General features: G+C 43.2%; 5 non-coding genes and 3 pseudogenes across 5 annotated transcripts; all 8 read right to left on the bottom strand.

Moving 5' to 3' along the window:
* Window positions 1–28569: 28569 nt before the first annotated feature.
* On the bottom strand, window positions 28570–28743 carry LOC122942714 (annotated as a pseudogene).
* A 9981-nt stretch (window positions 28744–38724) lies between these two features.
* LOC122942680 lies at window positions 38725–38909 on the bottom strand. The gene has a single exon (XR_006390639.1). It is a non-coding gene; the product is annotated as a U2 spliceosomal RNA (small nuclear RNA).
* Window positions 38910–44646: 5737 nt separating this feature from the next.
* LOC122942650 lies at window positions 44647–44852 on the bottom strand (annotated as a pseudogene).
* A 5951-nt stretch (window positions 44853–50803) lies between these two features.
* LOC122942685 lies at window positions 50804–50987 on the bottom strand. The gene has a single exon (XR_006390642.1). It is a non-coding gene; the product is annotated as a U2 spliceosomal RNA (small nuclear RNA).
* Window positions 50988–53213: 2226 nt separating this feature from the next.
* LOC122942843 lies at window positions 53214–53302 on the bottom strand (annotated as a pseudogene).
* A 1115-nt stretch (window positions 53303–54417) lies between these two features.
* LOC122942974 lies at window positions 54418–54600 on the bottom strand. Its single transcript, XR_006390807.1, has one exon. It is a non-coding gene; the product is annotated as a U2 spliceosomal RNA (small nuclear RNA).
* A 237-nt stretch (window positions 54601–54837) lies between these two features.
* On the bottom strand, window positions 54838–55024 carry LOC122942836. The gene has a single exon (XR_006390738.1). It is a non-coding gene; the product is annotated as a U2 spliceosomal RNA (small nuclear RNA).
* A 16215-nt stretch (window positions 55025–71239) lies between these two features.
* On the bottom strand, window positions 71240–71432 carry LOC122942748. Its single transcript, XR_006390686.1, has one exon. It is a non-coding gene; the product is annotated as a U2 spliceosomal RNA (small nuclear RNA).
* Window positions 71433–72089: the final 657 nt, after the last annotated feature.

Raw genomic sequence — 72089 nt, 5'->3', positions numbered from 1 at the left:
TGGCCGAGGCAGCAGCAGCAGAAGAGGCCGAGGCGGCAGCAGCAGAAGAGGTAGCAGGGGGAGCCTGAGTGACTTCCTTGTTTTTAAGGTGTTTAATCCACTGCAGTTCATGCTTTGCATGCAGGTGCCTGGTCATGCAGGTTGTGCTAAGGTTCAGAACGTTAATGCCTCGCTTCAGGCTCTGATGGCACAGCGTGCAAACCACTCGGGTCTTGTCGTCAACACATTGTTTGAAGAAGTGCCATGCCAGGGAACTCCTTGAAGCTGCCTTTGGGGTGCTCAGTCCCAGATGGCGGCGGTCAGTAGCAGGCGGAGTCTCTTGGCGGCGGGTGTTCTGCTTTTGCCCACTGCTCCCTCTTTTGCTACACTGTTGGCTCGGTCTCACCACTGCCTCTTCCTCCGAACTGTGAAAGTCAGTGGCACGACCTTCATTCCATGTGGGGTCTAGGACCTCATCGTCCCCTGCATCGTCTTCCACCCAGTCTTGATCCCTGACCTCCTGTTCAGTCTGCACACTGCAGAAAGACGCAGCAGTTGGCACCTGTGTTTCGTCATCATCAGAGACATGCTGAGGTGGTATTCCCATGTCCTCATCATTAGGAAACATGAGTGGTTGTGCGTCAGTGCATTCTATGTCTTCCAGCGGAGTCTTCAAACAGCATAAGAGACTGCTGCTTAACTTGAGGCTCAGACAGTTTCCCTGGTATGCATGGGGGTGATGTGACAGACTGATGGGGTTGGTTTTCAGGCGCCATCTGTGCGCTTTCTGCAGAAGACTGGGTGGGAGATAATGTGAAAGTGCTGGATCCACTGTCGGCCACCCAATTGACTAATGCCTGTACCTGCTCAGGCCTTACCATCCTTAGAACGGCATTGGGCCCCACCAAATATCGCTGTAAATTATGGCGGCTACTGGGACCTGAGGTAGTTGGTACACTAGGACGTGTGGCTGTGGCAGAACGGTCACGTCCTCTCCCAGCACCAGAGGGTCCAGTAACACCACCACGACCATGTCCGCTTCCTTTACTAGATGTTTTCCTCATTGTTATCGTTCACCACAACAACAAAAATATTATTTGGCCCAATGTATTGAATTCAAATTCAGGCCTTTTTTTAAAGTCACCTAACACTATCTGGCTATCTATTTAGGTACCGTATTACACTAATACAGGCACAGCAGTAACCACAGATTTAGCTGACTATAAATTTGAGGCCTATTATTTAGGCGCTGGGTGACAGGTATACGTTTACAGACAGAATTAGACTGGGATATGCACAGTAGCGTGTGTGTGAAGTTATTGAGAATGACCCTATGTGCACCTTGAATCTTATATACCCTTTTAGGGATAGATTTAATGTAGGTCTGATACAGCAGAAACCACTAAATTAGGAAATTTCAAAATTGGGAATTGTATTTCAACCCTGAACAAAAACTGTGCTTTGACGGACACTAAATAACTTGACCAGCTACAGCAATAATGACAGATTTGGATGAATATAAATTTGAGGCCTATTATTTAGGCGCTGGGTGACAGGTATACGTTTACAGTCAGAATTAGACTGGGATATGGCCAAAAAATAACCACACTATTGATGGTTAAATGCACTTGGTGTGACAGCTTGACCCTGATGTAGGATATAGCCAAAAAACAACCACACTATTAAGGGTTAAATGCACTTGGTGACAGCTTGCCCCTGATGTAGTATATGGCCAAAAAATAACCACACTATTGATGGTTAAATGCACTTGGTGTGACAGCTTGACCCTGATGTAGGATATAGCCAAAAAACAACCACACTATTGAGGGTTAAATGCACTTGGTTACAGCTTGCCCCTGATTTAGTATATGACCTAAAAATAACCACACTATTGATGGTTAAATGCACTTGGTGTGACAGCTTCATCCTGATGTAGGATATAGCCAAAAAACAACCACACTATTGAGGGTTAAATGCACTTGGTGGCAGCTTGTGCTGGCACACCACAATACACAAAATGGCCACCGATCACCCCAGAAAAAAGTGACTGAAAACAGTGAGCAATTCAATAGCAGCAGTTCAATCATCCACAGCTGCAGATAGATCTCTGAATGAAGTCTTTTGGAGGAGTTAATCACTGCCTAATCTCGCCCTAACCTCTCCCTATACTGATGAGAGCAGAGTGACGTGCGGCGCTACGTGACTCCAGCTTAAATAGAGGCTGGGTCACATGCTGCACTGGCCAATCACAGCCATGCCAATAGTAGGCATGGCTGTGACGGCCTCTTGGGGCAAGTAGTATGACGCTTGTTGATTGGCTGCTTTGCAGCCTTTCAAAAAGCGCCAAGAAAGCAACGAACACCGAACCCGAACCCGGACTTTTACGAAAATGTCCGGGTTCGGGTCCGTGTCACGGACACCACAAAATTCGGTACGAACCCGAACTATACAGTTCGGGTTCACTCATCCCTAATCACTAAGTATTGACGGTAATTTTGCCATAAAATCTTTAAAAATACTATTTTGCATTAAAGTTACATCATAAATTCTACGTTTCGGATAATCCTGTATAGCTAAAATGTCATGTTTTTGTACCCCATAAACACCGTCTAACACTTATCTTATCAAATTTTCTAGGTTGTACTTCTCTTTTTCTTCCTCGGTTACAAACAGGCGGACTGTGTCTTTTATTCTGGCATATTCCGGGATTTGGTTTTCTTCCTCTTGTTGGGGTACATTCTTTTAGCTCTTCTGTTCCTCCTCTGGTTCTTCCTCCACTGGTTCCTTCTCCGGCTCTTTCATCTTTAGAATTTCTCCTTTGGAATTCCTCCTCCTTCTTTAGTTTTTTTCCTCCCACAAGGGTTTAGCCTTCTCCTTTCATGGGTTCAGGCCCTTCTCCTCCTCCTCCTCCTCCTCCTCTTCCTCTTCCTCTTCCTCTTCCTCCTCTGCCACCGGGTCCTCCTCCGGGGTCCTCTGCCATGATGTTAATTGTTTTTTTTTTGTTTCTCTCTGAAATCAAAGAAACGTGTGCTCCCCTAGATGTCAAAAGACTCCTAGGGGTAACGGGGATCACAACCTGACGCCCCCCCCCCGGGACTAAGCCTCTCTCCCAATAGCAGCAGGGGGGTGAAATCCAGGTTATAAACCTGAAGAATCCCCCCAGGCCGAGAGAGAGTTTGTTCGGGTCCTACCTTCTTTTTTTTGTATAACTGTCTTTTTATTGAAGAAAAGGTACAGTAATAAAAGTACACTTTTACAATTTTTTCATGTAAACATTTGACAATCAAATGGGAAAAGTAGCAGGAATGACAATACAGATATATCCTCAAAGTAGTAATCCTAACAATCCCAATCGAATGTCATCATGTCGTAATAGATCCTGATAGCCAGGTAAATAATACCCACACTCTAATATGGTAGTATATACTATAAAGACAAAAATAGGAGACAAGACAAGACACATAAGGATAGACATACAACAAGGGGAAGAGGGTATTAATCGCTGTTATCAAAGAAGGTATCCCAGGGTTGCCAGACCTTACTAAACTTATCTACCGTATTATTAATAACTGCTGTCAGATACTCCATTCTTCTAATTTCTGTGATACTAGTGAACAGTTCTAATTTAGTAGGTATGTCCTGCCTTTTCCAAAACTGGGCAATAAGGCGTTTCGCCGCTGAAGAGACATGAAGTACTAAACAAAGCACTGGCTTCTTTAGCATTGTTGGAGGCATGTTTAATAGAAACATGTATGGGTCCAATGAAAACGTGACATTAAAAAGCTGCAATAAAAGATGCTGGACTTCTTTCCACAATGGGAAGATGACTGGACAGTCCCAAAAGATGTGGAATAGAGACCCTTGACCAGAATCACACCTCCAACAAGTACCGGAAACCGCAGGGTTCAAATGCCTAAGCAACTGGGGGGTATGATACCAGAACATTAATGTTTTATATGAATTCTCCCTGAAGGTCACACAGGTGGATGACATTGCAGCTCTATGCCAGATAAGCTGCCACTCATTTGGCGAAATGTCACGTTCAAGGTATCTCTCCCATTTAGCCATATGCGCATGTCGCAAGACCTGAGGTGGTTCCGGGGTTAAAAGAAGGACATAAATATCTGATATAAGACCCTTAGTAGATGTCCAGAGTTTGCACAATTTTTCAAACTGTGTCAGGACGCACACTTTTGTACCTCGAAACATAGAGCTAAGCAGATGTTTTATTTGCAAATGCTGCCATCTAGAGGACTCGGGAAGATTATACCTCTCCTTAAGCAAATCAAAAGATATAATCTCCAGCGTTCTATAATCCACTATATCAGCAAATCTAAATAGCTTATTAGAGAACCACGGCTTAAAAAGCGTACCCTGCATGCCTATCGGGAACACGGGGTTGAATAAAAATGAGGTCAGAGAGGGTCTATCGGAAACCAGTGGGAATATAGGTTTACAACATTTCCAGATGGAATATGTGTGTGACATAGGGCCAAGCAACTGGACAGAGCAATCATTAGGTAAAGGAGACCACAGGAGGGCATTGGGGTGAATGGGGGCTAACCAGAGTTTTTCAATCTTTATCCATCTAGAAAATGCCTGAAGTGAGGATCACGCCGGGATCCGACGCAAATGCGTAGCCCAATAATATTTCGTTATGTCTGGGAGCCCCAAACCGCCCTGTGTTTTAAGAGCAGTTAGGGTGCTGCATGCAATTCTATGCCTCTTCCCATTCCAAACAAACCGAAGGATAGAAGATTGTAATACGTCCCAGCAAAGAGATGGGTAAGGACATCCACTTAGCCATAAGTGTATTAAGTTCTTTAAAAAGTGGGATAAAATTGTGAGTGTACAGGGTACCATATGTTTTTGTTAGATTCACTCCTAAATATTTAAGGGTAGTGTCATTCCACTTAAAATGATAATTGTTTTGTAAATTATTCAGGATATCTGGGGGGAGATTAATAGGCAGTGCTTCTGTTTTTGCCTTATTTATCTTATATCCAGATAACTTCCCATATTCCCCTATCACCTGAAATAAATTTGGTAGCGAGACATGTAAATTCGGGTCCTACCTTCTGACCTCCAACCAAGTGCAGCACACAAGATTATTATTTTTTTTTAAACCATTCAGTATGGTTGGTAATATAATCTACAGCATGCGCTATAAAACTACATTACTTCCCATTCATCCTTATGGTCCATTTTTATTAAAGAAATAATAAAATATTACATAAAATCATATATGCAAACAACACTGTGATTAAGTATATAAATCATATGGGACATAACAAGAAAAAAAAAAAAAAAAACTGCAAAACAAATTATAATACAACCAACTTCTTAAATTTTTTAAATTTCCATATTCCCTCGGCATCAAAGTCCTCACCCATCCTAAGATTCCATAGATAACAAACATATAATTTTTACACATTCATTCACGTCACACACCTCTCTCTTATAAACATACATGTTCCTTGCATCCCAGTCATCATTAGCCACAAAACTCTATTCTTTCATTTTGCATTCAAACCAATCCCAAACAAAAAGAAAGCATATGTCAGAAAACTCAAACCAGTCAACTCCTTAATTAAATTCCTTAACTTTTTAAACACTGGTTGCGCAAACTCACAATTCCCAAAAATATGTAAAATACTCTCAGTCCCTCCACAACTCTGCCTCGGACAAACATCACTCCTCACTAAGTCACGCCTCTTCTGCACTTCTCTTACAGGCAACGCCCCTTGCATACTCAGCCATACCATATCCCGCTGTTTGTTAGACATTCCATCCATACTTATATTCTTCCATACTTTCTTCGACTCTAAAGTAGACAACAAATTAATATCTTCAATCACCTCATCTTTCCTACAAACCTCTAACACTTTCTTTTTATTTTTTAATTCACATACACTCAAACCAGACAGACCCTTCTTTTTCACAAAAAGTTCCATACCTGAATACCACAAAGGACATGTAAAAGCAACAGGTTGACGCAAACTCCTTTCACACCATCCCAAATGACACAGCAACCAACCACCCGTATATCTCAACATACCCGCTACTTTCCCACTCCCATTAAACAATCTCAAAACATTAACTAAAAAATTAATCCCTAAATAAAATTCAATATCTGGAAAATTTAAACCCCCATTCATTCTATTTTTCATAACAGACACACGCTTCACTCTTTCCATTTTAACCCCCCAATAAAACAAAAACAAAATCCGATTAATTTTCCTGATCTCTAAATTTGTAGGGGGGAATACATTCCCAACAAAATGGGTAAAATAACACATTTAATAATTAATATTTTCCCTGAAAAATTTAGATCCCTCAATTTCCACATATCTGTTTTCCTAATCTTATTTTTCACCTCCACCCAATTCTCATGACCATTCAAACTCTCCTCAAATTTTATACCCAACACCTTAATACTATCTACAACTTTTACTCCCAAATCTGACACAACACATCCATCCCCAAAGCACTTCACCTCACATTTATTCCAATCTACTCTAAAAGCAGATGCACCACAAAACAGATCTGTTAGTAATTTGGCTCTCTGTAATTCGGCCTTACTTTCACTAATCACACAAACATCATCCATAAAACCAAGAGCTTTCACACATTACTCACCTCTCTCATAAATGTATCTTTTCTAAACAGGCAGAGTAAAGGCTCTATGGCACAGATAAAAACAGCTGGTGATAGTGGGCATCCTTGCCTCACTCCTGAGCCTATCGAGATCCAATCACTTTCAAACCCATTCACTAATACACGACTCCCAATGTCTACATACAAACTTCTCACAGCATTAACAAAAACATTTGGAAAACCCATTCTCTCAAGAACTCTAAACAAAAACACATGCAAAAGTCTGTCAAAGGCTTTCTCGAAGTCCAATGAAAGCACACTTATATTTCTCCCTCTCTGCATCCCGTCCCATAAAATATCTCTCAATAAACACAGATTACCAAAAATACTACGCCCAGGCACTCCACACACTTGTTCCTCTTGTACTACCTGAACTACAACACCACTCATCCTTTTTGCTAACAATCTTGCATATCCTTTATAGTCAACATTCAATAAGGTTATCGGCCTCCAATAACGCAAATTATTCTTATCCCCTTTTTGAAACACTAAAACCACCACGCCTTCCCTCATAGTCTTACTAATTTTACCCATTTCCCACATATAATTATATAACTCAAATCACTATTTAACACATCCCAATATTTCACATAAAATTCTACCGGTAACCCATCCCTCCCCGGCATCTTATTCCTAGCCATACTAAAAATAACATCCCTGACCTCTCCTTCATAAATCTCCTTATCTAAAGCCCCCCTGTCTTCTAACTTTATTTCCCCCTCTAATACCCCTAATACTTCCTCTCCCAAACTCATATCTCTCCATTTTTCTTTATACAATGTCTTATAAAAACCTTTTACCACATTCATAACATCTTCTCCACCAACTTCAACATCATTTGAGTCCAACACTTTATCTAAATCCGTTTTAACATTCACCACCTTTTGAAAGAAAAACCTTGAACAACTTTCATCTTTCTCCATTGCCTCCAGTTTAGCCTGATATATAATTTTCTTCCCTCTCTCTCTCAACAAAGCACAGTCTCAAATTACACTCATCATACCTCTTCCTCTTTCTGCCCATTTATAACTCATGTTTTTAAAGAAATCTTTCACCTTTCCTTTCACCCAGTCCCACCAATCCAATACACACTCAAACTCAATTTTTTTCCGTTTCCACACAACATACAATTTTTCAAATTTTCCCCTTATCAAGTCATCATCCAGCATACTTCTATTCATTTTCCATACTCCTCTTCCATAATTCCTTCCACTCTCAACTTCCAATGCACACACTCATGGGCAGAGAAACCCACCCGTGATTGAAAATAATTTTTAACAAAAACATAATCTAAACGGGAATGTATTCCACTCCTATCAGCATGAAAAGTTGCAGGTATAGGATCAATTTTACAAATTTTCACAACATCCCTTAAAAGCATTATCTTGCATGCTTTGCAAGAAAATACCACTAGTGACATCCATTTTGGTCCCCTGTAAGTGGCAGTTTATATCCCCAACAACAATGCTTGGAATCCTGCCTGGTAAAAAAAGGTTAATTTTTTCAAACAACTCTTTCCTTAATAACTTTAACATAAATCATCAGTCACCACCCAGGTTCTATTACTATATATCTATCAATAATAAAAGACTTATTTTTAACAAGAAAACCAACCCCATTGTTTTTGTTAGAGGAAGAGGCTGACCAAAGGGATTCCCCCAATGATCATTCAGTTTTCAGAGGGATTTCTGTTAATCCACATTCCTGCAGGCAAAAAAGGTCCCCAGGTCTAGAAGCAATATCCTCTAGTATGGCAGCTCTTCTAGCCTTATCTTGACATACCCTCACATTGAGGAAGCTCACCGAAAACTTAAGGAAAGGAAAAAACGAAAGAAAAACATAACATCATGAATTTGGCTGCATCTGCATAACCTGCACCATCTGATCCACCTGCTCGTCAATCAGATAGTATGAAGAAGCCCCACTCATGGGACTCAACAAATCAACAGCCGAACCCAAAATAGCAAAGGCATTTTCTGAAGCAAAATCAGGCGAGGCAGGTGGTGGTTGCCCACACGGAGGAGTCGCAACCTCAAAGGGCTCTGTGGCAGGTTCTCTTTTGGCCCTTTTAGCCGATAACTTACTCCAACCATCCTCTTCTGCATTATCTTCCCCAAAAACAAAAGTTCCTCCAGAACTCTCTGGAATGACTGGCTCCTCTAAGAGTACACAAGGGGAGGGGACATCCTGCCCCTGCTGATTTCCCCCTGCTGCCTCCATATGTTCGGGACCCAAAACCTTATTCTGTTCGTGATCAACAATACCCGGCTGGGCATCCCCTGGCAGCACTTCTGCCTCCAAATCACCACATTCAGCAGAATAGGCGTCATAGTTCCCATCCGGCCTACTTGGTTTCCACCTTTTTTCAATTAACTTTGTAGTTTTGCTCAGAGCATCAGCATAACTACGACCAGGTATCAGTATTTTTGGACAATTTTTACGCATGTGGTCAGTCTTGCTGCAAGTCTCACACTTCCTGGCTTTGTCGCATTCTCCCGCCATATGGCCAGGTTCGCCACAGTTCCGGCAGCATTGACCCACTGTGCACTCGTCAGCCACATGGCCGAAGTTAAAGCATTTCCTACAATATTTGGGTTGGCCATCATAGTATAAATAGCCTCTATAACCACCAATCGTGAAATTGGAGGGTGGATGCTTCAGACCTCCAATGCCATCTGGAGAGGGAGATAGTCTGAGCCAGTATCTGTGTTTCCAGTAGCAACGCCCCACCTGTCAAAAAGTTTTTGGGGCCCTCTTAGGCTTGTTGAAAATTGTAATAAGAAAGCTCTTACCAAATCCATTGGCGTAAATCGGTTGAAAAGATGGACAGTCACAGTTCTTTCCTCCATCAAGTAGTCTGGGAATATGGAAAACTTGTGCATAATGGACGATGAATCTTCCATCTTTAAATTCTTTATCTTTTCGTAGAGATTGCAGCAGATTCCTCCTTCCACCAGGGTTAGATCAAAGCATCCTGACTTCAGAAAATCCTTTAAGCAAAGGATGCAGGATAGGTCCAACTAAAGCATCTTGATGATAACCTCCTCGATCATCGTCTGTCTTCCAATCTGCGGAATGAATTCTGGCAAAACCAGGAAACGTAGTGTGTTCCTCACACCCTGGCACTCCATTTCTGGAAAAAGCAATAGACGATCGCCTCATGGTTCCCCGGGACTAGGCCGCTCCCCAATAGCAGGGAGGTAGAACGCAGGCTATAAACCTGCGCCCTCCTCCCAGGCTGAGGAGACGGGTACCCAGGGACTCTCAGCCAGACACAAGCATTTTCCTACACTTAATCTAGCCAAAAGGCCGAGAAGCGATAACAAGAAAAGGGTTCGCCCTACAGGCCGATGGTCCCCAATGCAGAACACTTGTGAAGGCGATAGCCTACAGGCCCCAGTTGCCCCAGTTGCAGAGACAGTCCGGGAGGCTTCTTTCTATCACAAACCAGGGAAAACGTGCGTCCTACGCTCTGGAATCGCCAGCATGCTCCTCTTCGTGTTTTTCCATCTGCATAGCTCCACCCACCAATTTTGGTCACGCCTTTTCTTTGCACGCAATTCCTGGTGCCAAAGCACGCCAAGCAGAAAAACTGATAAGGAGTGAATGGAGAGTAGTGAAAAAAAAAAGAAAAAAAGTGTATGCATTGTTGATTGTGATGTCACGGCCCCATTGTTGAGTGTTCAGTCAGGGCCCTTGTGATGTCATCCACTGACCTGACCTTACTTGACCTCTGACCTGACAAGCCTCTTGTGACACGTGCAGTGTTCCGTCCATTGTCCAGACAGACAAGGTAGGTCCAGCTGTTGCTGATACATAGGAAGTGCTGGACTACTTTTTAGCCCCCAAGTCATCCATCCAGTTCAAAAGATCCACAAGAGGGAGACACAGGCAAACAAACTTTACTTATTTACTAAAGCACTAGAAAAGCAAATTGGTTACATCCAGCCAACTTGCTACAAAAGGGTCAATTCCCAGGAACAACTGCCCAGGTGTGCACAACAGGCCCAAATCAAACCCAAGGTGCGTGGAGTGGAGGTCCAAACACTTCATTCAGGTGATAAGCCAATTAACCCAACAATTAAGCCATCAATCTTAATTAGGGATGAGCGAACCCGAACTGTATAGTTCGGGTTCGTACCGAATTTTGGGGTGTCCGTGACACGGACCCTAACCCGGACATTTTCGTAAAAGTCCGGGTTCGGGTTCGGTGTTCGTCGCTTTCTTGGCGCTTTTTGAAAGGCTGCAAAGCAGCCAATCAACAAGCGTTATACTACTTGCCCCAAGAGGCCGTCACAGCCATGCCTACTATTGGCATGGCTGTGATTGGCCAGAGCACCATGTGACCCAGCCTCTATTTAAGCTGGAGTCACATAGCGCCGCCCGTCACTCTGCTCTGATTAGCGTAGGGAGAGGTTGCGGCTACGACAGTAGGGCGAGATTAGGCAGATTAACTCCTCCAAAGGACTTGATTAATCGATCGATCTGCAGCTGTGCATCATTGAGCTGCTGAAATTCAATTGCTCACTGTTTTTAGGCTGCCCAGACCGTTTGTCAGTCACTTTTTTCTGGGGTGATCGGCGGCCATTTTGTGTCTTGTGGTGCGCCAGCACAAGCTGTGACCAAGTGCATTTAACCCTCAATGGTGTGGTTGTTTTTTGGCTAAAGCCTACATCAGGATGAAGCTGTCACACCAAGTGCATTTAACCAGCAATAGTCTGTTTATTTTTTGGCCATATACTACATCAGGGGCAAGCTGCGCCTGTCACCAAGTGCATTTAACCCTCAATGGTGTGGTTGTTTTTTGGCTAAAGCCTACATCAGGGTGAAGCTGTCACACCAAGTGCATTTAACCAGCAATAGTCTGTTTATTTTTTGGCCATATACTACATCAGGGGCAAGCTGCGCCCGTCACCAAGTGCATTTAACCCTCAGTAGTGTGGTTGGTCAAGCTGTCACACCAAGTGCATTTAACCAGCAATAGTCTGTTCATTTTTTGGCCATATACTACATCTGGGGCAAGCTGCGCCTGTCACCAAGTGCATTTAACCCTCAATGGTGTGGTTGTTTTTTGGCTAAAGCCTACATCAGGGTGAAGCTGTCACACCAAGTGCATTTAACCAGCAATAGTCTGTTTATTTTTTGGCCATATACTACATCAGGGGCAAGCTGCGCCCGTCACCAAGTGCATTTAACCCTCAGTAGTGTGGTTGGTCAAGCTGTCACACCAAGTGCATTTAACCAGCAATAGTGTGGTTATTTTTTGGCCATATCCCAGTCTAATTCTGTCAGTAAATCCATACCGGTCACCCAGCGCCTAAATACTAGGGCTCAAATTTATATCCCGCTAAATCTGTCGTTACCGCTGTACTGTTGTGGCTGGGCAAGTTATTTAGTGTCCGTCAAAGCACATTTTTTGTTCTGGGTTGAAAAACAATTCCCAATTTAGCAATTTCCTAATTTAGTGGTTTCTGCTGTATCAGAGCTATTTGAAATCTATCCCTAAAAGGGTATATAATATTCAAGGTGCACATTGGGTCATTCAGAATAACTTCACACACACGCTACTGTGCATTTCCCAGTCTAATTCTGTCAGTAAATCCATACCGGTCACCCAGCGCCTAAATACTAGGCCTCAAATTTATATCCCGCTAAATCTGTCGTTACCGCTGTACTATTGTGGCTGGGCAAGTTATTTAGTGTCCGTCAAAGCACATTTTTTGTTCTGGGTTGAAAAACAATTCCCAATTTAGCAATTTCCTAATTTAGTGGTTTCTGCTGTATCAGAGCTATTTGAAATCTATCCCTAAAAGGGTATATAATATTCAAGGTGCACATAGGGTCATTCAGAATAACTTCACACACACGCTACTGTGCATTTCCAAGTCTAATTCTGTCAGTAAATCCATACCTGTCACCCAGCGCCTAAATACTAGGCCTCAAATTTATATCCCGCTAAATCTGTCTTTACCGCTGTACTGTTCTGGCTGGGCAAGTTATTTAGTGTCCGTCAAAGCACATTTTTTGTTCTGGGTTGAAATACAATTCCCAATTTAGCAATTTCATAATTTAGTGGTTTCTGCTGTATCAGAGCTATTTAAAATCTATCCCTAAAAGGGTATATAATATTCAAGGTGCACATAGGGTCATTCAGAATAACTTCACACACACGCTACTGTGCATTTCCAAGTCTAATTCTGTCAGTAAATCTATACCGGTCACCCAGCGCCTAAATACTAGGCCTCAAATTTATATTCAGCTGAATTTGAATACAATACATTGGGCCAAATAATATTTTTGTTGTTGTGGTGAACGATAACAATGAGGAAAACATCTAGTAAGGGACGCGGACGTGGACGTGTTAGTGGACCCTCTGGTGCTGGGAGAGGACGTGGCCGTTCTGCCACATCCACACGTCCTAGTGTACCAACTACCTCAGGTCCCAGTAGCCGCCAGAATTTACAGCGATATATGGTGGGGCCCAATGCCATTCTAAGGATGGTAAGGCCTGAGCAGGTACAGGCATTAGTCAATTGGGTGGCCGACAGTGGATCCAGCACGTTCACATTATCTCCCACCCAGTCTTCTGCAGAAAGCGCACAGATGGCGCCTGAAAACCAACCCCATCAGTCTGTCACATCACCCCCATGCATACCAGGGAAACTGTCTGAGCCTCAAGTTATGCAGCAGTCTCTTATGCTGTTTGAAGACTCCGCTGGCAGGGTTTCCCAAGGGCATCCACCTAGCCCTTCCCCAGCGGTGGAAGACATAGACTGTACTGACGCACAACCACTTATGTTTCCTGATGATGAGGACATGGGAATACCACCTCAGCATGTCTCTGATGATGGCGAAACACAGGTGCCAACTGCTGCGTCTTTCTGCAGTGTGCAGACTGAACAGGAGGTCAGGGATCAAGACTGGGTGGAAGACGATGCAGGGGACGATGAGGTCCTAGACCCCACATGGAATGAAGGTCGTGCCACTGACTTTCACAGTTCGGAGAAAGAGGCAGTGGTGAGACCGAGCCAACAGCGTAGCAAAAGAGGGAGCAGTGGGCAAAAGCAGAACACCCGCCGCCAAGAGACTCCGCCTGCTACTGACCGCCGCCATCTGGGACCGAGCACCCCAAAGGCAGCTTCAAGGAGTTCCCTGGCATTGCACTTCTTCAAACAATGTGCTGACGACAAGACCCGAGTGGTTTGCACGCTGTGCCATCAGAGCCTGAAGCGAGGCATTAACGTTCTGAACCTGAGCACAACCTGCATGACCAGGCACCTGCATGCAAAGCATGAACTGCAGTGGAGTAAACACCTTAAAACCAAGGAAGTCACTCAGGCTCCCCCTGCTACCTCTTCTGCTGCTGCCGCCTCGGCCTCTTCCTCCGCCTCTGGAGGAACGTTGGCACCTGCCGCCCAGCAAACAGGGGATGTACCACCAACACCACCACCACCGTCACCAAGCGTCTCAACCATGTCACACGGCAGCGTTCAGCTCTCCATCTCACAAACATTTGAGAGAAAGCGTAAATTCCCACCTAGCCACCCTCGATCCCTGGCCCTGAATGCCAGCATTTCTAAACTACTGGCCTATGAAATGCTGTCATTTAGGCTGGTGGACACAGACAGCTTCAAACAGCTCATGTCGCTTGCTGTCCCACAGTATGTTGTTCCCAGCCGGCACTACTTCTCCAAGAGAGCCGTGCCTTCCCTGCACAACCAAGTATCCGATAAAATCAAGTGTGCACTGCGCAACGCCATCTGTGGCAAGGTCCACCTAACCACAGATACGTGGACCAGTAAGCACGGCCAGGGACGCTATATCTCCCTAACTGCACACTGGGTAAATGTAGTGGCAGCTGGGCCCCAGGCGGAGGGCTGTTTGGCGCACGTCCTTCCGCCGCCAAGGATCGCAGGGCAACATTCTTTGCCTCCTGTTGCCACCTCCTCCTACTCGACTTCCTCCTCCTCTTCTTCCACCTGCTCATCTAGTCAGCCACACACCTTCACCACCAACTTCAGCACAGCCCGGGGTAAACGTCAGCAGGCCATTCTGAAACTCATATGTTTGGGGGACAGGCCCCACACCGCACAGGAGTTGTGGCAGGGTATAGAACAACAGACCGACGAGTGGTTGCTGCCGGTGAGCCTCAAGCCCGGCCTGGTGGTGTGTGATAATGGGCGAAATCTCGTTGCAGCTCTGGGACTAGCCAGTTTGACGCACATCCCTTGCTTGGCGCATGTGCTGAATTTGGTGGTGCAGAAGTTCATTCACAACTACCCCGACATGTCAGAGCTGCTGCATAAAGTGCGGGCCGTCTGTTCGCGCTTCCGGCGTTCACATCCTGCTGCTGCTCGCCTGTCTGCGCTACGGCGTAACTTCGGCCTTCCCGCTCACCGCCTCATATGCGACGTGCCCACCAGGTGGAACTCCACCTTGCACATGCTGGACAGACTGTGCGAGCAGCAGCAGGCCATAGTGGAGTTTCAGCTGCAGCACGCACGGGTCAGTCGCACTACAGAACAGCACCACTTCACCACCAATGACTGGGTCTCCATGCGAGACCTGTGTGCCCTGTTGCGCTGTTTCGAGTACTCCACCAACATGGCCAGTGGCGATGACGCCGTTATCAGCGTTACAATACCACTTCTATGTCTCCTTGAGAAAACACTTAGGGCGATGATGGAAGAGGAGGTGGCCCAGGAGGAGGAGGAGGAGGAAGAGGGGTCATTTTTAGCACTTTCAGGCCAGTCTCTTCGAAGTGACTCAGAGGGAGGTTTTTGGCAACAGCAGAGGCCAGGTACAAATGTGGCCAGCCAGGGCCCACTACTGGAGGTGGAGGATGAAGCATGGTCACAGCGGGGTGGCACCCAACGCAGCTCGGGTCCATCACTGGTGCCTGGCCGGGGGGAAAGGCAGGACAATGACGATACGCCTCCCACAGAGGACAGCTTGTCCTTACCCCTGGGCAGCCTGGCACACATGAGCGACTACATGCTGCAGTGCCTGCGCAACGACAGCAGAGTTGCCCACATTTTAACGTGTGCGGACTACTGGGTTGCCACCCTGCTGGATCCACGCTACAAAGACAATGTGCCCACCTTACTTCCTGCACTGGAGCGTGATAGGAAGATGCGCGAGTACAAGCGCACGTTGGTAGACGCGCTACTGAGAGAATTCCCAAATGTCACAGGGGAACAAGTGGAAGCCCAAGGCCAAGGCAGAGGAGGAGCAAGAGGTCGCCAAGGCAGCTGTGTCACGGCCAGCTCCTCTGAGGGCAGGGTTAGCATGGCAGAGATGTGGAAAAGTTTTGTCAACACGCCACAGCTAACTGCACCACCACCTGATACGCAACGTGTTAGCAGGAGGCAACATTTCACTAACATGGTGGAACAGTACGTGTGCACACCCCTCCACGTACTGACTGATGGTTCGGCCCCATTCAACTTCTGGGTCTCCAAATTGTCCACGTGGCCAGAGCTAGCCTTTTATGCCTTGGAGGTGCTGGCCTGCCCGGCGGCCAGCGTTTTGTCTTAACGTGTATTCAGCACGGCAGGGGGTGTCATTACAGACAAACGCAGCCGCCTGTCTACAGCCAATGTGGACAAGCTGACGTTCATAAAAATGAACCAGGCATGGATCCCACAGGACCTGTCCGTCCCTTGTCCAGATTAGACATTAACTACCTCCTCTTAACCATATATTATTGTACTCCAGGGCACTTCCTCATTCAATCCTATTTTTATTTTAATTTTACCATTATATTGCGAGGCTACCCAAATTTGAATGAACCTCTCCTCTGCCTGGGTGCTGGGCCTAAATATATGCCAATGGACTGTTGCACCGGTGGCTGACGTGAAGCCTGATTGTCTGTTACGGGACCTCTCTCCTCTGCCTGGGTGCTGGGCCTAAATATATGCCAATGGACTGTTGCATTGGTGGGTGACGTGAAGCCTGATTCTCTGCTATGATATGAAGACTGATTCTCTGCTGACATGAAGCCAGATTGTCTGTTACGGGACCTCTCTCCTCTGCCTGGGTCCTGGGCCTAAATATATGCCAATGGACTGTTGCACTGGTGGCTGACGTGAAGCCTGATTGTCTGTTACGGGACCTCTCTCCTCTGCCTGGGTGCTGGGCCTAAATATCTGACAATGGACTGTTGCATTGGTGGCTGATGTGAAGACTGATTCTCTGCTGACATGAAGCCAGATTGTCTGTTACGGGACCTCTCTCCTCTGCCTGGGTGCTGGGCCTAAATTTATGAAAATGGACTCTTACAGTGGTGGGTGACGTGAAGCCTGATTCTCTGCTATGATATGAAGACTGATTCTCTGCTGACATGATGCCAGATTGTCTGTTACGGGACCTCTCTCCTCTGCCTGGGTGCTGGGCCTAAATTTATGACAATGGACTGTTGCAGTGGTGGCTGACGTGAGGCCTGATTCTCTGCTATGACATGAAGACTGATTCTCTGCTGACATGAAGCCAGATTCTCTGTTACGGGACCTCTCTCCTCTGCCTGGGTGCCGGGGCCTAAATATCTGACAATGGACTGTTCCAGTGGTGGGTGACGTGAAGCCAGATTCTCTGCTATGGGACCTCTCTCCAATTGATTTTGGTTAATTTTTATTTATTTAATTTTTATTTTAATTCATTTTCCTATCCACATTTGTTTGCAGGGGATTTACCTACATGTTGCTGCCTTTTGCAGCCCTCTAGCCCTTTCCTGGGCTGTTTTACAGCCTTTTTAGTACCGAAAAGTTCGGGTCCCCATTGACTTCAATGGGGTTCGGATCGGGTTCGGATCCCGAACCCGAACATTTCCGGGAAGTTTGGCCGAACTTCTCAAACCCGAACATCCAGGTGTTCGCTCAACTCTAATCTTAATTGGATTTGGGGTGTGAGGAGAGGTGACTGGCTGCCTGGGTTGCTTGGTGCTGGAACAAACCCACAGCTGATGCAATTAGGAGATTGACAGACTAGATGCAGCAGGTATGCAGAAAGCAGCACAGCCCTGACAGAGGAGAAGCTGAAGTGCAGACTCCTGAGGCAGAACACACCAACTTTGCACTTGCTTGCTGGAAGGATGCTTGCAATCCATCTCTCAATTTCATTCGTTTTTTTTTATACTGGATTAGAAAGGGTGCACCGGTCCTGGAGGTACTGCAATACCAGGTCAATGCGTGGAGTGGACAGAGCAAGCTCTTTTATCCATTTAATATATGGTCCCCAGATAGGGGACGTATCAGATATTAACTTCCTCTGGACCGCCTAACGCACGGATGCGTCCTGGAGGCGGACGATTCATTCCTCCTGGACGCATCCGTGCATCATCTCGCGAGACGCGAGATTTCGGTCTGAGCCGGCCCGCGCATGCGCATCGCGGGCCGGCAAAAGTTCAAGCACTATTTCGTCACCAGCCTGCCAGCCAATGATCGTTGCTGGCAGGCTGGTGATTTTTCAAAACTCCATTCAGAAGCCAGTTAACACATTATATTTGTAAATATAATGTGTTAAATGGCTTCCCTGCTCCTCTGCTGGTCCTTTTCGTCGGTTGGTCTCAGCAGAGGAGCAGGCATTATAGTGAGTAGCACCAAACACTACACCTTAGCCCCAGATCACCCCCCAGCACCCCAATTAACCCCTTGATCACCCCTTCTTGCCCCTGTCGATCACTAGTGAAAGGGAAAAAAGTGATCAGTGTAAACTGTCCCTTTTTTTTCACTGGTATTGACTGTTAGGTTTTAGGGATAGTTTAGGCCCCTTGGTTAGAATGTTTAGCGATCGTCTAGCGCCCAGCCCACCGCACCGCAGTCACTTATTCGCTGATTAGCGTATCACTAATCAGCTTTTGTACTTTTATAGTATCTTATCTGTAAGTGATCAAAACTGATCACAGTCAGATTTATAATGGTATTAGTGTCACCTTAGTTCGCCCTCCACCCAAAACGCAGTGTTTGCCCGATCAGGCCTGATCGGTCGCCCACACGTGCGTTCACCCGCCCCGCCACAGTGACAAAATTATTTTTTTTTGATCACTGCACAATCACTTTACAAGCACTGCGGCGATGAAAAAAAATCAGTTTTGATATTTTTGTATCAACTGCAGTGGCCTCCGGTACTTTTCTAGCCTCCCATTTGTAAGACAGGCTTGCTTTTTTTCTTGGGTAGTCTCAGGGAATACCCCTAAATTTAGTAGTCCAAATGTCAAACAGGGGGTATTCTTCTGAAGAGGCCTACAGGCTTCTGACCCAGTCGGATGAGGAATGGGAACCCTCATCTTATGAATCTAGCGGGTCAGAATATGAACCTGTAGAAAGCAGTGGCAGTCTGACCCAAAGTTCGGACGAGGAGGTTGAGGTCCCTGATAGCACCAGGCGTACCCGGCCCCGTGTTGATAGACCACAGGTTGCGCAGGATCCGCTTCAAGGGCAGCAGAGTGGGGCTGGCGCTGTCGGATTACGTGGTGAGGCATACACCAGCAGCGCAGCCCATCCTGGACCTAGTACCAGCACTGCCGTACAACATGGTGAAGTAGCGAGCACCAGAAGGGCAGTTGAAGCTGGTACGGTAGCACGTGCAGTAGTTAACCCGTCGGAGCCACCGCACAGACAGGCCCGTAGAGCCGCTGGCAAATCCTGATTGGCAGTCCCCAACTTCAGCCGCACCTGTAGTTCCCCCTTTTACCGCCCAGTCTGGAGTTCGGGTTGAGACAGCTCAGATCGGTTCGGCCCTGGGATTTTTTGAGCTGTTCTTGACTGCGGAGCTCTTGGACTTAGTTGTGGCAGAAACAAATCGGTATGCCACTCAATTTATATCCGCCAACCCGGGAAGCTTTTATGCCCAGCCTTTCCGGTGGAAACCTTCTCCTCAAGATGGGTCTAACCAAAAAGCATCCCAGAGGCCACCCAGATTTTGACCGGCTCCACAAAATTCGGCCCCTCATAGACCACTTCAACCAGAAATTTGCAGATTTGTATACCCCTGAGCAAAACATCTGCGTAGACGAGTCCCTAATACATTTTACCGGGCGCCTTGGCTTCAAACAATACATCCCAAGCAAGCGCGCCCGGTATGGGGTCAAATTGTATAAGCTCTGTGAAAGGGCCACAGGCTATACCCACAAATTTGATGGATCTATGAGGGTAAAGATCAGACCCTGGAGCTGGTCGGTTGCCCTGACTACCTGGGGAGCAGTGGGAAGACAGTCTGGGAATTGGTGTCACCCTTATTTGGCAAGGGGTACCATCTTCATGTGGACAATTTCTACACAAGTGTGGCCCTCTTCAGGCATTTGTTCCTAGAACAGATTGGCTGCTGTGGCACCGCGTGAACTAGTCGCGCGGGCTTCCCCCAATGGCTCGTTACCACCCGTCTTGCAAGGGGGCAGAGGGCTGCCTTGTGTAACCAAGAACTGCTCGCGGTGAAATGGAGAGACAAGTGGTATAAGAAGGTGTCTGTATATTTGATTCAATTGGCTGCATATAATAGTTTTGTTCTCTACAGTAAGGCTGGGAGAACAGGTCCCTTCCTCAAATTTTAGGAAGAGATCATCAAGAACCTCTTGTATCCAGGAGGTTCCGTGGCCCCATTCACCAGTGTAGTTAGCCGTCTACACGAGCGACATTTCCCCAATGTCGTTGCTGGTACCTCAACCCTACCGTCACCCCGAAAAAGATGTTGTGTCTGTAGCAGGAGGGAATAAGGCGTGACACTCGCTATTTCTGTCCTGACTGCCCTGACCACCCTGCTCTATACTTAGGGGAGTGTTTCCGGAAGTACCACACACAGGTACACTTCGCATAGGGATCACATCTCACAGGACAGGTACACAGGGCTATTAGAGCCCATTCACACACAGCTGCTGCAAACCTCTCCTTTCACCTGGGACAAAGTGCTTAATGCACTTCGCCACATCTTTGGGCGATTTGCGCTTTGCACATTGTCCCATGGGGAAGGAGAGGTTTGTCCTATAAAAAAAAAAAACACCAGTAAGCAAAACAGTTAACGTTCAGTTCCAAAAGTTAAATAAAGTTTATATGTTTTGTTCAAAAGTTATTATAAAGTTAATAAAATTATTGCGTTGCGGCCTGTTTTTTCTTTTTTGTTTTTTTTTTTTTTACCTTCCAGGCGGACCATCCGATCGACTAGCTGCAGCACTGATGTGCATTCTGACAGAAACATTGCGCTGCTGTCAGATTACACAAAAGTTGGTGTATGCGGCGCTGCAAGACGAGATTTCTCCTCTGCAGCAAAAGATACGTTTGTCGAGGCATATGAGCTGAGGAGACGGCGGTGTTCATAAGCTTTGGCAAACACTTTGTATATAAAAAAAAAAATCCCGGCAATAATTTATTCATCCACATCGATTGATGTGAATGGAGAAATCGGGTTTGACAGGGCATACGACCTAAGTGGGTATGGATTTTGGGCGGAGCTCCTATGAATGAATGAAATGTGTGGCGTTCATTTTTTTCTTTTAGCCCAGAGGCTGAACGGAAAAAAAAAATCTTATGTATGCTCAATATAAGGAGAATAGCAGAAACTCCTAATGCTGGCCATACATGTAATGATTGCGGAGACCCTCAAATACCAGGGCAGTACAAACACCCCACAAATGACCCCATTTTGGATAGAAGACACCCCAAGGTATACGCTGAGGGGCATATTGAGTCCATGAAAGATTGAAATTTTTGTCCCAAGTTAGCGGAAAGTGAGACTTTGTGAGAAAAAACAATAAAAAAAAATCAATTTCCGCTAACTTATGCCAAAAAAATTCTATGAAGGCGCCAGGCCCCTCATTGAATACCTTGGGGTGTCTTCTTTCCAAAATGGGGTCACATGTGGGGTATTTATACTGCCCTGGCATTTTAGAGGCCCTAAAACGTGAGAAGTCAGGGATCCAAATGTCTAAAAATGCCCTCCTAAAAGGAATTTGGGCACCTTTGCGCATCTAGGCTGCAAAAAAGTGGCACACATTTGGTATCGCCGTACTCAGGAGAAGTTGGGGAATGTTTTTTGGGGTGTCATTTTACATATACCCATGTTGGGTGAGAGAAATATCTTGGTCAAATGCCAACTTTGTATTAAAAAAATGGGAAAAGTTGTCTTTTGCCGAGATATATATCTCACCCAGCATGGGTATATGTAAAAAGACACCCCAAAACACATTGCCCTACTTCTTCTGAGTACGGCGATACCACATGTGTGACACTTTTTTGCAGCCTAGGTGGGCAAAGGGGCCCACATTCCAAAGAGCACCTTTTGGATTTAAAGGCCATTTTTTACACATTTTGATTGCAAACTACTTTGCACGCATTTGGGCCCCTAAAAGGCCAGGGCAGTATAACTACCCCACAAGTGACCCCATTTTGGAAAGAAGACACCCCAAGGTATTTCATGATGGGCATAGTGAGTTCATGGAAGTTTTTATTTTTTGTCACAAGTTAGTGGAATATATGACTTTGTAAGAAAGATTTTTTTTTTTTAAATCATCATTTTCCGCTAACTTGTGACAAAAAATAAAAAGTTCTATGAACTCACTATGCCCATCAGCGAATACCTTAGGGTGTCTACTTTCCGAAATGGGGTCATTTGTGGTTTTTTTTCTACTGTCTGGGCATTGTAGAACCTCAGGAAACATGACAGGTGCTCAGAAAGTCAGTGCTGCTTCAAAAAGCGTAAATTCACATTTTTGTACCATAGTTTGTAAATGCTCTAACTTTTACCCAAACATTTTTTTTGATCAAAGACATGTAGAACAATAAATTTAGCGAAAAATTTATATATGGATGTCGTTTTTTAAAAAAAAATTACAACTGAAAGTGAAAAATGTAATTTTTTTGCTAAAATTTCGTTAAATTTCGATTAATAACAAAAAAGTAAAAATGTCAGCAGCAATGAAATACCACCAAATGAAAGCTCTATTAGTGAGAAGAAAAGGAGGTAAAATTAATTTGGGTGGTAAGTTGCAGGACCGAGCAATAAACGGTGAAAGTAGTGGTATGCAGAAGTGTAAAAAGTGGCCTAGTCATTAAGGGGGGCTTCAGCTAGGGGGGCTGAAGTGGTTAAACTGATAAGAACAGATCTTTTTTTTTTTATCTTAAATTTTAAATCTCATATCTTAAGAGTAAAAAATCATCATCGTGAAAAAACATCTTTTATATTTCTCAAAAAGCATAAAACATGAAACACATTTATAAGGTAAGTATATTCCAGCTTTTTTGTTTCCATATCCTTTCTGCTTCCTCTTCTCCTAAATTTTTTTTATCTTTCCAAAAATATGTATACAAAAAATTTAAACTTAATTTAATAGATCTTTCCACTGACAAATCATGTCTTCTAAACAATACTCCTACACCTCCACAAGGCTAACTTAACACAAGATATAATAAACCAAACCACTCTAAAATCTTCCTTTTTAACTCCTATACCATAAAATACTGTCTTATACTCTAAAAACCTTAAAGTGCTCACAGCTTTTATTAATTTACTTATTTTTCTCCACACTTTCTTTGCAAATTCGCAATTCCAAAACACATGTATTGGGGTTTCACTATCATAACACCTATCTCTAGGACATTTCTCAAATCTTACTAATCCTCGTCTATGTTGAAACTCCCTCGTCGACAAACAATCTTTAATTATGCACCATGTTAAGTCACTTTGTTCATTTTGTACTCCAGGACAATTTATATTCTTCCAAATATCTTGAACTATTTTATATGAAAAGGAACCGACAGAGCTCATTTCAACACGTTCCTTCAAAACCGTCAAAATCTTCCTATGGTTCGCTAAAATACTGACGTCCAAGCTGGAAATTTTAAAATCTCTCAGAGTTGTCTCTAAAACCAAATAATGCTCTGACGGTAAAAATCTATAGGGCCTATTTAATTCCAACTTTAACCATTTATATTTCCTTATATAAAATCCTAAATTATAAATAAGAAATGGCTTAACTTTTGATTCTGGGCCTAATATAGTACTAATACAATATGCAAGATATTTCATTAAAACAAACTTTCTAATGTCAGGGAAATTTTTCCCCACCCTTTTCCTTAGGTTTATATAATTCTTCCCTTTTAATCCGTTCCATTTTTGAACCCCAAACAAAGGTAAAGCATAATTTAATAATTTTTCTCATCATTCTAATAGGTGGGATAAAAATTGCTGCTAAATATCCAATCATGGGAAGTAACACTTGTCTAATGATTAAAATTTTACCTTCTAGCGTTAAAGACCTTAATTTCCAAAAACTGATCTTTTTTCTTACTCTTTCGAGCAGGGACTCCCAATTCTTTATATTTCCACAATTATCTGAAAAAAATACTCCTAAAATTTTCAACTCCGATACTTTCTTTAAATCACCATTCAACTCCACATTAAAACCTTTGGTAGCTAAAAGACCCGATTTATCCAAATTAATTTTAAAACCGGAAGCTCCACAAAACCAATCAATAATTCTAAGAACCCTATTTAAACTTCTCTGATTCCTAATAACTACAGTAATATCATCCATATAGGCGACAACCTTAACTTGTTCTTTTCTACTTCCAGGAATAAAAAAACCATCAACCACTTTGTCTTTACGGATAGCATTTAAAAGGGGTTCAATAGCGCAAATAAATAAAATTGGTGATAAAGGGCATCCCTGTTTTACCCCACTATTAAGAGCAATTTTTCCTGATAAAAATCCATTAATAGACACTTTACTAAAACAATTCCCATATAATAATTTAATATATCTAATCAATTTTTCTGGACAACCCATTTTTTTTAAAACTTCAAACAAAAAATCATGTGCTACTCGATCATATGCCTTCTCAAAATCTAAGGACATAAGAGCTAGGCTTTGGTTTCTATCATTCATATCCCAAATAATATCTCTTAATAAAATCAACGAGTCACTAATTTTTCTCAAAGGCACCGCACAAGATTGGTCTACATCTATAACTGTTTTTATTACGCCCTTTAACCTGTTTGCTAAAACTTTTGCATAAACCTTATAATCAGTATTTAGCAACGTTATAGGTCTCCAATTTTTTAAAAGATGTTTTTCTCCTTTTTTATGTAATAAAACAATCAAACCTTCCTCCCAGGACTTTGGAACCTTCAAATACTTTTCTATATGTTTAAAAATACCCCAAAAATCCTCAGAAATTATATTGGTAATCCATCTGTTTTCAAGTTTCGAAAGCTCTTAATTGCATTTTCAATCTCATCTTTTGTAAAATCTTTTTCCAAACTTTCTTTATCTGTTCTATTAAAATTTTTATCTAACTCATTTATAAAATAATTTTTCAAAGACTCATCAATTTTTTTGGCAGAAAATAGACTTTCATAAAAATCCATCGCCTTTGCTAATTTTCCTTCTAAACCTGTTTCTCCTTCTAAAACTTCAATAAAATGTTTTTTATTAGTTATTTTTTTAAAAAAATATATATATTTAGAACACTTTTCATCTTGCTCTAGGACTTTCACCCTCGCATTGAATATAATTTCTTTCCCTTTATCATTAAGAATCTTTTTAATTTGTTTTTTCAGGTCTTCAATTTCATCCTCCACATCTATACCATTTTTCCTTAACAAAAACATACATTTAAGTTTTGCATTTAAATTAGAATATAAACTTCTTTTAACTTTCGCCTTTTTTTCAAAACCTTTACAAAAAACTTTTAATTTGCTCTTTTGCAAAGTCCCACCATTCTGATATATCATTAAAACGACTCTTGCTTGCTTTTAATTTGTTATAAAAAGACTTAAACTGCTCTCTTATCATTTCATCTTCTAAAAGCGATACATTTAAACTCCAGTGTGTTGCTCTTTTAGTCTCTATGCTACCTAAAACCAAATTACTTATTAGTAATTTATGATCTGAAAAACAATTTACTTCTGTTTTAAAATTCTGATCGCTAAAATGTTCGGATATAAAAAAATAATCTATTCTGGATTTACTCCTCTTATTGCTCCAAGTTATTTCATCTTCACTCTTTTTTCCACACACCTCCCATACGTCTTTTAAATTCTTTGAATTTATGAAACTTTTCCAGTTAGAAGCCGAACTATCCTTTTTGTTTCCTACCGAGCAATTGAAATCACCCCCTATAATAATCGGTTGACTTCCGGTTACGAACAGCTGTACAATATCAAATAACTCATTTCTTTTCTGTTTTACTGTATGCGCATACACACAAAAACACTTTACTTTCATATCTCCTTTCTCTACCTCCACCATTAATGTTCTCCCCGGATAAATTTCTTCCAAATTAATAATCTCCCATTCACCACTACACAAAAAACCAACCCCGTCACTTTTTAATTCATTTCCACCAGAAAAAACTGCTTTCCCTTTCCAAATTTTCTTAAAAAAATCATAATTCATTCTTCTTTCTATATTACATTCCTGTAAAAAGATGACATCAAAACATTCATTATTTAGATAATCATAAAATGCTGCTCTTTTTCTTGGGTTCTTAAACCCCTGAATATTCAGGGACCCACACTTAATCATCTCTTCACATTTAACATAGGGCTACCTCCCCCGCCCTCATCAGTGACAGAATCAAACTCCTCCATTTTCAAATTTTCTGAATCGCTCGAACTAACAGGAGATAACACTTCAAACACCTCCCTCTCCACTGCTCTTTTTTTCTCATCACCTCTATTTTTTTCCTCCTCATCTACACCTTCATCCTCTCATACACCTCTTTTTAGGTTCTTTACTTGCATCTCCATATGTTCTTGGCCACAAGGCACTCCACGTTGACATGCTATACTTTGCAGGGACTCCATGACATTTCGTACTTCAGCCTCTACTGTCATTGGAAAAAGATATTAAGTTCTTTGACCAGCCACCACTCCTTGAGGCACATTCACTCCTCTCTCTTCCTTATCTCTTCTTTCCCCCTGTAGTTGTTAATTTATTAGACCACCACTTTGTTGCAGATCTATTATCTGTCGCAACACCTCAACATGTTGCTGACCAACAGTTTGTTGAAGTTCTTCCCTCCGTTGTTGATCTTCATTCTGTTGATGTTGATCTCCATCACTTTGCTGTTGACTCTCACTTTGATGTTGTTGTTCTCCATTCTGCTGTTGATTATCATTTTCTCTTCTTTTTGGACACTCGGTTTCCTGATGATTGGCTCCTGGACATTCGGAACATCTTTTACAGGTAACCTCCTCGTGCCCATATCTTCTGCACGCCCTACAATATTTGGGCATCCCAGTAAAGAAAAGATAGCCTCTACACCGATTTATAAAGACAATTGGAGGAGGCCTGCAGACTCCACCAAATTCACTTGGATTCTTTTTAAAGATGACATTGTAGATCCTTTTTCCATTCCAGACTCCGAAATCTGTGTACCCCAATTTCTTTAGGGAGACTTTTTCGCAGAACCTATAAAGATAGGATTCAACTTCTTGGTCCGAAATAAGCGGACTATACATTTGGATGGTCAAAATCCTGGATTGAAATTGAAAAAGTGGCGAGACCATTATCCCCTTAAAATCTTGATTCCCTTTATTTGTGACATAAAGGGAAAAGGCTTTTTCACAAAGAAAACTTGAATCGAAGGTTACATCATGGATACCTCTTGAAAAAAACCTTGAACGCAAAAAAAATCTTCCTTTTTTATATCCAGGATGGGACATAGAATTTCCCGATAAATAAAAGATAAATCCTTTACCTGTCGCACCGCCGGTTCAACAAAAAAACGAAGAGTGTCCTTCAAAGCGAAGTCCTCTGAAAAAAAATCCGGACGATCATCATTTTGTCCTTGGTTTCTTCTTACAAACGCCATCTTCAAAACCTTTCTCTTCTTTTCAGCAAAAAAGTAAACTCTCAGTAAAGGTTTTTGAGCACTCCCAGTCCGCCAAACGTCCCGAATCCACGTCCTGAAACAGCAGCACTCTTCCAATAGCGAATCCCGAACCTCCAGCCGAAGGAATCACAGTATCTGTCCACTCCTAATAGCAGCAAGTCAATTCAGACAAGGCCAAGAGCAGCAAATTCCTGCCTCTTGACTCTCAATCACACTTGATCGACAGCCAAAAGGCTGAGAAGCGATAACCAGAAAAGGGTTCGCCCTACAGGCTGATGGTCCTCAATGCAGAACACTTGTGAAGGCGATAGCCTATAGGCCCCAGCTGCAGAGACAGTCACTGATAAGGAGTGAATGGAGAGTAGTGAAAAAAAAAAGGGTATGCATTGTTGATTGTGATGTCACGGCCCCATTGTTGAGTGTTCTGTTAGGGCCCTTGTGATGTCATCCACTGACCTGACCTTACTTGACCTCTGACCTGACAAGCCTCTTGTGACCTGTGCAGTCTTCCATCCATTGTCCAGACAAGGTAGGTCCAGCTTTTGCTGATACATAGGAAGTGCTGGACTACTTATTAGCCTCCAAGTCATCCAGTTCAAAAGATCCACGAGAGGGAGACACAGGCAAAGAAACTTTACTTATTTACTAAAGCACTAGAAAAGCAAATTGGTTACATCCAGACAACTTGCTACAAAAGGGTCAATTCCCAGGAACAACTCAGCAGCCTGCCCAGGTGTGCACAACAGGCCCAAATCAAACCCAAGGTGCGTGGAGTGGATCTCCAAACACTTCATTCATTCAGGTGATATCCAAACACTTCATTCAGGTGATAAGCCAATTAACCCATCAATTAAGCCATCAGTCTTAATTGGATTTGGGGTGTAAGGAGACTGGCTTGCTGGGTTGCTTGGTGCTGGAACAAAACCACAGTTGATGCAATTAGGAGATTGACAGACTAGATACAGCAGGTATGCAGAAAGCAGCACAGCACAGCCCTGACAGAGGAGAAGCTGAAGTGCAGACTCCTGAGGCAGGACACAGCAACTTTGCACTTGCTTGCTGTAAGGATGCTTGCAGTCCATCTCTCAATTTCATTATACTGGATTAGAAAGGGTGCACCGGTCCTGGACGTACTGCAATACCAGGTCAATGCGTGGAGTGGACAGAGCAAGCTCTTTTTCCGTCTCCCTGTTCGAAAAATCCATTTAATATATGGTCCCCAGATAGGGGACGTATCAGATATTAAACTGATAAGAACAGATTTTTTTTATTGAAAACGTCTTTATTACAATCAGTCATCATACATACATACTGTGGTACTGTGACGCAGCACAGCACTCAATAAATTACAGATATTCGTCTTGGCGAGCATGGCATTGTTATATAAAGACACAGGCTATCCTACGTTATACATCGCAATGCATGCTACACTATCATACCTATTCAATCACAATAAACCTTACAACAAAGCGTACAGACAGTGATGTGGGTGGGGGGAGTAGGGAGGGGGAGATCACATGACCGAAGCTTTATTGATAAGACAAAAACACACGGGGGGAGAGGGGTGGAAGGAGAGGGGTTTAGTCCTCTTCTTCGTCGACGTCCTCAGAGAAGTTGTAATCCCGCAGCAGGCTACGGTTAAGTCTGCGGCAGTCGAGGACGGACATGTTCTCCCTCCTGAGCATGAGTCGGTTCCTGGAGACCCAAATAGCGTCCTTAAAACAGTTCATAAGTCACCAGGCCTCCTGGATGTAATGGGGCACTCCCAAAACAGGTGATAACTGATAAGATGTTTCCTCCACGAAAGGGCACCTGGGGCAGTACCGGGTTTTGCACAGGTTGCGGGCATGCATGAATGACCGAATTGGCAGTCCGCCCTGAATGGCCATCCAATACAAGTCCTTATGCCCGTTGGTCAACCTGTTTGACGACACATTAGTCCAAACTGTCTCTACGGTGTTGTCGTGGATCCCTGGAATTGACTCCAACACATCCTTTGCTCTGATGAGTTTGTGATTAGTTTTTGGCTTCCACAAGTCGGGTTTGAGGTCCTCCAGCTGGTGTTCCCTCACAAACCTGACGACGTCCCCATAGAACCAGGGAGCGTGCCAGTTGTACGGGATGGAGCTGTCCCACTTGTCCCAGCCCAGATCCCTCCACAGGGGCAGGAGGAAAAAGCGAGACATAGCCTTGCCCGCAGAGCCGTTAGCAGTTCTCAGAGTCCGACGAACGCTGTCACAAACAAAGGCGATCCGCAGTAAAGTGGCAGGTCCGGTATGCCCTTCCCGCCCTTGCAGGGCTCTTTGTACATGATGGCTCGCTTTACTCTGTCCATCTTAGATCCCCAGATGAAGCAAAACGCTTTCCTGGTGATGACCCTGGAAACGGTGGCAAGAGGGGGCCATGCCTGTGCGGTGTACTGGAGCACAGGCAAAACTTTGTTACGCAGGACGAGTGCTTTCCCTTCAATCGTGAGGAGTCTGAGGATCCACAGTCCGATTCTTTGATTCACCTTGGCCAAGCGTTCTTCCCAAGACTTGAGGGCTGCGCCTTCCTTCCTGAACCAGACTCCAAGGATTTTGATGAAGTCTGGTTTGATGTTGAATGGGAAGGGGGCAGAAGAGGCCAGTTGCCAGTCCCCGAAGAGCATGGCTTTTGACTTGCCACAGTTGAGTTTGGCCCCTGAAGCTTGTCCGAACTCCTCGCAGGTCTGGACGAGTGTAGTCACCGAACGCCGGTCGGTACAGAAGACGGTCACGTCATCCATGTACAGCGAGCACTTGACCTCGTGATGTCCTGGTCCTGATAGCCTCCGCAAAGGATTCTATAACACAAACAAAAAGGAGAGGTAAAAGAGGGCAGCCCTGCCTGACCCCAGAGAGGACAGGGAAGGGGTCAGTCCTCCAACCGTTCACCAACACCGTGCTGCAAATGTCAAGGTATATTAGGTCAACAAAGGAACAAAACCTCCTGCACAGTGCCTTGCCAATGTACTCGTGAGAGACCCGGTCGAATGCCTTCTCCTGGTCCAGGCTGACCAGGGTGGCATGAACACGACGGTCCTGGATGTAGTGCACCGTGTCTCTCACAAGAGCGAGGCTATCTTCGATCCTGCTGCCTGGAATGCCGCAGGTCTGGTCCGGGTGGACGATTCCGCCGATGACGACCTTCAGCCGGTTGGCTAGTACCTTGGCGAGGATCTTGTAGTCCACCTTCAGGAGAGAGATGGGACGCCAGTTTTTCAGGTCAGATCTCTCCCCCTTCCGCTTATACAGGATCGTGATCATTCCTTCCCTCAACGATGGGGGCATCCTACCCTCCACCACCATCTCCTCATAGAGTTCCAGCAGGTCCGGACAGATCAAATCCCCCAGTGCTACATAGAGCTCTGCTGGGGGGCCGTCACTGCCCGGGGTCCTGCCGGACCTAAAGGATCTAGCGGCAGAGAGCACCTCCCCCACAATCAGAGGGTCATCCATGGCGGCCGTCTGGTCGGTGTTCTTCAGGGAGTAGAGGTCGCTGTAGTAGTCTGTGACGACTCCTATTACTTCCTCCTTCCCCGAACGAATGTTGCCGTCGCTGTCTCGCAGTTCGTTCTGGGGCATGTGGCCGGCGTGGAGTTTCCTGAAAAAGAATACACGTTGATGAGCTTAACCGGCTCTCCCGCCCAGGAGCCATCTACGACAAGAAGCCTGCACGGAGTCAAGTGTGAACGCGTTTCCCCTGAGGAGGATGGCAACCCCAACCGACTTACAGCTGCCACCACCGGACCAGTAGGAGGGGCCATGGGTCCACTGCCTGGCCAAGTGGTTGTAGGATCTAGAGGGGGGCAAAGCACACTCCTGCAACATGTAAACGTCGACAACCTGAGAAGTAAGGAAGGCTAGTATAGTCTGACGTCTAGACCGATCCCTAATGCTCCTAACATTGATTGAGAAAAGGTTAAAGTTTGCCATCATGTAAGAGAAAGAAAAAGGTTAGCAGAGAACGATACAGCCTATTTACCACTCCGGACGTTCGGCGGTTCCTCTATTTCTTGTCTGCTGTCTGTGGGTTGCCCCTGCAACAGCGCAAAGGTGGCTACGATCTCTTCTAGAGTTATCTGTAGCCGCATCGGGTCAGCGGTTGCCCCGTTGGCCACTATTTCCTCCACTTCGGTCTCGTCGAGGCTAATGGGTGGGTGGAGGGATTGCTGTTGGGGGTCCTCGTTGGTGGCCACCAGTTCTTCCATCTGCTGTTCTGTTTCTTCTTCTTTGTTGGGTGAGGCCACGTCCTCTACCTCAAGCATCTTCTTTTTGGAGTGGTCAGCCACGGGGCTGTCCCTATCCTTTCTCTTCCCTTTCCTCTGGCTGACATCTGGGGAGACAAGAGGGGGAAATTCCTCCATAGAGAGGGCTACAGCAGCTGGAGGAGAGGTTAGTTCTGCTATAGTGGTGACAACGGGGCGGGTTGGGCTGGGGTTGTGGGAGGGTGCCACTGAGGTAATGGGGAGTTGGATGTGGATGTCCTCAGTGGTGGTGACGACAGGGCGGGCGGTTGGGCAGGAGAAGGAGGGGACGGGAGCATGGGTGGGCGGAGATGTCCGCTTACCCTCTTTCTTAGATAGCTTCTATTTGGGCTGTGTTGCCGCCTGGGCCGAGGCTTGGGAGGGTTTCCATGTGGCCGGAGCCCTGGCTGCGACTGAAGCCCAGGTGCCGTCCCTCTTTGGGCAGTCCTTGTAGACGTGGGAGGCCAGCCCACACAGGTTGCACGCCACCTTCTTTGGACAGTCTTTGGTCTCGTGACCTATGACCCGGCAGATTCGACAGGGATCCTCCTTGCAATTCCTCAACTCGTGGCCCTTCTGTCCACATTTCCTGCAGAACTGTGGCATATCCAGGTAGTAGATGAGGCCGTGGGAGTTTCCGAGTGAAAAATACTGGGGCAGGTGCTGGAGGCCGTCTTCTGCGGTCGCGTCTTTGTTCAGTTTCACGACCGCTGACCACTTTCCGGTCCAGAAGCCGAGTCCGTTCAGGATGTGGGTGGGTTCCCTCACCACTGTGCAGAATCGATTCAGGAAAGTGGTGATGTCTTTGCCGGGGGTGTGTGGATTCCTCATAGACACCGTAATCCTTCTTTCCTCCCTCTGAATGGGGCAATTCCCAACAAAGTGAGAAAATGTGGAGTCCGATGCTGCCGATTTCACCTTCTCCCAATATCTTCTACAGATGTTGATCGACGCAAAGGTCACGTAGAAGATCCCGGTCATAAAGGCTTGGACGCTGAGGGTCTCCGGCTTTGAAAATCCATGGTCCACCAGCATCTTCTGGCAGAAGATTTCCTCAGTCATTCCGGGGTCTTTTCATCCACCTCCTTCAGCTTCATGGCAACGGTCTGCCGCATCCAGGGCTCTAGTGAAGGGGTGACCTGGCCCGGCTTTCTGCCACCTTTCTGCCGGGCAGAGGCGTCTGGTCCAGCCCCAGAGGGTCCAGGGGGCTTGGTGGGTTGGGGCTTCTTGGCTGGTCCTGCAGCCTCCTTCTTGGTCTTGGGGTCTTGGAGGTTGTGGCCATGGCTACTTCCTTCTAGCCCTCTTCCTGTGGTGTCTTCGCAAAGCGTCCTTTTGCCGCAGGGGGCGGGGCTTTGCTGCTTCCTTCTTCCTTCTTGCTGGGCAGAGCTTCCTCCGGGGAAGGTCTTCGCCGAGCTTCTTTTCCTTGTCGGGTTCCCCCGAGGCCGGAGTCTTCAGTCCTCATCTACCGGGTTCCTCGTCGAGTCTTCGCAAAGTCTTCTCCTGAATCGCAGTCGGAGAAAATCTTCCAGGAGTCGTGTTCGGGCTGTCGAGATCCAAGTAAGCACTGTCTAACATCGTACACCAAGACTATTAAGCCACAGGTCAAGAGGAGGTCGGAGAACAGAGCACTCTTGTTCCCTGGGGAATAGCCCTACACCCAATAGCAGCAGTGAGCTGAAGCTGAATTTAATCAACGATGCTCAAAGGCAGAGTGCAGAGGCCTGGGCCGGCAAGTCAAGGCAGACTGATGAGAACAGATTTTTTTTAATTTTTTTTTTAAACCCTTTAGGGTTAAATATTAAGTACATTGTGGAAAGACATATGATATCTTTTGTCCTCAGCATTTTATAAGTAACTCATCATTAGAGTTATTCTTTATTAATATTTTATTCCAATTAAACTTTCACCAAGAATCGCAATTTTTTGTGTTTCCAGATCCCTTCTGAATCCCTAGCATTCTTATTTTGTTCCCATAAGTAAATCACATACAGTTTTTTTTTTATATTGAAAATTTTTATTGTTTTCAATTTTTTCAAGGCAAAGTACATTATCCAATAAGTAAGGCGTACAACAATACATGTGACATAATCATAAGCGAAGATCACCTAAAGCAAGGTGTCACATATAAAAACAAGAAACCAAGGGGCTGTTAAGCCAAAACTTGACAGGTATCAGCACATCCATCAATTCTTTAATATGACCCCCTAAAGTCATCCATACTTCCTTTGCATAATCACATCCCCATAGCAAATGTTCAACTGATTCATTCGCTCCACATTTTTCCCTTGGACACATTTCAGATCTAACCAAATCTCTCCTCTTTTGAAACTCACGAACAGGCAAAATATTGTGACAACACATCCATGCAATGTCTGTCTATTTGACACCCCTAATAAAGAATTTCCCCCACACTTTCTCTGCTGCATTCTGTCTCAAACTAAAAATGTTGCATGCATTCTCATTTTGTTTAAGCTTATTTCTCACAACCTGTTTGTTTTTAAAATCAATCATACCAATAGACACCAAATCAAATCAAATCATTCTTTACAATACATTTTTCAATCATAACATACCACTTTGGACATCTAAACGCCACAGGCACTCTAGCATCACACTCCGCCCGTTTGAACCCATATAACATCCATCCATGAACACTTACCTTTCTTTTCCAACAAACATACCATTGATTTAATGTAATTAATACCTAAAAACACTTGCAAACTCATTAATCCTAATCCACCATTCTCAACTGATTTACATACGTACTCTCTTTTCAACTTTTCCATACGGCTTCCCCATAAAAAGGAAAAAAATTATTTTTTCTACTTTCGTAGCTTTCCCCGTATTCACCGGATAAAGTAAAAAAACAAACAGAACAATAGGCAATACCACAGCTTTTATAATAAGGACTTTGCCTATTAAGGAAAGATCTCTCAACTTCCAAAAATTGAACTTTTCTCACCCAAGATTTTTACCACACTCTCCTCATTCTTCACATCCTCCATTCTTGTACCCCGATCACCAAAACATTTGAAGACACACTTATTCCAATTTACCTTGAATCCAGATGCCCCACAGAAAAAATCCAAACATAACTTTCCTCTCCTAATCGCAGCCATATTATTATTTTATGATCACTACATCATCCATATAACCTAAAACATTTACCGTCTTACCCATGCTTCCCGGGATCAACAACCCACTCATAACTTTCTCTTTCCTCATTAAACACAACAAACTTTCAATAACAGAAATAAATAACGTGGGTGACATGGATCATCCCTGTCTTACCCCAGATTATATCTCAACTTTCTCACTTAAATTTCCATTCACCAAAAATTCACATGTAGCCTCTTTATATAAACACTTTACCCCATTAAAAAAAAGAAAAGAAAAACCCATTCTTTTCAATACAACAAACATAAACTCATGTGCTACTCTATCAAACGCTTTTTCAAAATCCACCATAAAAAGCATACATTTCCTTTGACGACACATACAATCACCAAATATATCACAAATTAAAACTAAATTGTCAAACATACTCCTACCTGGTACCGCACATACTTGATCACCCTCTATTACACTTCCAATTACACATCTCATTCTACCAGCTAAAATACTACAGAAAATCGTATAATCTGCATTCAATAAAGAGATTGGCCTCCAATTTACCAGATGTCTTTTGTCCCCTTTTTTATATATCAAAACCACTACACCCTCACTCATACTTTTAGAGAACACACCATTCTCCCACATAAATTTATAAATTTGCACCAAATCATCACCCATCCAATCCCATGCTTTCATGTACAAATCCACTGGTATTCCATCTTTCCCCGGGGTCTTATACTTCTTACTCTTGATAATTGCAACTCTTTATTTCCTCCTGTGTAATCTCACCATTCATGAACTCATCATCATCTTTGCTAAGTCTTCCCCAACACCTCTCGCATTAGATTTCCATCTATCCACTTTTTGCAAAAAGATTTTGATAGAACCCTTCAACCTCTTTTATCACATCTTTACCACAAACACACTCTCCGTTTTTATTCAGAATCACATCCATATTGGCTTTTTTGTTGCACACTTTTTTGTGGAAAAAAAAAACTCGTACATTTTTCATTTATATCAAGATACTCAACTTTTGACCTATAGATAATTTCTTTTCCTTTGCATCCTTGCTTCTTCGAGCAAATCATTTACCTCCACACCAAAATATCTTAATTTTAATAGCCACTCGTACCTAGCATTCAAGTCTTTATATTTATTCCTTTTCATTCTTGCTTTTTTGTAACCCCATTTTTTAAAGAAAGATTTAATCTTTCCCTTCACCCATTTCCACTATTCTAAAACATTGTTATACTCTTTTTTTCTTATTTTTCCAAAAAGCATATATAGTTTTAAAGGCAGCCATCACCGATTCATCCTCTAAAAAAAATACTATGCAACACCATAATAACATGTGATCTGAGAAGCAAGTATCCCTTTGTGCGAAATCTTTGCATTTTAAACCATTACTTAATAAAACAAAATCAATACGTGAAGTAATACTACCCCTATCTGACTTATAAGTTGACATTGGTGGCTTACTCATACATGCACCTACATCTACAAAAGAAAAATAATTTATTATCTTGCACACACGATCACCAGACGTGTCTTTCTTTCCCCCCTCAATCACACAATTAAAGTCACCAAGTAATATTGTATCAATTTTTCCAATAATTCCAATCTTTCTTCCTTTCTCACAGAATTATACACATTCACAATCCTCACTTTACAATCTCTGAACTTTACAATCGCAATCACACACCTATTCACCTCTACTACTGTGTAACTATCAAAACTAAACTCTTTGCTACTTAGCAAAATCCCTACACCATCATTTTTGTTCACAGTTGAACCAGACCAGATGGAAGCACCCTCTGGCCAATCTTTTTCTGCAGAAGAGTCTGATATTCTGCATTCTTGTAAGGCGATTATGTCCGCCCCTTGACTTTTAAGGAAGTCCAAAACTGCTACCCTTTTAGACCTTGATTTAAAGACACGGACATTTAGGGATAGGACATTAAATGCAGTTTTGGCATCCATACTTGGATTTTTTTCCAAACATAGTTTTCAATTTCCCATATTTTTCTCATCCTAGTTCGTCTGGGTGTTGGTAGCCTGAGACCAAAGCTCCAGTTCTGTGCTCTTCTAAAAAAGCTCTAGCATTTGGGCTTTAGGATGTACGGTACATACCTTCCCTGATCGGGCTTGACTCATCAGTCTTTGTCTTTTTGGGGTTGCACCTCCTTCTTCCTCAGACGGTCTTATTGGAGCATTAGAAAAATCACTTTGTCCAGCCGGTATGTCCTGGGAGATTTCAGACCCAGTATGTTCAATAATCGAAGGCCTGGAAGGTACAATGCCCTCCACTCCTTCATCTTCGCCATCTCCCTGTAGCCCACTGGGGAAATATCCATGCCACCTCCTTCATTTTCCTGCTCTCCCTCCACATTAGTTTCTGTCTGAGGTTCAGGGTACTCAGCCCCATCATCAGAAGGCCCTGCAACATCACCTCTTACCATCTCTGTGTATGTCCTTTTACCAGCCCTTAATGGACAGTTTCGAAAAACATGTTCTCCCTGCCCACACACGTTACAAACGAGTGGATTCGTGCACGATCCAGCCAAATGTCCAGTTTCACCACATCGGTTACACCTCAGGATAGTATCATCACAATTTTCCACCGTGCGACAGTAGACCCTACACATACGACAAAAGGAAGGGATACCGGGAAATACCGGGAAAGAAAAGAACTCCTGCGTCTCTTCCTATGGCAAAGTTCTGAGGGGGGTATTGCAAAGCGCCTTCTCTACTCAGGTCCTCAAGAAAACAGACAAAGAACTTTAATTTCCCAGTCCAAATACCTTGTGAGTTTTTAATTGGGAGTGAAAACTTTATATATGAGCAATAATTTTGCAAAAAAAGCTCAATGTTCTCTCTCCTTACATAAGGATTAAACATCAGAACCACCAGCTGTACATCGTCCTTATATAATAGAATGAAAGTTAAACCATCCATTTCAGGGTTTTTTTCATTAGACCTTAAATACATAAGAAGATTATGACTTGCTCCAGGCGAAGCCATTACAAGCGTGTACATACCCCGCCTAGGATCTTGCAGGCAAAAGATGTCTTCCCGTCTAACGTGTATGGTCTTGAAAAGAATTTCTTGCACGATGATTTCCAAAGTAAAAGTACTCTTCTTGTCCTCGTCCACCGCGATACCGTATCCATTTTTGACCCGAGGTTCCCCGGTCCTGGCATGCCAAATCCGCACTCCCATGATCGCTTTCTCAAAGGAAGCCACCAACCTACCCCCAAAGCAGCAGGCAGCTTAAAGCCTACTAGAGGCGATGCATGGTTTGGACTTGCTTCTGACAAGAAAGATCTTGCCAAAAGGCCGAGAAGCGATAACCAGAAAAGGGTTCGCCCTAAAGGCCGATGGACCTTAATGCAGAACACTTGTGAAGGCGATAGCCTACAGGCCCCAGCTGCAGACAGCCCGGGAGGCTTCTTCCTATCACAAACCAGGGAAAACGTGCGTCCTACGCTTTGGAATCACCAGCATGCTCCTCTTCGTGTTTTTCCTATCCTCATAGCTCCGCCCACCACTTTTGGTAACGCCTTTTCTTCGCACGCAATTCCTGGTGCCAAAGCACCAAAGGAGTGAGTGAATGGAGAAGTAGTTAAAAAAAAAAAAGGTATGCATTGTTGATTGTTCAATTCCATTGTCAATTCCCAGGAACAACTCAACAGCTGATGCAATTAGGAGATTGACAGACTAGATGCAGCATGTATGCAGAAAGCAGCACAGCACAGCCCTGACAGAGGAGAAGCTGAAGTGCAGACTCCTGATGCAGGACACAGCAACTTTGCACTTGCTTGCTGGAAGGATGCTTGCAATCCATCTCTCAATTTCATTCTGTTTTTTTTTATACTGGATTGGAAAGGGTGCACCGGTCCTGGAGGTACTGCAATACCAGGTCAATGCGTGGAGTGGACAGAGCAAGCTCTTTTTCCATCTCCCTGTTCGAAAAATCAATTTTAATATATGGTCCCCAGATAGGGGACGTATCAGATATTAAACTGATAAGAACAGATTATTTTTTTTTGACCATTTCAGGTACGTATTCAGCACTCAGTATAAATCATCTCGGCATCTTTAAAAACACCAAATCTATAAAGAGTACTTTCTACTTCATCATCATGGTCTTTTTATTTAATTAGTCAACCAAGAAGAAATCTCCACTTTTTATACTTCCACACCCCCTCACTATCTAAACCACCACTGTGCTGACTATCCCATTTGTAAACAAAATATAATTTAGATACAAAAAGTTTCACACATTCCTCCACAGCTAATGACTCTCTCTTAAACAACCATAAATTCCTCACATCCCACAAACTTTCCATCATACAAAACATTATAAACCATAATATTCTAGTATTCTGTTTACCACTTGATCTAATACCACACAAAGCCACTTTCCAACTCATATGCGTAACACCCGTCAATTCTTTTACCAACCCCCCAATTCCTTTCCATGCTTCTTGCGCATACCTGCATTCCCAAAACAAATGTCTTACACTTTCACTCTTACCACAACTTTCCCTTGGACACAATTCAGATCTTATCAAACCTCTCCTTTTCTGGACCTCTCTCACAGGTAACACATTTTGCAAACCCAGCCACACAATATCTTTTTGCCTATTCGAAGTACCTTTAATTAAAAAATTCTTCCATACCCTCTCAGCTTCACATGAACCCAAAACCCAAATATCACATGCAATCTCCTTCTTTTGACATATATTCAACACGTATTTATTATTCTTAAACTCATCCATCTTAACACTTAACAAATCATGGTTCTTAATAAAAAACTCTATTACCATATACCATTTCGGACACACAAAGGCAACTGGAACTCTTGCATCTCTCTTCTTCCATCTCAAACCATACATCATCCACCCTGCCATGTATCTCATCATATATGCACACTAACTCTCTTTCCCAATCAGAACCACAAAACATTTAACATAACCTATACCAAAAAACAATTCAAAATTCGGAAAATCCAGCCCACCATTCTCCCTTAACTTTTGCACATATTCTTTTTTCACTTTCTCCATTCTACTCCCCCATAAAAAAGTACCACCATTTTCTCCACCTTTTTAAACTTCAAAACATTCTTAGGATACATTCCAAACACAAAGGATATAATCGGTAATACCACTGCTTTCACTATTAGGATTTTACCAGTCAAAGTCAGCTCTCTTAATTTCCAAAAATTCAACTTTTTTTCAATTCTTTTCCCGCATCCATCCCAACTTTCATCTCCTTTCATATCATCATTAAACAACACCCCTAGTACTTTAATCGGTCCTTCCTCATATCTTACATCCTCCATTCTTACTCTATTATCCCCAAAACATTTAAAAGAACATTTATCCCAATTCATTTTAAAACCTGAACCTCCACAAAACAAATCCAAGATCTATTATCATTATACAATACATTCACACATTTCCCCATACTTCCTGGAATTAACAACCCTTTCATTACTTTATCATTTCGCACCATACACATCAAAACCTCAATCACACTAATAAAAAATACCGGAGACATTGGACACCCTTGTCTAACTCCGGACACAACCCTTATCTTACCACTCAACTTCCCATTCACTAAAATCTTGCTTCCCACTCCTTCATACAACATCCTCACACATTTCAAAAACCTCTCTGGATACCCCATCCTCCTTAACACCTCGAAAATAAATACATGCGCACTTCGATCAAAAGCTTTCTCAAAATCCACTGATAGGAAAAATAAATGTATGGTGCTATCTTTACAATCTCCAATCATATCCCTTAATAAAAACACATTCTATAACATGCTTCTCCCAGGCACAGCACACACTTGATCTTCTTGCACCACCTTACCAACCACCTCACGCATACGATTCGGCAAACATTTACAAAAAAATTTATAATCCACATTCAACAAAGTGATTGGTCTCCAATTACTCAAACATTTTTTCTAACCCATTTTAAAAATCAACTCAACCACTCCTTCTTTCATTGAGCTATGCAGGACTCCATTTACCCACATATATCTACATACATTACAGAAATCCTCACCCATCTAATCCCATGCTGCCACATATAATTCTATCGGAATCCCATCCTTTCCTGATGTTTTATTCTTTTTTGTCCCATACACAATCTTCTTAATCTCATCATCAGTAATATCTTCACACAACAATTCTCTATCCTCCTTACTTAAAGTATTTCTTATACAATTAAATGCATCACTCATCAAACTCTTATCTATCCATTTTTTTGCATACAATTTTGCATAAAATTCCTCAACCTCTCTCATCATTCCATCCCCACTCACACATACCCCTCCATATCTTATATATATGTTTTTTCCCACACACCTTTTTAAAGAAAAATCTCGTACATCTCTCATTTTTCTCCATCCACTCAACTCTTGACTTAATTTTTTTTTCTTTCCCCTTACTCTCAATAAACTGTTTCTGCTCCTCCCTAGCTTTCTTAATTAAATCATTCGCTTCCACACCTAATTTCTTTAATTTCCTCATTCATTTCATTATATTTATTCCTCATCATCCTTGCTTTTTTACATCCCCACCTCCTAAAGAAAACTCTTATCTTCCCTTTCAACCATTCCCACCACTTCAGAATATCATCAAACTCACCCTTCTTTCTCCTCCATTCCCCATATTGATATCTAAAAAAAAACATCATTCTTTCATCCTCTAACAAACTTACATTTAATTTCCAAACACCTTTACCATACATATTTTTGCTCACACCTTCCACACCAACTTTTAAGCATTCATGATCTGTAAAAAACACCCCGTTCTGTGAATAACTTATACAACTAATATTTTTAGAAATGAAGACAAAATCTATCCTCGACTCTATTCCCCCTCTATCCGATTTGAAGGTATTCGGTGGTGGTTTCCCCATTACTGCTTCGGCCGTATCTAAAAGAGAAAAATCATTTATCAATTGCTTCAATTTAGCTCCTGATGCATCTTTCTTTTCACCCTCAACTGCACAATTAAAGTCTCCTACTAACACACACGGCATTCTACCTACCAGTTCAAACGCTCTTTTTTTTGTTGACCCATAAACATTTACAACTTTGATCTTCTACCTTTTAAACTTCACCACCACCATCAAGCATCTCCCAGGTTCCACCACCGTATATAATTCCACACTCATAAATTTATTTTTTAACAAAATACCCACACCCACGTTCCTATTCCCACTCGCCCCTGACCACACAGACTTGCCATAAGGCCACTCATCAGCACTTAAAGACGTCGTTATCCCGCATTCTTGTAGGCAGATAATATCTGCGCTTTGATTTTTAACATAGTCGAGCACTACGGCTCTCCTTGCTCTTGATGTCAAGAGTCTAACGTTCAGGGATAAGATATGTAAGGCAATTCGCTCTTTCATGTCTTGAGCCATCGGTTAATATATTTTCCAATCCTCCATCTGGAAATCAACCAAACTCTTCTGGAATGTGGCCATCTAAGGTAAAGTCCCCAGTCCCTGCTTCTTCTAAAAAAACTATCTCGTTGGAAACATCAGCCGCCGGGAAAACACTCTCATCTCCAGAACTGCCAAAGTCACTGTATGGAGAATATGCCACTCTGGCTTTTTTTGTACAAGCCTAATCATCCTCATCCTCAGACCTTGTATTTGTTTTAGAGAAGTCACCTTGTTCACCTGCCACACCAGTGACACTTTCTCCACTCCAAATATTCGGCGTCGTAGGGTCAGCAATCTCTGATTTCCCCCTCCCCTTGGAGGCCAGTCGCCTCATCAGACGGAAGGGGAAGATCCACCATCTCATGGGAGCATTCCATATCTCCCTCCTCCTGGAACCTGGTAAGGTTCTTGAGGTTTCCGAAATCTCGCCGGAACCTGAGCAATTACCGAAAAAGATCCTCCAGAGGTTATCTGGGCGGCATCTGCATATGTTTTTTTCCTCAGCCTTGGATTCAGAGGACAATCTCTGAAAACATGACCTGACTTTCCACACACATTGCACATCGCCGGGTTCTCACAGGAGCTGTAAAAATGCCCCTCCTGATTACACCTAGAGCACATCATTTTTGTATCTCTGCAATTTTCCAGAGTATGGCCATATACCTTACATCTCCGGCAAAAGCTCTGAGCTCCTTCAAAAAACAATAGACCTCTATCTCTTCCAATAGAGAAGGATTAAGGAGGGTAACACATACCATCAGCACATGATGTATCACCTTTGAATTTTACAAAGTATTTGTGTTTTCCGGTCCACAACATCTCGGAATTCAGAATCTTATGTGAATACCTCACGTCACCACCTCACAAAATCTGCTCAAAAAAAGTGTGATGACATCCACAGACACATAAGGACTGTACATTTAGACCACCAGAGGCACATCATCATTGTACAAAAGCGTAAAAGTCAGCCCATCTAGCTCCGGATTATTCTCTTGGCTTTTCAGAAACATGTGCAAGTTATGACATGCCTGAGAGCTCGTCAACACAAGGGTAAAGCGACCCTTCCTCGGGTCTTGTAAACAAAGGATATCATCACGGCTTACATGTAACAACTTAAAAAGTACCTGGTGAACAAGATGCTTCATCGTGAAAAGCTCCTTCTTCTCTTCCGCCACATCGATACCAAAACCATTTCGGACCCGGAAGGTCCCAGCCGAGCGCATAGTAACGCCCATCCTCAAGCCGTGCACCGTCCGTCCTCCACCGTCCGCCGTCTGTCCGTCCGTTGATCGCCTTCCCGACCTCTTGTCTTGGCTAAGTCTGGTCAAGCCATGATCTTAGCCAAAAGGCCGAGAAGCGATAACCAGAAAAGGGTTTGCCCTACAGGCTGATGGTCCCCAATGCAGAACACTTGTGAAGGCGATAGGCTACAGGCCCCAGCTGCAGAGACAGTCCGGAATCACCAGCATGCTCCTCTATGTGTTTTTCCTATCTGCATAGCTCCGCCCACCACTTTTGGTCACGGCTTTTCTTTGCACGCAATTCCTGGTGCTAAAGCACGCCAAGCAGAAAAACTGATAAGGAGTGAATGGAGAAGTAGTGAAATAAATAAATAAATAAATAACTTGCATTGTTGATTGTGATGTCACGGCCCCATTGTTGAGTGTTCCATCAGGGCCCTTGTGATGTCATCCACTGACCTGACCTTACTTGACCTCTGACCTTACAAGCCTCTTGTGACACGTGCAGTGTTCCGTCCATTGGCCAGACAAGGTAGGTCCAGCTGTTGCTGATACATAGTAAGTGCTGGACTACTTTTTAGCCTCCAATCATCCATCCAGATCAAAAGATCCACAAGAGGGAGACACAGGCAAACAAACTTTACTTGTTTACTAAAACACTATAAAAGCAAATTGGTTACAAGCAGCCAACTTGCTACAAAAGGGTCAATTCCCAGGAAAAACTCAGCAGCCTGCACAGGTGTGCACAACAGGCCCAAATCAAACCCAAGGTGCGTGGAGTGGAGGTCCAAACACTGCATTCAGGTGATAAGCCAATTAACCCATCAATTAATCTTTCAGTCTTAATTGGATTTGGGGGTGTGAGGAGACTGGCTGGCTTGGTTGCTTGGTGCTGGAACAAACCCACAGCTGATGCAATTAGGAGATTGACAGGCTAGATGCAGGTATGCAGAAAGCAGCACAGCACAGCCCTGACAGAGGAAAAGCTGAAGTGCAGACTCCTGAGGCAGGACACAGCAACTTTCCACTTGCTTGCTGGAAGGATCCTTGAAATCCATCACTCAATTTCATTCTGTCTTTTCATACCAGATTAGAAGGGGTGCACCGGTCCTGGAGGTACTGCAATACCAGGTCAATGCGTGGAGTGGACAGAGCAAGCTCTTTTTCCATCTCCCTGTTCGAAAAATCCATTTAATATATGGTCCCCAGATAGGGGACGTATCAGATATTAAACTGATAAGAACAGATAAGGTTTTAACATAACTTTATTTACTAATAAAAGTTCATGCATAAAATAAAGTCAATAATAATAATCATAATAGTAATAATAACAATAAAATATCAATAAAAATAACAAGGAGGATAAAACACTTTCGACACACTATTGACACTTTCTTCTGGTCCCCCAAAATGTCAGGCTCCAATTCCTGGAGGCGCAGGAGCCTGACCGTCTTTTCTAGCACCGCGTAATGTTTTGGGGGACACAGAAGCACAGGAGAATTTAACGTTAAACGGAACCACCTTTTAAAAATCATACCAGCAGCATATTTTAAAGAAAATGCTAAAAATACCATTGGATTTTATCATCTTAAAACAGAAACAAAAATACTTTTATATAAAAGAAAGTAAAAAGATTAGGAACATCCTTCCCACCATCCTCTTTAGACTTATACATGATATCACGCTTAAGTTTCTCCATCTTGGATCCCCATAAAAACCTAAAACAAATGTGGGTTAACTTTTTAATATATAAAATTGAAGGAGGGAATACCATGGCTACATATAACATGATAGGGATCAATACCATTTTTATTATTAAAATTTTCCCCTCCATTGTCAAGTCTCGCAAATTCCACATTAAAATTTTCTTTTCTATTTTACCTATTACCGAGTCCCAGTTAACAATACCATCCATCATTTACCTGATTAAAAACAATACCTAGAAACTTTAAATTATCCTGTTGCATATGGATCCCAGGCGTTTCGGAGTAGTCCCAATTCCCTGTATAAAAGCAATCACACTTATTTGCATTAAGTTTAAAACCCGACGCTTCACAGAAAAAGACAGTATTTCTCAGGGCTCTTCTCATTGTGGGGGAATCTCTTCATAAAATCGTTACGTCATCCATATAACTTAATACTTTTAGATGGACTCACTTTATCTTTTCTCAACATGGCTAAAAGCGGTTCTATAGCACAAATAAAAAGCAAAGGGGAAAGCGGGCAGCCTTGTTTAATGCCAGATAACAGAGGGACACCATTAGTTAAAAACCCATTAATTGAAATTTGGCTAAAACAGGATATGCATAAAAGTTTAATTCGGCTTATAATAAAATCAGGTATTCCCATTTTTTGTAAAACTAAAAAGAGATATTCGTGGGATATTCTGTCGAATGCCTTCTCGAAGTCTAGTGATAAAATTGCCAAACATTGGTTTCTATCTTTAAAATACCACAACACATCTCTCAGGACATTTAGGGACTCAGTAATGGATTTTCCAGGTACTCTACAGACTTGATTTGGATGTATTATTTTTCCAATTATGGGTTTAAAACGGACTGCTATCAGTTTTGCTAACACTTTATAATCTGTATTTAGCAGTGTAATAGGCCTCCAATTTTTGAACAAATTTTTATCCCCTTTTTTAAAAATTAAGAGGGAGGTAGTTCTTCTATTTTAAAAGTTTCTTTATACAATAAAACTAAATACTCTTTTAAATAATCCCAAAAAGTTAAATAAAATTCTATGGATCAGGAGCCTTCCCCTTAGAAAAACTTCTAAAAACAAATAAAAGTTCTTCTATAATAAAATCTCCAATTAAAATCTCCTGGTCTAAAACATCAATCTTAAAATCAAGGGAATTAATAACATCTAAAAAGGATTTGTCTATTGTTTTTTTACTAAAATGGGCATTAATTCCGGATCCGGCCTTGCGGCAAGTCTTCAGGATTTTTGGCCGGAGCAAAAAGCGCAGCATGCTGCGGTATTTTCTCCGGCCAAAAAACGTTCCGTTCCGGAACTGAAGACATCCTGATGCATCCTGAATGGAATTTACTCCATTCAGAATGCATTAGGATAAAACTGATCAGGATTCTTCCGGCATAGAGCCCCAACGACGGAACTCTATGCCAGAAGACAATAACGCAGGTGTGAAAGAGCCCTAATAGAGGTTTTCCCTTCGAAGCTTAAAATAACGTCACGTCTTTTATTTAATTTTTTAAAGAAAAAGCGGGAGTATTTTTCGTCTACTTCAAGCTGTTTAACTCGGGAATTAAAAACTATTTGTTTCCCTTTGTCATCAATACATTTTTTTTATCTCAGCCGTTAAGTTAACAATATCTGACTCAACCTCTATTCCAATCTCTTTTAGTTTAAAAAGTACATTTAAACGTTTATTAAGAATATAAAACCATTATTTTTTTGCCGTCTTCCTACCCATTTTTATAAAAAAATATTGATTTTGACCTTCTTGCCTTCCCACCAGTGCAGAATGGTTTCATCGGGTGCTCTCTGTTGTTGCCAGCACTGGAAGGCCTGCACAAGCTCAGCTCTGATCTCTGGGTCATCTAAAAGGGATACATTTCATTTCCACAAACCTTTGTTTACCTTTGATTCTCCTTTTAACTTCAAGTGGACTGATAAAACTTTAATTACGGAAAATATATTGTTAAAAAGCTCACATTTAAAAGGAATAAAAGCATCAGAGTTAAAAATAAAATCGATTCTGGAGTTCACTCTTCCATTGGACCAGGTAGATTCGGGGTCCGCCGGCAAGAGAGCCCTCCAGCAATCTTTCAAGGTAAAATCTTCAATGACATTTTTAAGTTGATAAGAAGTACGGTCTTTTCGGCTTTGATCACCCCCTTGTTGTTTTTCGTCATCCCATATACAATTAAAATCGCCTCCTATTAACAAGGGAGTGGGCCCTGTACAAAACAATGGTAAAATATAAAAAAATGCAATTCTTTCATTTTTATCAGGGGGAGCATATACATTTAAAATATGGCATAGCAACTAATTAAAACACAAATGAACTAGCATAGCTCTGCCTGGCATAATCTCAGTCACAGATTGAATTTGAATATTATTTCCTTTACCAAGCAATCCAATTCCCACAGATCGATTATCATTACCACCCGACCAAACTGATGGCCCCAACCTCCAGTCTTTTTTTAAGTCTTTGTATTCCATACAATTCTGGATACCACAATCCTGTAATAGACATAAATCAAAATCTACAGTTTCAAGATAAGCAAATAAAGCAGCTCTACGACGATCATCTCCAAACACCATCTCCGCCACTTATACGGATTCTCGAACACTTGTGGATCGCCCAGAGACCTGTGAGGTCTCTTTACCTTCCGAGCCTTCGCCTATCGTCCCCGTGGAATCCTCCGCAACCGCTGCAGAGGAGTCCGAATCTCTGGACAACCGGCCAGTGTCAGAGGCTCTCCTAAACAAGCCACTCTCAGGTGGGGCGGCAGGCTCAGGCATTTGGGAAGGCACATTTTCTCTGGCACTATAGACCTTCTTAGCTTTCTCTCGCACGGACGTATTATTATCAAGCTCAGGTCTCACCATCAAGCTTGTTTTTTGAGGGGTTCCAACAAGAGAACTCCTCCTGCTATCAGGCAAGGACTGTCTCCGATTTAATTCCCCAGCCTCAACCATGGCACTGGGAAACCCTGTAGGGTCTACCGCAGAACCCTGTTCTTTATTGCCCCCTTCCTTGATCTGACTCACTACCTTTGAGAAGGAAGACCGGCGAGCTTTTGCACCAGCCTCCCTTTCGGGCCTCACCGAACCGCTCGGTAAGGCTCTGGAGGACCCTGGTTTATTCCCAGCAATTTGCTCTGGGGCCTTTCCAGCAGCAGACCGGGCTGCATTTTGTGTAGACTCGCTTCCCTGAGTCCTACGAGTGCACATCTTATACTTGTGCCTAATTTCTCCGCACAAATGGCACATAATATCTGAGTTGCACCTAGAGGCCATGTGCCCCTCGCCACGCACTTGTAACAGTGCAGCACATGGCTCTCACAGTGCTCTTTTGTATGTCCAAACCTCCGACATTTCCGACAAAACAGAGGCATCTGTGAATACAACAGGTAGCCTCTATTCTTCCCTATGGCAAAGGTAAAGGGAGGATGATCAAGGCCTCCTATGCCACTGGGATTTTGGAAGAATTTTACGAAATACTTCCGTTTGCCATTCCAAAAACCCTCAGAGTTTTTTACATCATGCGAGTAGTGCACTTCTCTGCAATATTGCTTGAGGAACAACGTAACATCCTCCTCGGTTACAAACAGGTTGTACATACAAGCAAGTAATTGAATCGACTCCTCACCGTAGAGGAGGACAAATGTGAGGCCGTTAAGGTGCTCATCAGTCTGGTCCGCACCAGACAGGGCTGCATAGATGTTATCACAGCTGGATTTCGCACAAAATGAAATGGTGTATTCACCCTTAAATTCCTGGTCCCGGAGACACAGGATATCCTCTCAAGAGAGAGAAAAGTCCCACTCCTGCAGAACCTCAGCCCACGACCAGGAAATGGAAAACCCGAGTGTTTTCCGCCAAAAAAAACGCTCGTATACGCAACACGAAAATAAACGGTCAAATATAAATATAGAAAAGGAGACGCACAGGATTGATGCAGACCACGGAGGAGGTGCTCTCAGTACAGAGGTCTCACCCTTCCTCTAGTAAAAATTAATGATAAAAGAAATACTGGGCACTCTCCCAATATATGTGGCCACACAGTTTATTAATATCAACCAAGTAATACAATGTATCTCAATTCTAAGAACAGTAACAATACACACACATTGGTATCACATAATATCCTAAAAATCCGGATGAAATATCTGCAGTAATATTCTCTAAAAAATGGAATAAAAAACTGTAAAAATGAAATAAAATATGATGTTCTGAGTCCCGATAATTATCCTAAGGGTTCGGCAATACAGTCCTCCTGGTAATTTATGTCTCCATTAATATTTATAAATTCCAGAGGAGCGAACCACCACAAATTTTGCCCTGCTAGTCGAGTAATCTTTTCAGTGGAGTCACAGGACCAGCACAGTTCTTAGTTACAGTGGTTGGAAAGTGCGGCGTCCCGCTAGTACTCACTGTTTCGCTGCGCTGGATGGGCTCTTCAGACAATTCCACTTGGGTTGATATGCTGGTTGGTCCGGTTTGGGCCTTTGCCGCACTAGTCCCTTTTCCCCTTTATCACTCTTGTATGCCGCTCCGTATGTATTACAGCCGGCACTTGCTGAGTGTACAGGCTCACCTCTTTGCGAGCTGGATCTCCTTTTGGAATAGGTGCACGTGTTGTATTCCAGCTAGAATCTTATTTGCAATGCGCGTCGGGTCCTGTATTAGTCGTGGTAAATTTGGGGTCTTTGCGGTGCTTCAGCATAAGTCAGCACTATCCATTCGGGGGGATCTCGGCACCAAACACGGATAAGGAGTGAATGGAGAGTAGTGTGAATAAAAAAAAAAAGGCTGTATGCATTGTTGATTGTGATGTCACTGCCCCATTGTTGAGTGTTCTGTCAGGGCCCTTGTGATGTCATCCAGTGACCTGACCTTACTTGACCTCTGACCTGACAGGCCTCTTGTGACACGTGCAGTGTTCCGTCCATTGGCCAGACATTGCAGGTCCAGCTATTGCAGATACATAGGAAGTGCTGGACTACTTTTTAACCTACAAGTCATCCAGTTTAAAAGATCCACAAGAGGGAGACACAGGCAAACAAACTTTACTTGTTTAATAAAGCACTAGGAAAACAAAATTGGTTACATCAAGCCAACTTGCTACAAAAGGGTCAATTCTAAGGAACAACTCAGCAGACTGCCCAGGTGTGCACAACAGGCCCAAATCAAAACAGAGGTGCACGGACGGAGTGGAGGATCCAAAAACTGCATTCAGGTGATATCCAAACAACACAACAATTAAGCCATCAATCTTAATTGGATTTGGACTGTGTGAGGAGAGGTGACTGGCTGGGTTGCTTGGTGCTGGAACAAACCCACACACAGGTGATGCAATTAACAGATTGACAGGCTAGATGCAGCAGCAGCAACAGGAATGCAGAAAGCAGCACAGCACAGCAAAACCCTCACAGAGGAAGGAGAAGCTGAAGTGCAGGACTGCTGAGGCAGGGCACAGCAACTTTCCACTTGCTTGCTGGAAGGATCCTTGACATCCATCACTCAATTTCATTCTGTTTTTTCATACTGGAATAGAAAGGGTGCACCGGTCCTGGAGGTACTGCAATACCAGGTCAATGCGTGGAGTGGACAGAGCAAGCTCTTTTTCCATCTCCCTGTTCGAAAAATCCATTTAATATATGGTCCCCAGATAGGGGACGTATCAGATATTAAACTGATAAGAACAGATTTTTTTTTTTTTTTTTGATTGAAACGTCTTTATTGCAATCAGTCGTCATACATACATACTTTGGTGCTGTGGCGCAACACAGCACTCAATAAATTACAGATATTCGTCTTGGCGAGCATGGCATTGTTATATAAAGACACAGGCTGACCTACGCTGTACATCGCAATGCATGCTACACTATCATACCTATTCAATCACAATAAACCTTACAATAAAGCATTCAGACAGTGATGTGGGTGGGGAGGTGGGAAGGAGGGGGTAGGGGGGGGGGGGAATCACGTGCCCGAAGCTTTATTGACATAAAAACACACGGAGGGAGAGGGGGGGGGGGAGGAGAGGGGTTCAGTCCTTTTCTTCTTCGACGTCCTCAGAGATGTTGTAATCCCGCAGCAGGCTGTGGATAAGTCTGCGGCAGTCGAGGACGGACATGTTCTCCCTCCTGAGCACAAGCCGGTTCCTGGAGACCCAAATAGCGTCCTTAAAACAGTTCATAAGCCGCCAGGCCTCCTGGATGGCCTCAACCGTATGAATCCCAGGAAATAGTCCATACAGCACCGAAGTGCATTGCAGGCTGTTCCTGGGCACAGAGTCTTTGAGTTCATGTTCCAGGGCATCCAACAGGCGCTGTGCAAAGCGGCACTCCCAAAACAGGTGGTAAGGTGTTTCCTCTACGAAAGGGCATCTGGGGCAGTACCGGGTTTTGCACAGGTTGCGGGCACCCATGAATGACCGAGTTGGCAGTCCTCCCTGTATGGCCATCCATGATAAGTCCTTGTGCCCGTTGGTCAACCTGTTTGACGACACATTAGTCCAAACTGTCTCTACGGTGTCGTCGTGGATCCCTGGAATTGACTCCACCACATCCTTTGCTCTGATGAGCTTGTGGATAGTTTTTGGCTTCCACAAGTCGGGCTTGAGGCCCTCCAGTTGGTGTTCCCTCACAAACCTGACGACGTCCCCGTAGAACCAGGGAGCGTGCCAGTTGTAGGGGATGGAGCTGTCCCACTTGTCCCAGCCCAGACCCCTCCAGAGGGGCAGGAGGAAAAAGCGAGACATAGCCTTGCCCGCAGAGCCGTTAGCAGTTCTCAGAGTCCGACGAACGCTGTCACAAACAAAGGCGATCCGCAGTAAAGTGGGCAGGTCTGGAATGCCCTTTCCGCCCTTGCGGGGCTCTTTGTACATGATGGCTCGTTTCACTCTGTCCATCTTAGATCCCCAGATGAAGCGAAAGACTGTCCTGGTGATGGCCCTGGAAACGGTGGCAAGAGGGGGCCATGCCTGTGCGGTGTACTGGAGCACAGGCAAGACTTCGTTGCGCAGGACGAGTGCTTTCCCTTCAATCGTGAGTTGTCTAAGGCTCCACAGTCCGATTCTTTGGTTGACTTTGGCCAAGCGTTCATCCCAAGACTTGAGGGCTGCGCCTTCCTTCCCGAACCAGACTCCAAGGATTTTGATGAAGTTAGGTTTGATGGTAAATGGGAAGGGGGCAGAAGAGGCCAGTTGCCAGTCCCCGAAGAGCATGGCTTCTGACTTGCCGCAGTTGACTTTGGCCCCTGAAGCTTGTCCGAACTCCTCGCAGGTCTGGACGAGTGCAGTCACCGAACGCCGATCAGCGCAGAAGACAGTCACATCATCCATGTACAGCGAGCACTTGACCTCGTGGTGTCCTGGTCCTGGTGCGGTGATCCCTCTGATCTCTCCATTCTGCCGGATAGACTCCGCGAAGGATTCTATAACACAAACAAAAAGGAGAGGTGAAAGAGGGCAGCCTTGTCTGACCCCTGAGTGAATTGAGAAGGGGTCAGTCTTCCAGCCATTCACCAACACCGTGCTGCAAATGTCAAAATACATCAGGTCAACAAAAGAACAGAACCTCCTGCCTAGACCTAGCCTGCGCAGCGCCTTGCCCATAAACTCATGAGAGACCCGGTCGAATGCCTTCTCCTGGTCCAGGCTGACCAGGGCGGCATGAACACGGCGGTCCTGGATGTAGTGCACCGTGTCTCTCACAAGAGCGAGGCTGTCTGCGATCCTGCGGCCTGGGATGCCGCAGGTTTGGTCCGGGTGGACGATTCCGCCGATGACGACCTTCAGCCGGTTGGCCAGTACCTTGGCGAGGATCTTGTAGTCCACGTTCAGGAGAGAGATGGGACGCCAGTTTTTCAGGTCACATCTCTCCCCCTTCCGCTTATACAGGATCGTGATCATTCCTTCCCTCAAGGATGGGGGCATTGTACCCTCCACCACCATCTCCTCATAGAGTTCCAACAGGTCCGGACTGTTCTTATCAGGACTGATAAGAACAGATACTACACTTGATCTTAGCCAAAAGGCCGAGAAGCGATAACCAGAAAAGGGTTCGCCCTACAGGCCGGCGGTCCTGAATGCAGAACACTTGTGAAGGCGATAGGCTACAGGCCCCAGCTGCAGAGACAGTCCGGGAGGCTTCTTTCTCTCACAAACCAGGGAAAACGTGCGTCCTACGCTCTGAAATCAACAGCATGCTGTACTTCGTATTTTTCGGATCTGCATAGCTCCACCCACCACTTTTGGTCACGCCTTTTCTTCGCACGAAATTCCGGATGCCAAAGCACGCCAAACTGAAAGACTGATAAGGAGTGAATGGACAGTGTTAAGAGAAAAAAAAAAAAAAAAAAAAAAAAGATGTAGGCATTGTTCATTGTGATGTCACGGGCCCATTGTTGAGTGTTCCATCAGAGCCCTTGTGATGTCATCCACTGACCAGACCTTGCTTGACCTCTGACCTTACTAGCCGCTTGTGACACGTGCAGTGTTCCGTCCATTGGACAGACATGGTAGGTCCAGCTATTGCTGATACATAGGAAGTGCTGGACTACATTTTAGCCTACATAGAAGTCACCCAGTGTAATAAATCCACAAGAGGGAGACACAGGCAAACAAACTTGACTTATTTAATATAGGAATAGGAAAACAAAATTGGTTACATCAAGCAAACTTGCTACAAAAGGCTAAATTCTAAGGAACAACTCAGCAGACTGCCCAGGTGTGCACAATAGGCCCAAATCAAAACAGGGGTGAACAGAGTGGAAGGAGGTCCAAAAACTGCATTCAGGTGATATCCTAACACTTCAATCAGGTGATAAGCCAATTAACACAACAATTAAGCCACCAATCTTAATTGGATTTGGACTGTGAGGAGAGAGGTGACTGGCTGGCTGGCTGGCTGGGTTGCTTGGTGCTGGAACAAACCCCACCCACACACAGGTGATGCAATTAGGAGATCGACAGCAGAGCAGGCTAGATGCAGGGATGCAGAAAGCAGCACAGCACCAGCCTCACAGGGGAGAAGCTGAAGTGCAGACTCACTCCTGAGACAGGCAGGACACAGCAACTTGAATACTTACTTACTTACTTGCTTGCTGGAAGGATCCTTGAAATCCATCACTCCATTTCATTCTGTTTTTTCATACCAGATTAGAAGGGGTGCACCGGTCCTGGAGGTACTGCAATACCAGGTCAATGCGTGGAGTGGACAGAGCAAGCTCTTTTTCCATCTCCCTGTTCGAAAAATCCATTTAATATATGGTCCCCAGATAGGGGACGTATCAGATATTAAACTGATAAGAACAGATTTTTTTTAAGTTGACTACCCCAAAGGGGTCTATTTTATTTAAGATCAATTTTTACAGAAATATAAACTCATTATAAACTTTATAACCTTAATTTAAGACATATAAAAGAGTTTTTAAATACATTAAATAACTGATCCCCATACCCTTAAAAACCATTTGTGACACATAAAAGGAGCTTTCTATTATCAATTAAAAAATAATTATACATCTCATCTAAAACCATCTTTAAAACATTTTCTTCTGTAATAATCTCGTTTTTAAAACATAAAATGTTCCTGGCCGACCACAGAGCTGGATGGGAGTGGAGTGGACAGAGCAAGCTCTTTTTCCATCTCCCTGTTCGAAAAATCTATTTAATATAAGGTCCCCAGATAGGGGACGTATCAGATATTAAACTGATAAGAACTGATTTTTTTTAAGTTGATATTTCCCCATCTAGGGGTAAAAATCGTTTATTAAAACCATTGAAATGTTACATTACATAAATATTATAAAACCATTTTTACATAAAAAACTTATTAAGTTACAGGTTTTATAAAATCATATAATAGAGCCCCATTCCCTTAAAAAACACTTGTGGCACATAAATGGTGTTCTTTTCTTATCCACCAAATAATAATCATACATTTCGTCTAAAACCATCTTTAAAACATTTTCTTCTGTGATAACGTCGTGCTTAAAACATAAAATATTCCTGGAAAATTTCAGCCCGCACAACCCCTAGCAGGTGCAGATTGCTATGGCGAAATAGAGATATAAATGTAAAAACACAAAATGCAATCGCACACTGCAACCAGCACTCTGCCCTGCCTTTATGCTGGATGTTGAATAAGGCATTGGTGTACATTTTGGCCAAAGCGTAATAAGCCACTCACCACGTCAAGGTCGCCTTCATGAGTGGTCCCTAACACTAGTTCCTACCTTTTATGGGCCATGACAGCCACATAAAGTCCAGGGAGCGCAGGTACAGCATGCATGCCAAGCACACTCTGCTTTTAACCCCGTCCGGTGCCATTACAGCTTTCATCGGATCCAGGGATGCAAGTACTCACATGCATGCTGAGCCCACTTTTTACTTCTCCTGGAGCCTAATGGCTACTGGTAGGTGCTGTATAAGCAGACTCAGTTTTATACTGACTTTAAAACCAGCCTCCAGGGGGCAGATTAACTGGACAGGTGTGCTTGACTGCTTGGAGATCGCCACGCCTCCAATACGTACTACAAAGAGAAAAATATGGAAAATTTCAGCCCGCACAACCCCTAGCAGGTGCAGATTGCTATGGCGAAATAGAGATATAAATGTAAAAACACAAAATGCAATCGCACACTGCAACCAGCACTCTGCCCTGCCTTTATGCTGGATGTTGAATAAGGCATTGGTGTACATTTTGGCCAAAGCGTAATAAGCCACTCACCGCGTCAAGGTTGCCTTCATGAGTGGTCCCTAACACTAGTTCCTACCTTTTATGGGCCATGACAGCCACATAAAGTCCAGGGAGCGCAGGTACAGCATGCATGCCAAGCACACTCTGCTTTTAACCCCGTCCGGTGCCATTACAGCTTTCATCGGATCCAGGGATGCAAGTACTCACATGCATGCTGAGCCCACTTTATGCTTCTCCTGGAGCCTAATGGCTACTGGTAGGTGACGCGGTGAGTGGCTTATTACGCTTTGGCCAAAATGTACACCAATGCCTTATTCAACATCCAGCATAAAGGCAGGGCAGAGTGCTGGTTGCAGTGTGCGATTGCATTTTGTGTTTTTACATAAAATATTCCTGGCCGACCATAGAGCAACTTTAACACAGTTCGTGATCTTCCATGCCATAGTCTTTTTGATCCTTGAAGGGCACTCCAGACACCCATAAAAGACACCATCCATAGTTAGCGCTTTCAGTCCTGTTATTTTCTTCATCAAGGGGTGCATCTTTATCCATATTTTCTGAGCAAAAACGCAGTACCAGAATAGGTGAAAAATGTCCTCCTCCTCTCTGCATGCTCCCCTGGGACACTCTGCGGTGCTTGACAAACCTCTTCGGTGTTGGAATGCCCGGCATGGAAGACACTCATGTACGCAGCTCCAGGCCAGGTCCTTCTGTGAGTTAAAAAGATAGTTTACGTTAACGTCCTTCCAGATCTGCTTGCATTTGTTTTCATTAAAATTCTTAATAGGGGCCATCAATTTTTCATCACTAATATCTTTTAAAATCATTCTACTGTTTTTTAAAATCTGAGCCCTCTTTTGGCCTAGATTAAAAGTATTAGTTATTTTTTCAAAAATCTTATAAGAAACTTAAAAGAGTAAGGAGAATTTAAAACCATTTTAAACCACCCAAACTTCCTCATAAAATACCCAGTATTATAACGAATAAAATACGACCAATAATTATCTTTAAAAAGGGCATTAAAACAGTAAGTAATATACTTAATTAAAAGAAACGTTTTAATATCAGTAAAATCTTTTCCACCTTTGCATTTAGGAAGCATTACCGTATCTCTTCGCAGCTTATACATCTTGGAACCAAGAAGAAATTAAAACAGGCCTTATTAATTTTTTATTAAATACGGTCAGATGGAGGGAACACCATACTAAGATATAATAAAATAGGTAAAACTATCATTTTGATAATTAAAACCTTCCCCTCCATCGTCAGCTTCCTTAGATTCCACATACATAATTTCTTATTTATCTTCTCTGTAACCATATCCCAATTCCTGAGGCCATCACTAGACTCACTGAAGGTGATTCCTTATCATGATTAATAGAGGCTCCAAGGCGCAAATAAAAAGTAATGGGGACAAGGGACACCCCTGTTTCACAGCAGATTTTAAAAAGACATCCTGAGTCTTAAAACCATTTACTAAAATCTTACTTGTGCACTGGTGATAAAAAGCTCTCAAAGATTGTACAAACCCCTCTGGTATACCCATTTTCTTTAAAACCTGAAAAAGATAAAAATACGATACGCGATCAAAAGCCTTTTCAAAGTCTAAAGATAAAATGGCCAACTTCCCTTTTCTTTTATTCGTATGGTTAATAACATCTTTTAACCACTTCAACCCCGCTAGCTAAAACCCCCTTAATGACCAGACCACTTTTTACACTTCTGCACTACACTCCTTTCACCGTTTATTGCTCGGTCATGCAACTTACCACCCAAATGAATTTTACCTCCTTTTCTTCTCACTAATAGAGCTTTCAGTTGGTGGTATTTCATTGCTGCTGACATTTTTACTTTTTTTTGTTATTAATCAAAATTTAACGATTTGTTTGCAAAAAAATGACATTTTTCACATCCATATATAAATTTTTCACAAAATTTATTGTTCTACATGTCTTTGATAAAAAAAATGTTTGGGTAAAAAAAAATGGTTTGGGTAAAAGTTATAGCATTTGCAAACTATGGTACAAAAATGTGAATTTCCGCTTTTTGAAGCAGCTCTGACTTTCTGAGCACCTGTCATGTTTCCTGAGGTTCTACAATACCCAGACAGTAGGTATGACCCCATTTCGGAAAGTAGACACCCTAAGGTATTCACTGATGGGCATAGTGAGTTCATAGAACTTTTTATTTTTTGTCACAAGTTATCGGAAAATGATGATTTTTAAAAAAAAAATTCTTACAAAGTCTCATATTCCACTAACTTGTGACAAAAAATAAAAACTTCCATGAACTCACTATGCCCATCACAAAATACCTTGGGGTGTCTTCTTTCCAAAATGGGGTCACTTGTGGGGTAGTTATACTGCCCTGGCAATTTAGGGGCCCATATGTGTGAGAAGAAGTTTGCAATCAAAATCTGTAAAAAATGACCGGTGAAATCCGAAAGGTGCACTTTGGAATGTGTGCCCCTTAGCCCACCTAGGCTGCAAAAAAGTGTCACACATCTGGTATCGCCGTACTCAGGAGAAGTTGGGAAATGTGTTTTGGGGTGTCATTTTACATATACCCATGCTGGGTGAGATAAATATCTTGGTCAAAAGACAACATTTCCCATTTTTTTTTATACAAAGTTGGCATTTGACCAAGATATTTATCTCACCCAGCATGGGTATATGTAAAATGACACCCCAAAACACATTCCCCAACTTCTCCTGAGTACGGCGATACCAGATGTGTGACACTTTTTTGCAGCCTAGGTGGGCAAAGGGGCACACATTCCAAAGAACTCCTTTAGGATTTAACCAGCCATTTTTTTTTACAGATTTTGATTTCAAACTACTTCTCACGCATATGGTCCCCTAAATTGCCAGGGCAGTATAACTACCCCACAAGTGACCCCATTTCGGAAAGAAGACACCCCAAGGTATTCCGTGAGGGGCATGGCGAGTTCCTAGAATTTTTTATTTTTTGTCGCAAGTTAGTGGAATATGAGACTTTGTAAGAAAAAAATAAATCATCATTTTCCGCTAACTTGTGACAAAAAATAAAAAGTTCTAGGAGCTCACTATGCCCATCAGCGAATACCTTAGGGTGTCTACTTTCCGAAATGGGGTCATTTGTGGTTTTTTTCTATTGTCTGGGCATTGTAGAACCTCAGAAAGTCAGAGCTGTTTCAAAAAGCGGAAATTCACATTTTTGTACCATAGTTTATAAACGCTATAACTTTTACCCAAACCATTTTTTTTTTACCCAAACATTTTTAGCGAAAAATTTATATATGGATGTTGTTTTTTTGGCAAAATTTTACAACTGAAAGTGAAAAATGTCATTTTTTTTGCAAAAAAATCGTTAAATTTCGATTAATAACAAAAAAAGTAAAAATGTCAGCAGCAATGAAATACCACCAAATGAAAGCTCTATTAGGCCCCTTTCACAAGGGTGAGTTTTCCGTGCGGCGAACGTATGGCACCCGCACTAAATCCTGACCCATTCATTTCTATGGGGCTGTGCACATGAGCGATGTTTTTAACGCATCACTTGTGCGTTCAGTTGAAATCGCAGCATGCTCTATATCGTCCGATTTTGACGTGACGCAGGCCCCATAGAAGTGAATGGGGTGTGTGAAAATCGGATGGCATCCGCAAGCAAGTACGGATGCCGTGCGATTTGCACGCACGGTTGCTAGGAGACGATCGGGATGGAGACCCGATCATTATTATTTTCCCTTATAACATGGTTATAAGGGAAAATAATAGCATTCTGAATACAGAATGCATAGTAAAACAGCGCTAGAGGGGTTAAAAAAAAATAATAATAATTTAACTCACCTTAGTCCACTTGCTCGCGAAGCCGGCATCTCCTTGTGTCTCCTCTGCTGATGAACAGGACCTGGGGTGAGATGCTCCATTAAATACAGGTTAAGGACCTTCGATGACGTCACTCCGGTCATCACATGGTCTTTTACCATGGTGAATCACCATGGTAAAAGATCATGTGACGTACCATGTGATGACTGGAGTGACGTCATCGAAGGTCCTTAACCTGTATTTAATGGAGCATCTCACCCCAGGTCCTGTTCATCAGCAGAGGAGACAAAAGGAGATGCCGGGCTTCGCGAGCAAGTGGACTAAGGTGAGTTAAATTATTTTTTTATTTTTTTAACCCCTCTAGCGCTGTTTTACTATGCATTCTGTATTCAGAATGCTATTATTTTCCCTTATAACCATGTTATAAGGGAAAATAATACAACCTTCAGAACATCAATCCCAAGCCCGAACTTCTGTGAAGAAGTTCGGGTTTGGGTACCAAACATGCGCGATTTTTCTCACGCGAGTGCAACGCATGACAATGTTTTGCACTCGCACGGGAAAATCGCGCATTTTCCTGCAACGCACCCGGCTCTTATCCGGGCAAAAAAACTGACGCCCATGTGAAAGAGGCCTTAGTGAGAAGAAAAGGAGGAAAATTCATTTGGGTGGTAAGTTGCATGACCGAGCAATAAACCGCTAAAGTTGTGGAGTGCCGATTTGTAAAAAAGGGCCTGGTCACTAGGGGGGTATAAACCTGTGGTCCTTAAGTGGTTAACTTCCAGTAATCAATTTTTTGTTGTATTTTTTCTTTAATAATTTCCCAGCTTAAGGACCCATAGTTTCTTTCATCAAACACCACTCCTAGGATCTTAATTTTTTCTGATTGCAACTTTAAAAGTGGTATGTCAACATTATTCCATCTTCCTATGGCAAAACAGTCACTTTTATTAATATTGAGTTTAAAAGCAGACGCTTTGCAGAAAAATTCTGTTGTTCTGATCGCTCTTTTCAAGGCTGGAGCAGAGCTGCAAAAGATTGAAACGTCATCCATATAGGCCTTTACCTTCATATCTTGTCCTTTTCCCCCTGGGATTGGGACTCCATGGATTACCTTCTCCTTACACAGCATACATAATAAGGGTTCTATTGCGCACACGAAGAGTATAGGAGAAAGAGGACATCCCTGCTTGACACCAGAATGTAAAAGCACGTTATCTGTTAAAAAGCTATTCACTAAAACTCTGCTAAAAGACTCTTTGTATAAAAGTGCAATCTGCTGGATAAAAATTTCTGGAAATTTCATTGCTCTTAAAACTGACCATAAATATTGATGGGATACTCTGTCAAATGCTTTCTGGAAGTCTAGACTTAAAATGGCAAGATTTTGTTTTCTTTCTTTTTGATACCAAATGGCATCTTGGATGGCATTCAATTTTGCCCAAACCCCTCTTCCGGGGATAGCACATTCTTGGTCCTGATGGATGATTTTTTCTAAAACCAGCTTCATACGATTGACTAAAATTTTAGACATCACTTTATAGTCAAGGTTTAACAGAGTGATGGGCCTCCAATTCTCCAATCGACTTCTATCACCTTTCTTGAACAGTAGTGCAACAATTCCAGATCTCCAAGACATAGGTAAAATACTGGTTCTAAAAGCTTCTTTAAAAATGAGGAATAAATCGTCTTTTAGAATCTAAAAACACAGTATAAAATTCAGCTGGTAATCCGTCTGACCCAGGGGTCTTGCCCTTGTTGAAACTTTTTATAGCAGCAATAACTTCTTCTTGGGTCAAAACCTCTTGAAGGATCTTCTGGTCAGTATGATCACAAAGTGTGTCACAAAGAACATAAATCCTATTATAAATTTGATCGGATGGTCACTGCACGAGTGATCACACATGAGAAGGAAATCCTTAACAAAAAAGCATGCAAATTAAATAGGGATAGGAGCGACTTCACTACAAACAATGTCAAATTCTGGCTTAATGACCCCACCTCCACCAAACCGCACTCCTCATCCGTTCCGCTCACCAAGACAACCCGAGTGGAGCCACCTGTCTCCACCCGACACACAACCAAATATTTCACCCGTAGATCTGGTACCATTATACCACGCCCCTCCCAATCCAAATTTCATAGACGCAACACCACCAAACATCATGCAACACCCCATACCCACGACACACCTTCCTTACCGTCCACCCATGGGATGGCATTTCCCAATAGATTACAATCCAACCCAGCCCATCACCGATCTCCCATCAGGGTAACCACCCCCAACCCCTCCTTGTCACCTGACATAGCCTTCTACACACCGTTGGCCAATACCTCCAACTCCAGACCCACCGCATCCATCATCCCAGATCCAAAGCCCGGCCCCCCCTCCTCCCCACCATGCTCTCCCCTGGGTCACATCTCCCCCACACTTCCCAGCTCTACCTCAGAGATCTTCGATCCAGACGTTCTGTCCAAATGTGCCCCTCTCAATTTTCCACCCACCTCCTTTCCCTCTCTCCCCAACCCTTCCCTGCCCCTCCCACCTTCGCTACAGTCCACTCCTTCCTCCCCGCCTACCCCTGTTGATTTTGAACTTGACTCTTTGATCACTGTACATACCACGTTCCCACCCGCCCCCCACCCACCAACCACCATCAACACATCAGTTCAGACTCACCGCCCACACCCAACACCACTAGCCTTTCCTATCCAGGCCCGGTTTCTTTTTTATCCCTTCCCCCCACCCTCACACCAACCAATTTATACCCCATACTAAAGAGTCCCAGCACAGTTGCAATCACAAATTATTTCCATCCGCTGGGAAAAAGAACAGCCAAAAGAAAAAATACAGAAGGGGCTGTAGGGCAGGCAAGATCAAAAAGAAAAACATAGGATCCCCTGATCCTGCAGCACCAGAGGTTAGAATCTTCAATTTATCCACATATACACTAAGGCCCGAGGAGATCGCTTTGCTATCTAGAGGTCTATCTTTTTGCCCCTCCTCAAACAAAGGGTTTTGACCTTTTTTTGGACCTACACAATTTTACCAGAAAATTAACTCTCAAAAGGCATTTCAATATCCTGGAGAATTCGAGCAAAACATCGGATGGGAAACGCATGGATACCCAAACGACCCCAGGAGTCTCAACATACATTTCCACCGGCTTGAAGCCCCCATCCAATTTTTACCCCACTCAACATAAGGGCAACTTCATTGACACCTTTCATAACTTAGTTTTGGAGGATTTCCGGACTGTCCACCAAAAACCATTATTCAACAGTAATTTAAACTCCAGTGAGAAACTAGCAGTGAAACACCTTCAAGAGAACACTGGGATCGTCATCCGAGGGGCAGACAAAGGTGGGGGTGTCGTAATCCAAGACAAAGAGGATTATGTGAAAGAGGCACTCCACATTCTATCCAATAGAGACTATTACCTCCCTCTTAATGAGGACCCCTCCTTTGGGCACAAGAAGGCATTCAAAACCCTCATTGAATCCGCAAAAAACATATTAGACAAGAAGGAACAAAATTACATTCTAGGCCTAGACTCAGCAATTGCAATATTTTACCATTTACCAAAAATCCATAAGGATCCATTGAAACCCCCAGGCCGCCCAATCATCTCAGGCATCTCATCCCTTACCTGCAACCTCTCACATTATGTTGACGTTCTCCTACAGAAGTATGTCACCACCTTACCATCATACCTCCGAGACTCCTCCTCCCTGTTACAATCACTCAAGGAGATCAAGTGGGAAGGCACCTACAGATTGATGACATTAGACGTCACGGCACTGTACTCGAACATTGAACACGAATTGGGTATCAACTGTACCAAACAATATCTGGACAACGACCATCTCTTGCCCACCGACCAAAAATCCTTTATTCTTGATTCTATTAGGTTTATCTTGACGCACAACGTGTTTCGCTTCCAGGATCAACTTTACCTGCAAACCAAGGGGACCGCCATGGGCACGCGTTTCGCGCCGAGTTTCGCTAATTTGTTTATGGGGGCTTTCGAAACCAGATTCATTTATAACTCTAGTTTTTGGGATCAAAACATAATCTTTTATCGACGGTACATTGACGACCTGTTAATCATTTGGAATGGTGATATTTGCAATATTAATAATTTCGTTGCACACCTCAACTCCACTGATTGGGGCATCACCTTGTCCGGAACCCACAATCAGACGCAAATTGAGTACCTGGACCTGGAACTGAACGTCATTAATAATAAATTAGAAACACGCACGCATTTCAAAAAGGTGGACTGCAACAGCTATCTGGACTTCACCAGTTCTCACTACAAAAAATGGAAAACCAATATTCCCTTTGGCCAGTTTAAACGAATTAGAAGGAACTGCTCCCTAGACAAAGACTTCATGTCCCAGAGTGAGATCATCCGTAAGAGGTTCATACAAAAAGGTTATCCTCTTCCAATCATAGAAGCGGCCTTCAACAAAGCAAAAACCCTCACACAAGAAAACTGCCTACCCACTAATAAAAACGATAATAGAGATGACATCACTGAAAATATCAAAAAAAACAAGAAATCTGAAAATAAATGGAGTACTAACTTTATCACGACATACAGCAATAACCATAAGGATATTAGGAGCATACTATCCAAACACTGGCATATCCTAAGAAGCGATCCATTCCTATCCAAATCATTACCCAGCCACCCCCCCTTGACGTTCAGGAGAGCTAAAACTTTAAAAAATCTATTAGCTCCAAGCAAACTGCGTGCCGACAGATCGGACCACAAACCTTCCGCTACGAGAACCCAACACTCCGAACAACCTGGCAGCTTCAGATGTAACCAACCCAAATGTCTCTGCTGTACGGCTATACGGATGTCAACTTCCTTCCAAAGTAGATCTAATGGGGGAACCTTCTCCATCAGACAACATTTAGACTGTTGTGAAAACCAGGAGTTTGAGCAGCTCTCACCTGCCAAGGATTCCACTGATATAGCGCGGACCGGCTCCTTCACCCGAAGTAGGAGAAATATAGATATGAAGAAAAAAAGGATTGGTTGGTCCAGCTTGTGTTCGTGGTAATCCAAAGCTTTATTCAATATTCAGTAAAATCCAGGTACAGGAATGCAGGTCTACATGTTTCAGGCACAATAAAATCCTAGCCCTTACTCATGACCATGAGTAAGGGCTAGGATTTTATTGTGCCTGAAACATGTAGACCTGCATTCCTGTACCTGGATTTTACTGAATATTGAATAAAGCTTTGGATTACCACGAACACAAGCTGGACCAACCAATCCTTTTTTTCTTAACATTTAGACTGTGGATCAAAGAACATTATCTATCTACTGGAATGCCCCTGCGGCCTACAGTACGTGGGGCGGACAATCCAAACCTTGCGCAACAGGCTCAACAAACATCGGTCGAATATCAAAAAGGGTTTTCTAAAGCACAGCGTGTCTTGACACGCAACCATTCGCCATGAGGGCCTCGCCACTGGCTTTTCCATCACGCCCATTGAACAAATCAGCTCCGATTGCCACAATATCATGCAGTCGATCAGAAGGCGCGAGATGTTTTGGATATACAAACTCAACTGCCTTAATCCATTCGGTCTTAATGAGGCCTTCGAGATAAACCTCTGAAATATCCCGGGTTCAGTTATGTTTCAATCGTGACATTCCCTATTTCAAACAGCCGAGGTCCCCCAAGGTTGTATAATGTAGTACTTTACATGCATATCCCACCGCCACCGTTTTTCTGCACATATGCAAGCATGACGCTCCATATATCGAGCCAACATTTTTATTATTTACATATATATTTTTCATATTTTATAGTCATTTAATTTATTTTATTTCATTTATTCTATATCATGGATTTGTTCATTCATATATATATATTTTTTTTCACATACATACATATATATATATATTTATATATATATATTCCTTATTTATTATTGATTAATATATAATAAATCCCCTTTCCATTTATCATTTATTATTCATCATTTATTCATCATCTATATATATATATTTTTGATCCATTAATATACCCATTATCATCAATTGCTGTAATCAACAACATGTACATGCATCATTATAGAGTAATACCTTCCTATTCATTTATCACCTCCCTCCTCACCATCCCATCTCTCTCCAATCATTAGCCCCCAATTAATTATTGGTTGATAATTATTCTATCAGTTGGTTCTTCTACTACTAATTATGCATCACTAATTAGTTACCCTATAATGGAAAAATTATCATTATTATTATTATTTGTATTATTATTATTATATATATATATATATATATATATATATATATATTTTTTTTTTTCTTTCTTTTTTTAATGCCATTATATCATTATTAGAAGTGATTAATCCTTTTAGCACCAAGTATCATCAATTTATCTGTTTTGAGCGTCTCATATTCCTACTCCCTTCAGCCCCTGATCCGGATAATATGACAGAGCCTCCCCTTGCTATCAATAGATTTCACACCACAGGTCCGCCCTCCCTGCAACACCGACTCCACCTCCCTCCCCTGTCATCCTCGCTGCGCTCGTGTCCGCAATACATCAGTGTGGCCACTAAGCGTCCTGGTTACCCAGCAACCAGGATACTATCTGCTGCCAGCAAGCCACGATCACGTGACCGGGTTCCAATCATGTGACCTCCCCCTTCAATACGAGCGCTCCTGGATCAGAGGCAGATAAACTGATCGGAGCACTACACCCCCACGTTTCTGGCTTCACCAGCATTGTTGGTGCCTCTGCATTGTTATCATTATATATATTTTATATCAGCAACTATTGAACTTTTTTATCTATGCACATCGGCTGGGGACTCCTCCCCATAAGCCCCGCCCCCTTTTGGCGTTTTTTTTTAGTGTATTTAAATGCTGTGTGTTTATGTGATTTCATATGCAGTGTTATGTACCTGATGAAGGGGAACTACTCCCCGAAACGCATTAAGTACTTCTGCAATAAATACGTGTCTATTTACTATTACTATCTGGACTGGATTCTTGCGCCCTGGGATATTTTATCTATTTATATCTGTATCCTACCACTTCTTGGAGACTTCAGGGATCTCCGACAAGAAGTCATCCCTCCGCGGCTGCAGATCCACCAGTGAACCGTGACTCCATCGCAGTCATTGACAAGCTTTTACTAGAGTTGTGCCTACAAATAGCACAACCACAAAAGGTGAGCCCTGTACTGGAACCATTTATTTTATCTGTCTACCAACGGTATTACCCTATGGTGCGCCCTGCTTTGTTTTCAACAGCATAAAGTATGATCCAGTGTCAGATCTAAAGTGCTCAAAGTGTCTTTTAAGAGGAATCAATTGTCTTCTCATTAAACATTTCTTGATAGAAGAGATGTGTTTTATCAAGCATACCTTTTATAGTACTTTCTCCTTCTAGTTCTTTAATGGTCTCTTTAGCAGCAACATTTTATTTTATTTTTTAAAGAACCGGGAACATTTCTCATCGTTTTCTAAGATGTCAACTTTGGAATTGTAAATAATTTCCTTTCCTTTGGCTTCTATTTCTTTAGCAATTTGCTTTTTTAAACCCACAATAAGGTCTTCCATCTCAATACCAGCATTTCTTAACTTATAGTAGGTATGTAGTTTAGTAGTCAGCTTCTTGTGCCAAGCATTCCTTTCTCTAGCTTTGGTAATACTCTCTTTGACAAAGAACTCCTTGATCTTAAAGGGTTTCTGCCACTTCGTTTTCACATAATTAGGTGTCAGACACTAGCGATCCGCTAGTGTCTGCTCTGCCAAACAATCCTAATATAATAGCTTTTGGGGCAGCCGTTTCGCTAAAAAAAGAACTTATATTGATATGCTAATGACCCTCTAGGTGCTATGGGGGCGTCATTAGCACCTAGAGGATCGTCACAAGATGCCGCCATCCAGCCCGCCCATCTCCTCCGGAATGCGATCAAGCGGACGACTTCTCGCGCATGCGCCGTGCGCGTCTGTATTTGGCGCATGTGCAGTGAATGTCCGACAGCTTCCCTGCTCAGACATCTCCACTGCGCCTGCGCCGATGATGTCATAGTGCTCCATCGGCGCAGGCGCAGTGGAGATGTCTAAGCAGGGAAGCTGTCGGACATTCACTGAACATGCGCCAAATACAGACGCGCACGGCGCATGCGCGAGAAGTCGTCCGCTTGATCGCATTCCGGAGGAGATGGGCGGGCTGGATGGCGGCATCTTGTGACGATCCTCTAGGTGCTAATGACGCCCCCATAGCACCTAGAGGGTCATTAGCATATCAATATAAGTTCTTTTTTTAGCGAAATGGCTGCCCAAAAAGCTATTATATTAGGATTGTTTGGCAGAGCAGACACTAGCGGATCGCTAGTGTCTGACACCTAATTAAGTGAAAACGAAGTGGTAGAAACCCTTGAACTTTAGTTTGTTCCCACCAATCCAAAATTTAAGCATAGTTTTATTGAGTCTTCTGAAGCTTTTTGTAAAGTGCAATAAAATCTGTCCTTGTATCTGGATCTTCTAGTATCCTGGTGTTTAATCTCCAGATCCCTCTGGCTCTTTGCAGACCAGGTAGCTCCAATGTTGTAAGAATTAATTGGTGGTCTGAGAATATATTGGGAATCAAGGTAGTCATGTTAATTTTTATCTGTTCAGTCACATGAATATAATCAATGCAGGATTTTGTTGTTGAGTTTTCCCAAGTATAACCTGGGTCACTTGGATGCAGGCTCCTCCAGCTGTCTTTTAGTCTTAAGTTTGTTATAATATCTTTTAACTGTTTCTCTGTTTTGTCTTTTCTAATCTTATCCGTGCTTCCATATCTTTCTTCACCCGGTAAGGTGCAATTGAAATCTTTAGCGAATATTAGAGGTAAGGTGCCAGGTAAGTAGTATTGCACATCATAAATAAGTTGAGATCTTTCTTCTTTTTGGGGAGAAGCATAGAAGTTTAGTAGTTTAAGGCCAGTAATTTCAGCATGAATTAGGAGAGCCCTTCCAGGCTCTATTTCTGTAACAGCTGAGACATCCACACACTTATTTTTAAATAAAATCCCAATACCAGCTGCCTTATTTTCATTAGACCCTGACAAATAAGAGGGTCCTACAGTCCAGTCCTTTTGTAATTTATTATAGTATAGTCCATGGTCAATACTACATTCCTGTAGGAAAAAAATATCAAAATTTAAAGTGACAAGCCATGTGAACAAAGCAGCTCTCCTGATTGAGCTCTTTAAGCTCCTCACATTTAGTGAGGCTATGTGAATTTCAGGCATCATTTTAATATTTTTAAGACACCATCACTCGAGTCTGAATCAAATTGCTGAAGAAGAGATAAGTCCGGTGAAGCGACCTGTAGGTCCTCCTCTCCTGATGAGAAAGCATCGATCATATTTGTCCCCTCAGGACTAGAGGGTACATCCAGTTCCAACTGAGACTCTCTCCGGGCTGTCTTGTAAAGGACAATCTCCTCCTGAAGCTCCTCTCTGTTCCGCTTACTTTTAATGCTGACATCCATGGGGACACCCTGGTGCCCACCGGGCCCCCAATACACTCCTGCTTCCTGAGGGACACCTAGGGCATCAGGGGCCTCACTTCCGGGGATATTCGAGACCGTAGAAAAGATGGCAGGCTCCTCCACCGACATGGACCTGCATCTTTGCTTCATTTGCACAATCCTTCTGCAAATAACCAAGGTCGCCACACCGCCTACACCGCATAGGAATACCATCATAAAACAAGTAGCCACGATCTTTCCCGAGGACAACTGTGGATGGGGGTGCATAAGGCCTTCAGTGCCATCTGGGTCTGCACAAAATATTTCCGCTTTGCATTCCAGAACCCACTCCGGCCTGTGACATAGAGCTTTTCTTGTACAAGTATTGTACAAAGGTCACCCATTCCCACTATGTCCAGGTTGCTCACATAGGGGTTAAACATGTGTATCACCAAACCCACATCTATGCCATCGTAAAGACTGGTAAAAACCACCCCATCCAATATCGGGTTGTCCTATTGGCTCTTGTATCCGTAGTAGAATCTCTGGCAGGCAACATTGGTCAGGAGCGTGAGAGTATACATGTATGGCCCTTGTTCCTGTAAACAATATATACTGTCACGACTTACCCCCAGTACGTCACGCAGAACGGATCGGTAAAAGGCAGCGGGATCATTATAACCAACGTTATGGCTCGGAACCTCGATTTTGATCGAGTTCTTCAGCCGGGCCGCCACGGCATCGCAGAAATTTGGTTAAAGGCTTCCTCCAAATGGACTGACCTCTCACCGGAAGATCGCAACTCGTTGCTCCAGGACTAATCCTCTCTCCCAATAGCAGCAAGGGGGTGAAGTCCGGGCTATAAACCCGGACGATCCCCCCCCAGGCCGAGAGAGAGGGTACCTGAGCACCTTCCAGCCAAGACCAAGGCAGCACCTCTCAGTACTACACTTGATCTTAGCCAAAAGGCCGATAAGCGATACCCGCTCGGTCTCGACAACGGGGCCGCTTTTTGCCAACGCAGAGCACTTCTCAAGGCAACAGCCTATAGGCCCCAGCCCCAGCCCCAGACACAGTCAGGGGGGCTTCTTTCTCTCACAAACCAGGCAATACATGTGTCCTACGCTCAAGAATCACCAGCATGCTCCTCTTCTTGTTTTCCCATCTGCATAGGTCCGCCCATCACTTTTGGCCATGCCTTTTATTTGCACGCAATTCCTGGTGCCAAAGCACGCTGAGCAGAAAAACTGATAAGGAGTGAATGGAGAAGTAGTGAGAAGGAAGTCACGGCCCCATTGTTGAGTGTTCCGTCAGGGCCCTTGTGATGTCATCCAGTGACCTGACCTTACTTGACCTCTGACCTGACAAGCCTCTTATGACACGTGCAGTGTTCCGTCCATTGTCCAGACAAGGCAGGTCCAGCTAGTGCTGATACATAGGAAGTGCTGGACTACATTTTAGCCTCCAAGTCATCCAGTTCAAAAGATCCACAAGAGGGAGACACAGGTAAACAAACTTAACTTATTTACTAACTAAAGCACTAGAAAAGCAAATTGGTTACATCTGGTCAACTTGCTACAAAAGGGTCATTTCCCAGGAACAACTCAGCAGCTAGCCCAGGTGTGCACAACAGGCCCAAATCAAACCCAAGGTGTGTGGAGTGGAGGTCCAAACACTTCATTCAGGTGATAAGCCAATTAACCCAACAATTAAGCAATCAATCTTAATTGGATTTGGGGTGTGAGTAGAGGTGACTGGCTGGCTGGGTTGCTTGGTGCTGGAACAAACCCATTAGGAGATTGACAGACTAGATGCAGCAGGTATGCAGAAAGCAGCATAGCACAGCCCTGACAGAGGAGAAGCTGAAGTGCAGAGTCCTGAGGCAGAACACAGCAACTTTCCACTTGCTTGCTGGAAGGATGCTTGCAATCCATCTCTTAATTTCAATCAGTTTTTTTTCATACTGGAATAGAAAGGGTGCACCGGTCCTGGAGGTACTGCAATACCAGGTCAATGCGTAGAGTGGACAGAGCAAGCTCTTTTTCCATCTCCCTGTTCGAAAAATCAATTTAATATATGGTCCCCAGATAGGGGACGTATCAGATATTAAACTAATAAGAACAGATTTTTTATATATTTTTTTCATTTTTATTATAATAAACTTACATCAAATTTCCAAAGAAACACAAAAACATTCATGTACAAACTTTATGATCACAACTGAAAATACTAACTCTCTTGGAGTCTATCTTTTTAGAAAACAGTCTACAGTAACACATTCCACATATGTATATTCCAGATAGTCGTAGCTCTGCTTCCTATTCTTTTCCTATCTTGTAAATAAAAAACATACATTTTGCTAAGCTAACTGAACACATTCTTTTTCTTCAATGCTATCATGTTTAAACACCAGAATGTTTCTACATTTCCACAAGGCATTTTTTATACAGTTCAGCATAACCCACAATATCTTCTTTTTCTCTGGGTTTATAGAATTACACAGTCCATATAGTACTACTTCATGATCCAATCTTTGCAGGTCACATGTATGTCTCAGAATAACACCAACACTTCTCCATACCTTTTGGGCATAACTGTAGTTCCAGAAAACATGAAGTGTCATTTCATCACCTGCACAGCCTGATCTAGGGCATCTTGATGTTGCGCATAGTCCTCTTCTATGCTGGAATTCTCTGGTAGGGACACATGCATGCATAATCATCCAGGCCAGATCTTTAAGGTTATTGGATAAATATGGCATAATACATAGCTTCCAACAATCAGAAGATGTTTCAGTTGTATAGTTTGCTACAGGTTCTACT

The sequence above is a fragment of the Bufo gargarizans genome, chromosome 6, assembly GCF_014858855.1.
Source record: "Bufo gargarizans isolate SCDJY-AF-19 chromosome 6, ASM1485885v1, whole genome shotgun sequence".
Lineage (NCBI taxonomy): Eukaryota > Metazoa > Chordata > Amphibia > Anura > Bufonidae > Bufo > Bufo gargarizans.
This window is presented reverse-complemented; position numbering and strand designations above follow the sequence as displayed.